Source organism: Mauremys mutica, unplaced genomic scaffold (genome assembly GCF_020497125.1).
Source record: "Mauremys mutica isolate MM-2020 ecotype Southern unplaced genomic scaffold, ASM2049712v1 Super-Scaffold_100449, whole genome shotgun sequence".
In the NCBI taxonomy this organism is placed as follows: domain Eukaryota; kingdom Metazoa; phylum Chordata; order Testudines; family Geoemydidae; genus Mauremys; species Mauremys mutica.
In genome coordinates this window covers 12422-83065 of record NW_025423343.1, presented here as the reverse complement: position 1 = coordinate 83065, position 70644 = coordinate 12422, and the positions used below count along the sequence as shown (strand labels likewise).

At 52.2% G+C, this 70644-nt stretch overlaps 5 non-coding genes across 5 annotated transcripts; 2 read left to right on the top strand and 3 right to left on the bottom strand.

Annotated features, from left to right (window-relative positions):
* The first annotated feature begins 19045 nt into the window (after positions 1 to 19045).
* Positions 19046 to 19119, top strand: TRNAN-GUU. The gene has a single exon. It is a non-coding gene; the product is annotated as a tRNA-Asn (tRNA).
* A 3688-nt stretch (positions 19120 to 22807) lies between these two features.
* Positions 22808 to 22879, bottom strand: TRNAQ-CUG. Its single transcript has one exon. It is a non-coding gene; the product is annotated as a tRNA-Gln (tRNA).
* A 15300-nt stretch (positions 22880 to 38179) lies between these two features.
* TRNAT-AGU lies at positions 38180 to 38253 on the bottom strand. Its single transcript has one exon. It is a non-coding gene; the product is annotated as a tRNA-Thr (tRNA).
* Positions 38254 to 46687: 8434 nt separating this feature from the next.
* On the top strand, positions 46688 to 46759 carry TRNAA-UGC. Its single transcript has one exon. It is a non-coding gene; the product is annotated as a tRNA-Ala (tRNA).
* Positions 46760 to 57345: 10586 nt separating this feature from the next.
* Positions 57346 to 57417, bottom strand: TRNAE-UUC. The gene has a single exon. It is a non-coding gene; the product is annotated as a tRNA-Glu (tRNA).
* Positions 57418 to 70644: the final 13227 nt, after the last annotated feature.

Genomic DNA, 70644 nt, shown 5'->3' with positions numbered 1-70644 from the left:
AACCTCAGAGACCCCTATGGCTTTGCTTCAGCAAGTCTCCTTCTCCAGGTCTCTCTTTGAGGACTGAGAGAGTATTCGGGTTCACGTACGTGAGCGCCAGGAGGAACCTCTTTCGAGTGTTCTTCTTCCTCCGCATGCAGGGAGGGGTTCCTACTTTCTGATTTGGGTTGGGGAGATTCCGTGATGTCAGAGCCCATGGGGGGAGGGGTTCAAATCACGAGTCTGGAGTGGCAAGGCAACCCCCTCCCCCAGTCAGATTCCACTAGGGGGCTGGGCTGGGATCTGTAGGGAGGGAGACACAGGAAAAAACAGCCACCACTATGGAACCCAGGAGTCCTGGCTTCTGGTCCCCCTCCTATGACCTCTAGACCCACCTCCGCTCCCAGAGCCAGGGATAGAACCCAGAGCTCCTGGCGCCCAGCTGCCTTCCTGCTCTGACCACTAGACCCCACTCCCCTTTTAGTCTCGCTGCCTCTTCTATCCACCGAGCCGACCTGTCCATCCCTTTGCTGCAGGTTTCTGGGGTGTCACCCCTGCTCTGTGCTCCCCCAGTGTAGCCCAAGGCCTTTCTTCCCCCCAACCACATGTCCTCACCCCCCTCGTGCTGGATCATCTGCTTCGCCCCCTGCCCCCTCTCGGGGCGCGCTGTGCGGTGTGGCTGGGGATTGTGCAATGGCCCAGCACCAAGCAACACAGAACGGACACCACAGGCCCTGCCCTGCCCCACCCCACCGGAGCTGCCTTCCAAGTGCATCGGAGCCCAGCGCCCTGCACCTCTGGCCTCCTGTCCCACAAGGGGTGAGCTGCAGTCCCCACCATGCTCTGCAGAGGGGAGAAGGGTCAAGCCAACCAGCCCATTTAGGATGGGGGAATCAACACCCTTTTTTCTGCACAGCCACTGACCATCAGCAGGATTCCTCCTTCTCCTCCCTTCTGTGCCTCGTGTGACTAAATCTCTGTGCCTAGACAGCCGGTCAGTCCGCTGCACCCCAATCCCCCATGCCTGAGCCTCCCTGCCAAAGCCCTGCACCTGGCTCCATACAATTAAGTCTCACATCTTGCTGGGAACTCGACTTCTTGTGCCCAGAGAGTCTCGGCCCCCCTCAGTAGATGACCCGAGTCTGAGAAACACAGTGTCCGTCTTCTGTAAAGAAGTATTTGGAGAGGTTTTTTTTTTATTGTGTGACCACGTGGCCTAACGGATAAGGCATCTGACTTCAGATCAGGCGATTGAGGGTTCGAGTCCCTTCGTGGTTGTGCTGAAAGTCCTACTCCCCTCAGGGCTGGAACCTCTTCTTGGCCGCTCAGGCCAATGCTCTGGCTTCAGCTAGAGCCCCGGGAAGGAGTTGGGGGTTGGGTGTCACAAAGGCTGGGGCATGAGCCCCAGGTGCTTCCAGTCTCGCCTTTGCCCTTCCTGACTTGCCAAAGAAAATGGGCGGCTGCCCAGGCTAGTGTGTGAAGCAGTTTCCCTCTTCCAAGTGTGCTCCTGTCCCTGTGCTGGAGGGTACTTGCTACATAGCACCTTGGGAGCCTGGGTGTTTCTCTGCTTCTCACCAGCTGGGAAAAAGCCTCTTGGGAAAAATCTCCTGCCCCACTGCCAAAGTGAGCACCTTGAGTGGGAACGGTCAGAGGCTCCACCATGGGGGCTGGCCCTGCTTTCCTACCGTCTTGTGATGGTGGCCACAGAGCATCAGCAGCCACCCTGCATGCTGGTCTGTGGGTGGCCTTCAGTGGGTGTTTGGCATGGCAGGGAGCAGCCTGGCTGGGTGTTTTTTGCCTGTCTGAAGGCCACACATAGGCATGGTCCTGCCCTCCTCTGGCCCTGACCTCGGTTGCTCTGTGGCTTTTAAGCCTTCCCTTGGCTGTCAGCACCAGCTGCCTCTGCTCTAGGTGCCCAGAGGAGGAGAGGTGTGTTGGGCTCCAGCCTGGGAAGCCTGGCCCTGGCCCTGCTTCCTTTAAATGCCATGTGGGCAAGAGGAAGAGCTGCAGCTACAGGGACCAAAGTTGTGGACATCAGGTGAAGCAGCAAGAAACCCAACATCAGGTCAACCCGCAGGAATCTCTAGCCAGACTGTTAAGGTCTAGGACCCCACCCTCTAGCGGCCAGCTGGACCAGAGACCCATCTCCAATGGGCACCAGTGACCCAGGAGGAGGAGAAAAAAAACCCATCACTCTAGTTCAGCCAGGGAGAGGGTAACAAAGCACATTGAGCTCCAAGGCTTTGCAGCAAACCAACATACCTGCCAGAGGCCCCACTAAGATTTGGGCTCAGATTCCAGGACTCAAAGTCCTGAGTGCTGCCCATTACACCATGGGACCTGCTACTGTTTTGCTCCCACTCATATCGGCCAGCTGCAGCCTCATCTCCTGGAACTCGGGCAGCTGTCCCTTGATCCGGTCGTACAGTCACACGCTGACTGGCTCCCCTGCCTGGATGCTCTTTTGGAAATCCCACAGGGGACGCTGCAGGACTTGGCACTGTTGGTTTCTTTAATGTTGTGGTGTTTGCCCGACTGCTGGAACAAAGCCACCAACTCCTCCCTCACCGACTCCCACCAATCCCCCTGGTTGCCATAGAACCCTCTGATGCTTTCCCGTTCTGCCAACACCGCCAGGCCTCACCCCCCTGCTCCTTTATCGTGCAAGCTCTGGATGTTCAGCTTCCAATATCCTCTGCCCTGGGTCAGGGAGAGGGGCGGCTCCAGGCACCAGCACAGCAAGCTGTGGAGGGCAGCCTGCCTATCGCAGTGAGGGTGGCAGTCAGGCTGCCTTCAGCAGGCTGCCTGCAGGAGGTCCCCTGGTAATGCAGATTAGGTGGCATGCCTGCGGGAGCTCTGCCAGTCACGCAGCTTCAGCAGCAATTCGGTGGTGGTTACGCCGAAGGTACGGGACTGGCAGACCTCCCGCAGGCATGCCGCTGAATCCGTGTTACCAGAGGACCTCCGGCAGGTGTTGGGATAGATCTGTATTACATTATATACTAATGTTAGATGTGTAGAAAGTGTGACTAGAAAGAAGCAGTGTGACGGTGCTGCCCGTGGGAGCCAGCTGAGGTCACTCAATCAGGGTGAACTGCAAACAAAACGGGGCAGACAAACCCCAAACGCTGTTGGTTATTCCAATACTTAGATTTACCAACCAGCACAAAACAGCTTCTGTAGCACCTCACTGGTTACTCAGAAGTCCAAACAACGCAGTTCCCTTGAAGTGCCCAGCCTCAGGCCTCCGTCCAGACACACATGTCAGATATGATGATGATTCCTGAAAAGCTGATCTCATCATATAAAAGAAAAGGTTCTTCCAATCCCAAAGGATCAGCCACATACCCAGGTTCAATTATAACTTAGATCTTACCCAAAATACACGCTACAGCCAATTCTTATTAACTAAGCTAAAATTTATTAAAAAAGAAAAGAGAGAGAGAGAGAGAGAGAGTGTTGGTTAAAAGATCAATATACAGACAGACTTGAATTCAATTCTTGAGGTTCAGATACATAGCAGAGATGAGCTTGTAGTTGCCAAAAGTCCTTTTAGAAATGGTCCATAGGTTACAGTCCAATGTCCATACAGGGTGACTCCAGTCAGTGACTCGGGATCTCAATCCTTATGGCTTAAGGTTTCCCCCTCTTGAAACCCAAAGCAGATCTGAGATGAAGCAGGATCATGTCCCAGGCTTCTTATATATTTCCAGCAGCCTTTCAGCCTGAGAAAACAATAGGCTTAACTCCTTCTCCCAAACATCCTGGCAATTAGCACAGGGTAATTTACCTATTAAACAGTTCAGATCCAGGTTAGCACAACTTTCAAAGAGACACAGAGACAATAATACTATTTCAATCAAGTATCATCATAAATGTTAATATTCCTTTTTTGATCTTTGAATTAAAACTACAGCAATAGACAAGACTTGTTTGCTGACATTACAAGTCCTGAGCAAACATCTCCCCTTCTACCTCTAACAATGCAGACTTGCATTTCAAAGCTCTATCCATTTACAGAGTCCTTAAGGTTCACCCATGGATCAGGTCAGTGGGTGAGGTGAGTTAATTAACTCTTTCTGGCCCTGTCACCTTTCAATGAAATACTATATTACACTCATAACGTCACAGGAGGTCAGGAATGGGATGGCAGGGGCTGCGGGTCTGGAGTGAAGGGCATCAGCAGAGCTGCGAGTCTGGAGGTCAGGACTGGGATGGCAGGGGCTGTGGGTCAGGAGTGAGGGACACCGTCAGAGCTGTGAGTCTGGAGGTCAGGACTGGGATAGCAGGGGGCTGCAGGTCGAGAGTGAGGGGCACCAGCGGAGCTGTGAGTCTGGAGATCAGGACTGGGATAGCAGGGGCTGCAGGTCGGGAGGGGCTCCAGCAGCACAGTGACTGGGGAGCTCAGCAGGGAGCCCAGGGGGCTGCGGGTCGGGAGTGAGGGGTGTCACAGAGTCCCCGGGTGATGCTCTGGAACTGCTCCCCACAAAGCCAGGTAGGACTCTGGGGAGCCTCCTCTCCCTTGGAGCAGACTGTCTGCAGGGCAAGAAGCTCACACGGCTTCACCTCCTGGGTCTCTCCTTGGAGCATTCAGCATCCTCTGCCCCTCCATGCGCTTCCCACAGCGAGTCCGCCCAGGCAGGGTCCCGGGGAAACCACAGGGTCCTGCCCCCCCACTTCGCAGTCAGACGTGACTCTCAGCCAGCCAGTAACACAGAGGTTTATTTAGATGACAGGAACACAGTCCAAAACACGTCTTGCCGGTACAGACAACAGGACCCCCTTAGTTAGGTCCATCTGGGGCCCCAGGGAGGCCAAAGCCCTGTTGGGAGGCCCGAGCCCCATGGGGGCTCCCCTCCATTTCCCAGCCAGCTTCCAAAACTGCCAACCCCCCTCCAGCCCCTCCTCTCTGGGCTCTGTCTCCTTCCCAGGCCAGGAGGTCACCTGATCTCTTTGTTCTCCCACACCTTTAGCATCCCCCTGCAGGGGGGGAAGGGCATGGCCATTAGTTACCATGGAGACTTCGTCACATGACCCACTCTAGACGAAGTGAGGCAGAGTTTGGGCCAAGGTCAGTTTGGAACAGCCCGACTGAACCCGGCAGTTTTCTCAAAGTATCTGCTGCCGTAAACCGCATGTCGTGTGGACGTGCGAACCCCAAAGGTATCAAACATGAAAGAAACATAAGGCCAGTTACAGGGAGGTTTCCATGGCCAGCCCTGAGGGTTAAACGGCTGGGCTCTAACAGTAAAATAACTGGTTGCAAAAATCAATCGTCCTGCATCCATCACCATTTTAAATTCTGACCTCTCCTGCCCGATGTGTCTTTGTTTAGCAAACAAGTGAACTGGGGAACTCTGTGGCTGTTACCCTCTAACTCAGTAGAAGGTTACACATCTTGACTCAAGCAATTTTCCTCTTCACAGAATATTTATTTTAAAGTTTATCAAAATAAATTCCATTGGAAATAGAAATAATTACAATCTACACTGGGGCTCTATTTTCATACATGCTATTTCTCTCCCATGTTCCCCCACTCTAATTCCTTTGGAGTGAGGTTTTACTTTTCAAGATTAGAGACCATTTCCAATATAGTAGGAGGGGCAGGGAGAGAACTAGAAGAAAACCTGAATTATATTGTAACACTGAAAGTTATCACATAATCAACCTCTTACTTTACACTAATTAACTTCATGTTTAATTTCATTGTCGCTGGTAACAATTTATTCAAAGATTATAAAATATAAACCTATAGGGCGGTTTTCGCTTAATTCACATTTCCACCCAGTGAGCTTTGTGTGAAATCACATTCTGCAATATCCTCGGAGCCTTCCATTTCTGTGAGTTCATTTCGCCCTGGGTCTTCTCCCGAAAGTGTGGGTGGAAGGGCTCTCATGCTAGTGGGTAGGTTGCATCATGAGAAAACCACCTGTGCTCTATTTCCACACTTTCTAATCTTTCAAAGTAGCAGGAGATGGAGAAGTGATACAAATGCTTAAGACTTAATAGCAAAACTAAGAGACCAAACCACGGAGTCAGGACTCAGCATTCATGTATCCTGCGGTCTGAACTTGGAATCTGATACATTCCCTCATTGGCCACCATCATTTGCCCAGCATGGAGCTGCTTCTTGTCCAGCAAGTCAGCCAGATTGGGACCCACAGGCATGGAATGGCTCTGAAGGAATCAGCTGTTTCTCTCTGTGCTTCATGAAACTTTGGATCCAAATGGTAAAAGACAGTTGTGCCCAATTTAATCATGGCGTCCTTTAGGAGTGACCAATGCCACTTAACTAGGGAGCAGCATTCTAAAAATAGTTTACCTGGGCTACAGGTCACCATAGCTTCCATCTCTAGGGTGAAAATCAAAATCTGCAGTTTCTCCCTGAGTTCTTATATCACATTCAACACGGATTTCATTTTCTACATATCTGCAGCATCTCCCAGGGGGGATCTGAACAGAAACATCACTTCCATTTTCCCCATCCCCACCTAGATAGGAATTGCATTTCCCAAATAATAGGCAACACGCACCTGATTAGAAAGGCGATATCTTCAGGAGTCCCCTCCTGCAGGGCCCGGGCCACAACTGCTTTGGGGGCCAAATACAGGGGTATTTTGCTTAGTTAAAAGTCATTTACTAGGGAATCCTCTTCCCAGACCGTTAGAAAAAATATTGACCTAACTGTCCCTGCCTGCAGGTATATGGGATCTTGGGGAGCAATTACCACACGGGTGGGGTGCAAAATAAACTTTATTAAGAAAATACAAAAACAGGGAAAATTCAATAGTGAGGGGTATGGGGTTGTTAAGGTAGACAATTGGGGAGGGGTTTCTTTTTGGTGAACAGTAAGGGGGTTTCAATAGTGGGGTACAACACAGTAGGATACAATACAGTGGGTAATCAGTTAACACTGAGGTATAAATTTAACAGGTAGCTAGCGATTTCTATGTAAAAAGGTGTGTCACAGCAGCATATAACCAACTAACAGTTATGGATAAAATGTGTTAAATAACAAACAATTTTAGGTAAAAATGTGTCACAGTGGTGTAAATGTAGAATGTGAGGGGTATCAGAGAGGAAGAAAGTAACCAATGGGGTTTTATGCTAGAGATTTAAACTTAGTGAGACAGAACAAACAGGCTGCAAGCTGAAGCAGCAGAGAGAGTGTAACAAGGTAGAAAGACACAGAGAAGCTGGGGGGGGTTTTGCAGTGAGAAGACAGACAATTACAATTATACAGAACACAGCAAAATCTTATCTATGATCTAACTTAACCAAGACTACACGAATTAAAACACAATGCAACAATTCTCTAAGCCTAACTTACAAAGTATAATGCTAAACCTTACTTAATGGGTGCACATTATGCTAAGGATAGTTCCAGAGGGCTGAGTGGTGTGTGTCCAGGACACAGCTCCAAAGAGGGGGGGTGACTGCAGCAATGGGGTGGCTGCAAGCAGGCTTATTTCTAACAGCAATGGCACTGCAGAACTAGAAGCAGATTACAGATACAGACCAAGGAGTTAGCTTGGGTCTGTCTGTTGGGGAAACAGAACCAGTAGCCAGGACAAGGGGGGGGGGGTGTGTAAGAGAGGTTTTAAGACACAGACCAAGGTTTAGCTTGAGTCTGTGTGCTGGTGAGACAGAGCCAGCAGCTAAAATAATAAAATAAAAGTATAGAAAGTTTCACAGAGGGATTCTTACCATCCCCCAAGGCAGCAGCAGAGGCAGAAGCAGCAAGAACATCAGAAGGCTCGGTACAGTCTTGATAATCAGGAGATCTCTCAGGCAGCAATTCGTTCTTGGTGGGGGGGGGTTCAAAAACGGGGGTACACTCAAAAATAAAATGAGAGCGGAGAAAGGACCCCCAGAACCCCTGGTTGATCAGACCAGGCAGCAATGCAAGAACCTTTCTGAAGTCTGTTCAGAAAATGTCTGTTTTTAAAGGCAAACCCTGGCAGCTTCCCGCCAGTAACTCTGATTGGCTCCCCCTCTTACAGGGAGGAGAGAAGGCAGAGAAAAAACTGCAGGCAGCCACAGAGGCATGTTTGGACTAGCCCTGAGCCCAGAGGTATGACTCATGCCCAGGATCTTAAAAACACAATAGGTCTTGCAGCTCTGGACAGAGCCCACCCTACACCAAGCCCAGGTTTTAACAAGGTGATAACAGGACTAACCCTTTGAACAGGGTAGTGGTCCCACTTAGCACAAGTGGCCATCCCTTTGAGAAGGGCAATGGCTCTTGTTAAACAACTTAAGGGGGCCCTCCCTTTGAGAAGGGCAGAGACCCTGGTGAACAACTTAACAGCCAGGGAGGGGTGGCCACAGAGGAGAACAAGAACAAAATGGAGTAAGGGGACAGCTTTAAGAAAAAAATTGGAGCTGTAACAGACATGCCCCCCTGGCCGACCTGAAGGGGCTGTGAGGGGGATATCCCATGCAAAGACAAAAAAAAAAAAAAAGAAGAAAAAAAAAAGAGGGTTTTACAAGTCGTCGTCTTCGTAGTATGGAGGTGGTGGTTTGCTGCTCTCCAAGGGGATGGAGGAATACCTCACCTGCAAAGGCAGGGCTGACACAACCTTACGAATTAGCTGCTTGACCACTGCCATCCCCAACAAAAAGGCTACAAGAACAAAAGCAACAGTAATAAGCCACTGCTCAATGGACTGGGCCCAGGATCCCACTGCTTACACTCCTTACGAATCTGCACGGCGAAGGAGGACAGTTGGTCAGCCATGGCTGAGATGTTGTTCCACCCAGGCTGAAGGTGCAGGCAACATGGTCCCTTAAAGCGAGGATCAGGGTCCTCTAAGGCAACACAAAAGTCCTTCTGTAGGATGGTCTGGATCAGAAGACGGTTCTGCTCGGTGTAGCTGGCCAGGACTGTGAGAGCGTCGCTGGTTCGACGAAACCCTTCGGCTGTGATGTTGGTGAGGGCCTCCAGACCAAGCGACAGTCCACGGATTTGCTGTAAAGTTAAACTGTAGGAGAGGGGGTTAAACGCAACAGGGGCGAATGAGTTGGGTTTCCGGTCGTCACTGCTGGTGTTGCAGGTGAACAGTGGTCGATGGACCCAGTCTGTGTTGTTGCAGGCGGAGGCTGGATACTGTGGAGTCAGGTTCGAGAGAGGGAGGGACTCCCAGAGGAAAGGGGATCCTCCGTCTGAGGCCTCCCGTCTTGTGCAGGCGACGCAATCATGTGATGAGGGGACATCTGACAGGTTCCCGGTGAGGACCTCCTGCAGGGCGTAGGCTTTTAACCAGGCAACCAGGGGGTTTTCTCGAGGCGGGGTGGCAATCATGGCAGGTGATTCCTGTGAAGACATAAAAGAGACTTCGAGGAGGGGCGTGGGCCCACTGGGGCCTGAAATGTTACTGGTGTGTGGTTTATGTGTGCATGTACCTTTACTTCTGAGCGGGGCTCTGTGCTATTGAGGCCTTGCACATAAATGGTGTGTCCTGTGGGAGTGTGAGGGACGTGAGGGGGTACAATGGACACCTGTGCCCCCCTGTCCAGCAAAAAGGGGATGACAAGACCCTTGTCAAAAACTAGCGGATAATAGGGATGAGGGTCCCCTGGCCGGGTGCTGGCCGCCGCCAAGCACCCGGCCGCTATCCGTTTTTTGGCTGGGAAGGTTCTGGGCGCTCTTCCCATCCCAGAGCTATGGCCAAGGCTCTTTGCTGCTCACTATTGAGCTTACGTACAACCTCCTTAGTGAGGCCCTTGTACAATAAGAACCCAAAGATTTTGTGTTCTGTAAATGAATGCTGTGAGTACTGGGACCTGGGTTGTGAACTGGCGTGTGGTGGGGTTGGACTGGCGTGTGGTGGGGGTGTACTGATGGGTAGAGCTTGGGCTGAGGACCATCTTATTTTCTCGAGGGCTTCATAGAGTCGCCCAATGGGGCGCCTAGCATACCCCCTTAGCCACAGAACTGCCCCGGTGTCAGGGGTGGTACTGCTATCCATGGCTAAGTCAATGGCAGCTTCGGCTATGGGTATCTCGGTGGGGTCAATAACATGCCTGAAGGCATTGACCTGGTTAATCTGGGCCTGAGTAAGTCCGAGAGGGTGTTGGGTAGGGGACCACAGCATGATGGACCCCCCTGCGATGGCACATCTCAGGGAAGGGATGTCCTTGACGCTTCCTCTGGGGACTTGGATCCCTTGAAGGGAGTGCTGTAAATGGAGGAAGGCCAGGGCTGGGGCAGTCAGATGCCATGCAGTGTTAGATATTACCAGGCTCCCTGAGAGACCCCGGGACCAGCTACTGGTCCTGGCTAATACTATGCCCTCTTCCCTATCCACTAACTCCTGTCCATTTTCCAGAGCCAGGCGGCCTAGCCACAGTAGTGGTGGCTCATTGGGCCCCCTAGCGGTGTCTGAGATGAACTCCTTCATCTCTGCTTTGGAACGGGGTCGGAGTTCTGTCACCTGTGTGGTGTTGCCCTGGGCATCAATCTTTATACGACTGATGAATACCGGCAGGGCTTCACCAGAGGTGACAGTGGATGCAGGTTCATGGGCTTGGGCCTCTAGAGGGGCTGAAGGTAGGGCTGGGTATAGTGGAGTTTTTTCAAGGGGGAGTGGGGCCTCTGGGTGAACATATGGGGGTGGGTGTTTGGGGGTTTTATTGGGGCTGGGCAGGCCAGGGGTCAGTGGTGGTCCCTCCTGGCTAGGCTGGCTAGTGGCCTCCTTGGCCGAGGTCATTAGGGCCCCATGGAAAACAGTTAGTTTATCAAGGGCCTGAGCCAGGATCTCATAGGTAACTGTGGCTACCTTTTGGGGCTTATATATGTCATGCCACAGTTTCTTGGGCTTTTGAATTTCATCCAGCTTCTGCACCAGTTCTGTTAATATCTGGTGGGTGGGGGACCCCTGCAAAATTCGAGGTTCAGGGGTGAGCTTAGATGGGACCCCCCCGCAGGCTTTCATGACCCTTCCCACCTCTCTCCAAAGGCGGGTGGGATCTGAATCTGCGGCTGGCTCTTCTGCCTTAGTGCAGACTGGCCGGAGGCTGGAATCAGCAGGGCTGGCCCTGAATGTGGGGTGGCGGGTTAAGAGGCACCCCACATCAGTGAGCCCCAGGCGGGTGGTATACACCCTGGAGCTCTGGCCAATGCCAATAGTACAGACCCATTCTAGGGCCTCAGGCTGCTGTTTACTTTGCAGCAAGTGGTATTGTAGGTGGTTGGTCTGATCTTCCTCTGTCCCAGAGGTCTTGGCTTCTTTCCAGGGACAGGGAGGGCAGTAATTGTTACCCCAAGATCCTGTTCGTGACGCCATATCCCTGCCAGCAGATATATGGGATCTTGGGGAGCAATTACCACACGGGTGGGGTGCAAAATAAACTTTATTAAGAAAATACAAAAACAGGGAAAATTCAATAGTGAGGGGTATGGGGTTGTTAAGTTAGACAATTGGGGAGGGGTTTCTTTTTGGTGAACAGTAAGGGGGTTTCAATAGTGGGGTACAACACAGTAGGATACAATACAGTGGGTAATCAGTTAACACTGAGGTATAAATGTAACAGGTAGCTAGCGATTTCTATGTAAAAAGGTGTGTCACAGCAGCATATAACCAACTAACAGTTATGGATAAAATGTGTTAAATAACAAACAATTTTAGGTAAAAATGTGTCACAGTGGTGTAAATGTAGAATGTGAGGGGTATCAGAGAGGAAGAAAGTAACCAATGGGGTTTTATGCTAGAGATTTAAACTTAGTGAGACAGAACAAACAGGCTGCAAGCTGAAGCAGCAGAGAGAGTGTAACAAGGTAGAAAGACACAGAGAAGCTGGGGGGGGGGTTGCAGTGGGAAGACAGACAATTACAATTATACAGAACACAGCAAAATCTTATCTATGATCTAACTTAACCAAGACTACACAAATTAAAACACAATGCAACAATTCTCTAAGCCTAACTTACAAAGTATAATGCTAAACCTTAATTAATGGGTGCACCTTATGCTAAGGATAGTTCCAGAGGGCTGAGTGGTGTGTGTCCAGGACAAAGCTCCAAAGAGGGGCGGGGGTGACTGCAGCAGTGGGGTGGCTGCAAGCAGGCTTATTTCTAGCAGCCAAGGCACTGCAGAACTAGAAGCAGATTACAGATACAGACCAAGGAGTTAGCTTTGGTCTGTCTGTTGGGGAAACAGAACCAGCAGCCAGGACAAGGGGGGGTGGGGTGTAAGAGAGGTTTTAAGACACAGACCAAGGTTTAGCTTGAGTCTGTGTGCTGGGGAGACAGAGCCAGCAGCTAAAATAATAAAATAAAAGTATAGAAAGTTTCACAGAGGGATTCTTACCATCCCCCAAGGCAGCAGCAGAGGCAGAAGCAGCAAGAACATCAGAAGGCTCGGTACAGTCTTGATAATCAGGAGATCTCTCAGGCAGCAATTCGTTCTTGGTGGGGGGGGGGTTCAAAAACGGGGGTATGCTCAAAAATAAAACAAGAGCGGAGAAAGGACCCCCAGAACCCCTGGTTGATCAGACCAGGCAGCAATGCAAGAACCTTTCTGAAATCTGTTCAGAAAATGTCTGTTTTTAAAGGCAAACCCTGGCAGCTTCCCGCCAGTAACTCTGATTGGCTCCCCCTCTTACAGGGAGGAGAGAAGGCAGAGAAAAAACTGCAGGAAGCCACAGAGGCATGTTTGGACTAGCCCTGAGCCCAGAGGTATGACTCATGCCCAGGATCTTAAAAACACAATAGGTCTTGCAGCTCTGGACAGAGCCCACCCTACACCAAGCCCAGGTTTTAACAAGGTGATAACAGAACTAACCCTTTGAACAGGGCAGTGGTCCCACTTAGCACAAGTGGCCATCCCTCTTCCCTGGTGAAATACACAGCCACCTCCTCGAAGGTCACCGGCCCCTGAAAGAGCAAGAGTCCAACACTCAGTACCTGCTGCCCCACTCACAGCCCCACTATTCATAGGGGAGAGGAACCAATCAAATGGAAGCTCTGAGACAGAAACAGTCAGCAGAGTCCTATCCCCACACTGCTGAGAGCAGCCAGGGGGCACCATGGTGAGAGAACAAAGAGAGACCCCTTGTCTCTGCCAGCAGATCCATCACACCCCTACGAGCCAGAGGCTGATCCAGCCCCATGGTAGGAACCCAACACCCTCCCCACTGCCAGCAGCTGTATGTGAGGGGCCAGGACACCTTCCCTACACCTTCCTACCTTTCCATGTCACACTAGCCCCTGGCTAGCAGGTTGAGGGTTAAGCACCAGAAGTCTGGTCAGTTTTCCCCGCCCTGCCCAGGGGGTTTGTTTCTCTATTTGCTGTTTCAAAATTAGGGAATTTTCTCCCCCAACATCCAAGCCTTTGTTCTGAGGATCTAGGCCCACGTTAAAAAAGTCCCAGCAGGTTTGTCACACTCTGTCCCCGTCCCTTTCCTCACCCAGGGTATTCCCTGCCCCCTCCAGACGTAAGTCTCCAGAAGTTGCCACCTCTTCAGTATTTACAGCCCCTCTCCCTCCAGTAGGAACCCACCAGCAGCCCCCCAATAACCCCTACCTGAGCTGGCTCCACAGCAGCCATTTCTCTCCCCTGTCCCGTGGGAGGATGGGATGAGCTAGAGCGAGACGTGAGCGTCATTCTGCAGCCTGGCAGGGTGAGAAGGGCAGTTGTGGAGGTTTCAGAACTGGCTTTAGTTCATTTCACATCACGATTCCCCCAGGTCCTTTCCCTGCAGACAGACATCCGAGACTCTGCCATGCTGGGAAATGCTCGATCTCTTTATTACAGTGTAGACCTGACCCCTCCTGCCAGGGCTAAATCCACAGACATTTTTCAGCCTACGCACTAATAAACTCTCTGAACAAAATGCTAGAAAGGAGCAGAACCAAAGGGGCTGGGCAGGCTCCATAGGGGACACTGGTTCCTCCTTCCCCACCGGTGCCCCAGCCATGCCCTGTGGCTGGCAGAGAACAGCCACCCCATCTCCACCCCAGAGGGAGCTGTGTCTCAGGGCTCCCCCACACAGCACCCAGGAACCCCCATCCCCTTTGGGGAATGACTCAGGGCAACAATTTCCCACCCCAACAAGGACGAATTGCTGTAGATGAAATGGGGGGTGGGGGGAAGCCCCCCCCCAAATATGAGGAGAATTTAAACTGACATTTGAAAATTATAGAAAAAAAATCAGGAAAAATAAGAGCCTAGAGAGTCAATAATTTTAGGAAAAACGAGGGAATCTCCTTGGGTTTGACAGTCCTGTGTGGTGAGGGTAGAGAAAAGGGGGAGAACCAGAGAGACTTGTTACCAGCACTGGGGAGGGAAGTGGCACAGACAGGAGAAGGAGGCAGGTATCTCCCCCCCCCCCCCGACTCACACATACTCTCCCTCTGGACTTTCCCGGCTGCACGGAGACCGTTCAACCCCCGCCTGCCCCACTGCCCTTCCCCCGCCTGCAGCTCCGGCTTCTCCCTCCCCTCCCGCAACCCGCCAGCCACACAACGGGGAACCCCCGGGCCCCAGGCTCTGTCCCCACCTGGATCCCAGCGGGGCCGGGGACAGATCCTGGCTGCAGCGGAGAACAGCGGCTCCGCTCCGGCTCGGGCGGCTCCAGCGCTGTTGGCAGCACGTGGACACCCGGGAGCAGCTGCTCCGCCCAGGCTACCGCGTCACAATGTGCCAGAGCCCCGCCACCGGTCTGTGCCAGAGCCCCACCCCCAGGAGCTGCCCCGCCCCCAGTCTGTGCCAGAGCCCCGCCCCCAGGAGCTGCCCCGCCCCCGGGCTGTGCCAGAGCCCCGCCTCCAGGAGCTGCCCCACCCCCGGGCTGTGCCAGAGCCCCGCCCCCAGGAGCTGCCCCGCCCCCGGGCTGTGCCAGAGCCCCGCCCCCAGGAGCTGCCCCCCCCAGGCTGTGACAGAGCCCCGCCCCCAGGAGCTGCCCCATGTCCCATCTCTGGGCTTAGTTCTCCTGCCTCCTTCTTCCCAGCACCCACCGCTCCCAGCTGCTCCCTTCCTGTGTCTGCAAACACCCCTCCCCCCGCCCCCGCCCGGGGCGGGCTGCAGCGCTCGCTGGGGCTGTCTCCAGTGGCTGAAATTGCCTCCATCTCTGCTTCACCTGGAGGGGGGGAGGGACAAAGCGAGGAGATGGTCCCAGGGTGTGAAAGCAAAATTAGGGGGCTGGGAAAGAAGGACTGTTTGGAAAGGTGGGTTTTTTGTGAGGGGAGGGGAGGTCATTACTCTTAACATCTCTTGCTAGCTGCAACTCCAAGCGTGAGTTGCCCTTCCTGATTTCACTCCTGCGTGCCTGAGCAATGTTTTTATTCTCCTCCCTGGTCATTTGTCCAATCTTCCACTTCTTCAAACAGCGCCACCTGCCAGTGCACTCAGCCTCACTTGGCAGGTAACAAAAGGGATCGAGTGGCCGTCCAGTTTCTGGAGAGTGGCTGACAACACCCGACCTTCTGCCCTGAGGAGAAACTGAGGTGAGACAAGGCAGCCTCGCCCCCTGCCCTGGGGCCGCTTTGGCTTTCGCTGTCTGTTCCTGTCTCTTGGTGGCCACCCTGTCTGAGCTACGGAGACTAGGCTGTCACAACCCCGTGCTGGAGGAGGGCTTTCCGTCGCTTGAGGCCCACCCGCCGCCTCCCCGAATGCCCTTAGCTATGCTGCGGGTTAGGGCGGCGTGGCCGCGTCGCCCAGGAGCGGGTTTTCCCTTTTGCACACCTCTGACGGACGGAGCTGTTTTGACTTAACTGTTCAGCACGCACCTACCCTCGGGCCTGGTCTGCACGGGGAACGTAAATCGGCGCGGCTACATCAGTCCGCGCCTTGGTCGGAAGAATTCTTCCGTCGACCTAGCTCCCGCCTTTCGGGGAGGTGGATGGCCGGCACCAACGAGGAAAACCCTCTCCAGGACCCTTCTCCGGGAACAGGGCCCTTCCGTTTGGGGAGATTATGCTGCTTTAAAAAAGAGAAATTGTTTAACTGCCTTTCTCTGAGGCAAGGTTGACTTTGTATTGCTTCCCTCGTGGCTCCTTATAGCAGTTGCGTTCTGAAATCTTTAGGCTTTGACTTCATTTATGATGAAATCTTGCTGTAACTTTATTCTAATTTTCAATGAGTAACTAGACCTGAGCTGTTTGGTGTGTTAGTGGAGGATTGTTTAAAAACCTGGGATTCCACTTTCGGCTGCCTTTCCATTACATTTCCTCTGAAAGCCCACCGAAAGCCTCCACTTCCTACATAACTCTCTCAAACCTGCAGTCATCAGGCATACAGAAGATGCTTACAGTTTCACTCCATACGAGTCCAGTTCCTCGCTGTTTCCTGTCTAACCATTGGACACATATGGTATCCCCTCCCTACCCGGAGCTGCTTCCTGGCTTTTGCGCTCAGGACAGGAAAAGGAGAATGGAGAGGTAAGCTGTGCAGGGAACTCTTCCTCAGCTTGCACTCCACCCCCCAAGGGCCTTTCGAGGTCTTCTACGGACTTCAGGTTTCATTTGATTTCCAAGGTTTATGGGCTCATTAATTAGCCATCTCTCCTAATGCAGGGATCCTACGGGTCAGACCAAAGATCGATGGCCCAAAAGAGCTAAGAAACAGAAATAAAGGTGAGCGCTAGGCGTTACATTCAGATGAGCATCCAGAATCTGACTGTGCCCTGGCATGTTCAACGCTGCCGAAAAGAAGGAGCTCGTCGGGTCCCTCTGCTAGCACCCAAATCTGGTGGCTAGTCGGTCTGCTGGGAAATAAGGAAAAGGAAATGAATTAAAGGAGTCAGGCAATAACAAGGAAATGAAGAGGTTTGTCGAACGGGTTCTGTCTGATTTACCGTCTTCCCAGCTACCCGTCAAAGTTAAAGACCTAACCCAGTATCCTGTCTGCTGACAGCGGCCAATGCCAGGTGCCCCAGAGGGAATGAACAGAACAGGGAATCATCAAGTGCTCCATCCCCTGTCATCCATGCCCCGCTTCTGGCAAACAGGGATACCTAGCTAGGGATACCGCTGGCAAAGCGCCATAGATGGACCTATCCTCCATGAATTTATCTAGTGCTTTTTTGAAGCCTGTTACAGGCTTGGCCTTCGCGACATCCTCTGGCAAAGAGTTCCACAGGTTGACTGTGTGGTGCGTGAAGAAAGACTTCCTTTTGTTTGTTTTAAAGCTGCTGCCTATTAATTTCATTTGGTGACCCCTAGTTCGTGTGTTATGAGAAGGAGTAAATAACTCTTCCTTATTTACTTGCTCCACGCCGGTCATGGTTTTATAGACCTTCCTCATATCCCCCTTTAGTCGTCTCTTTTCCAAGATGAAAAGTCCCAATCTTATGAATCTCTTCTTAGACGGAAGCTGGTCCATATCCCCTCATCTCTTTGTTGTCCGTTTCTGAATATTTCCCATTCCCATATATCTTTTTTGAGGTTGGGGGCAACCGCATCAGCACGCAGTATTCAAGATGTGGGCGTACCATGGATTGATATTGAGGCGATATGATAGTTTCTGTCTTATTACCAGTCCCTTTCTTAATGATTCCCAATGCTCCGCTGCACATTGAGTGGATGTTTTCAGAGAACTATCCACAACGACTTCCAGATCTCTTTCTCGAGTGGTAACAGCTAATTTAGACCCCATCGTTTTATAGGGATAGTTGGGATTATGTGCATTGCCAATGTGCATTACTTTGCACTTATGAGCACTGACGTTCATCTGCCATTCGGTTGTCCCGTCACCCAGTTTTGTGAGATCTCTTTGTGGCTCTTGGCAGTCTGCCTGGGACTTAACTATCTTGAGCAATTTCGTATCATCTGCAAATTTTGCCACCTCACTGTTTAGCCCTTTCCGCAGATCATTTATGAATAAGTTGAACAGTACTGCTCCCAGTACAGACACCTGGGGATAAGAGAGGGCAGATCCTCTTCTGACACTGGCAGACCAGGTGCCCCTAGGGCTTACTGAAAAGTGACAAACGCATGGCTGGAAACTAGTCTTGCTCACCTGTTTGTTAGTGTTGTTAAAACAGGCATTAGCTTTATAAAAACGTGTTTAGAATTTATGACAAGCTCGTGAGTTGCTGCATGCATTATTCTCACCTATAATAGCCGTAACCCATGTTGTAAGGTGATATATAAGCGTTGGCACTAAAGCTGTAAACCCCCTTGCCGCCGCCACGCCACCGGTCAGGAGAGAAGCATTACCAAGTGTGAAATGCTAGTTTACCAGAAGAGGCGTCATCTCCTTTCCAACAAGAGAAGGCCCTGACTGAGACATCAGAGAAGCCACAGTGGATCATCCGTGGACAAAAGACTTCGTTGATGGCTTCCCCTCACACACCTATGAGGAGGCAGAGCCCTGCACAAACACTTGCCCCCATCAGCTTGAGCTCTGGGGGAATGGAATAAAAATCCCTGTCAGGAAGAAACCATTGTTCCCACCCGATGTTGCTTGGACTTCAGGGAGACGGCACACTTTCTAAGCATCAGCAAGGGATCCCGGCTGTTTGGCTAGGGTTAGCCCTAAAGAACATACAAAGCTTGCGTGTTACAGCAGCTTTTACTACACCTGGATGGCAAGATAGAGTCAGAATGCCCAAGGAGTCTGTTTGTTGGTCTCTTGCAGGTGCTACTGATGTCCTTTCTGCTGTCCCTGGTGTGGAAAGACAGAGGCGGTTTTGAATCTCTTCAAATTGTTGTTAGTGCTGCAGTTGCTTACCCTAAGCTTATGCTGTTAGATCTCTTTCACGGTGTATTTTGGTCCTGAGAGGTAAAAGGTGTGTTGTTATGGAGTGAGGTAGCAAACGTCAGTTGCAGAGGTGGTGCATGTGCCCCGCCCCCCCGGTCCCAGAGTCCAGAATTTCCATAAACCCACCCACTGTCCTGTGACTAACAATCTCGCTCTGCTAACTCTTCCAGCAAAACAGGCCAAAGAAAGTGTATGCGAGCGCTGTACTACAGCCCCGTTGCTCTTTTCGGTTCCTTCCCACAGAACTTTCGCTCCATACCAGTCCAGTTCCTTGCTGTTGCTTGTCTAACCACTGCATGCATGTGCTATACCGTACCCTGAGCTGATTCCCGGCTTTTGTGCTCAATACAGCCTTGCCCCTCCGTGTCTCTGTGGCGCAATGTGTCAGCGCATTCGGCTGTTAACCGAAAGGATGGTGGTTCGAGCCCACCCAGGGTCGATGCTAACCCTGTGCTGCTTCCCCGAGGCCTGTGGGGGAGCCTCATAGGGCCCATTTTGCTGCCTCTTGGCCTCAGTGCTTTCAGCTGGTGGTCCAAAGAGCGGGCTGGATGCCATTCAGAAACCCATCTGCCAGCAGCCGTGCCGGAGGCTCAGGCTTATTCCTCAAGGCCGAGGACAAAAACTTTCAGCCGGGAACATTTCGCTCCCTTCCCGCCTCGGCCCAAGCGGCAAGGGAGGAGCGGAGGAGACACGCCGGCTCAAAGACGCCTCCCTCCCACTTCCCTGTACGCTGTGCAAAGCTCTTGGCCTGCCTCATGCCTCGTCAGGAAAGCGCGGCCATGCGGCCCAAGCCTGAGTCACGTCCGCAGCCTGGCCCACCCCGCCCCGGCTGACGGCGCGCAGAGCCACGCGAGTCAATGGCAGGTCGAGTCGGGAGCCTCGGCTCTTTCCCCTGACAGCCACACACACAGCACTGCCTAGCGCCCCCAGAGCCTCCCTCGTGTTCTCCCGCAGCAGCCGCCTGCCAGGGTGGTGGGAAAAGGGGACCAGGAAGCACTGCAGCCTCATTCCAGGACAGGAGGCCCTTGCCACGCCTAGGCCTGCCTCTTGCCTTCAGCCCAGGCAGCCAGAGGTGCTGGGGAGCTCCCTGGCAGGCCGCCGCTTCGCCTCAGCCACCTCTTGCCTCACGGCCTAGGCTCTTGGTGCTCTGCTGGTCACCGGCTCGCTTGAAGGCCCAGAGGGAAAAGAAACAAGCGCACGCGTAGCAGAGGATGGTTTCGATCCACCGACCTCTGGGCCCAGCACGCTCCCGCTGCGCCACTCTGCTAGTTTTTCACACCCTCCCCCTGCCACCTAGCCGCCACTCTCTGGATTAGTGCCTTACACGCTCTCGCGCTGGCAGGCAGATGCGCAGGCTGCTAGGCAGCTGCCCTGGTCACAGGATTTTACAGCTTCTACAGGGTAAAAAGGATCTATTTGGGGTTTGGACCCCATTGGGAGCTGGGTAGCTGAGTGCCGGAGACGGGAGCACTTCTTAAACAGTTTTCAGTTAAGCCTTCAGCTTGTGGGGGACGAGGTTCAGCCTTGGATCCGTGTCTGCAGCAGGCAAGCACATCTGGCTCAATCGCCCCCCACCCCCCGCTGTATTAGCAGACTAAAACCCAGAGCAAACACACACGCCTTGCAAAGGAACAGCAGCCGGGATCTCAAACAAAAGTCAATATTTTATTAAGATGACGTTCAAAGAAAAAAACAGTGTACGGTACAGCGTTTAGGCGTAGAAGTTTCTGGTGCTCAGGGAACAACGTACAGCTTACCCAAGGGGTGCGAAGTTCGGTTTAAGATCGGGTGGCATAAGGAATACATAATCTGCAATAGCCCCGACTGGGGGTAAAAGGTTTACGTTCAGACACTGAGTTAGGAGGGTATGTTGTCCATATGAGGGCTACGTTTGGGTGTGGAGTATAACGAGCGGTTACGACGATGAGGATGGATTGACAGGCGTTTGGTGAGTTTTAACGTTCACTGTTTTTTAATCTTTGCCACAATCTAGTTGAAGCAGGGCCATCTGTTGGTGATCTGTCGTCAAGGCCTATCACTGGCTGGTGCCTCAGTTTCCTCTAGGCAGCAGTGCTGCAGGCTCCTTTGGTCAGTTCCCATGCAGCTGTGCTCGGGGGAATAGAGGCTCATGCTCCCCAGCCCCACGCCCCTCCCCCAGCAGCTGGGGAATCCAGGCCAAATGTAACCCTGGTAGCTGGGCCCGGATTAGCCTGGGCCGGGGTAGGGCTGGGGAGGAATTGCGGGTGGGAGACAGATGCAACCGCTGTGAGGGGAGATCCTCCCATTTCCTGCCTGCCACCCTCACTCCTTGCAGCACAGCACCCCCTAGCACTTCTTTCTCTGTTGTGGGGGTGTCTGCTGCCGGCTTCTCCCTTAGCATCATGTCTCCCCACCCTGGGGCACTGGCATCGCCCGTCCTGTGCAAACAGGCAGGTCCCGGTGTGCCCCATGGCGCTATCGTGCAATTGGGGGAGCAGCTGTTGGATGGAATATGGGAGTGGGCAAGGCTGGGGACCAGGACTCCTGGGTTCTCCCCCCAACTCTGGGAGTGGAGGTTAGTGGGTAGAGTGAGGGAGGGGCAGGGCTGGGATCCAGGGCTCCTGCTTTTTCTGGTTTTCTCCACCTCCTGCAGCTGCCTTGGTCCTTTCAGTGCATTTCCTGTTCCAAATTCATTTGCTGACTTGTGTAACTCACCCCAGAGGTGGCTGCATCTCAGTTTTGGGTGAGGCATCCTTGGCTGCATCACCCCCTAACCACGTATCTCTCCCCCCTGCAGGTGACCCTGCAGCACTCGGCAAACATCCGCAAGATCTTGGGGTGCTTTGAGCATTGGGCAGGGAGGGGCCAGGAGCCCTGCCCCCCCTGAGAATGGGACCCAGCTCCCCTACTTTTTACAGGGATTAAAGGGGGGCAAATCAGAGGAGGGGGGTGGCCAGGGTCTGAGCAGGGGGTGGAAATTGACTGGTCGGGGGGTCAAGCAGCTGGAGGCAGAGTTAGGAGAGGGGCTGAAGGGCAAAGTCAGGGAGGGGGGAAGGAGCCGGAGTTCAGCCCAGGGGGAGGCGCTGCCAGAGGGTTAAACCCTGGCACAGGCAGGGGCAGAGGGGTAACAGTTATCCTGGGGGGCTGAGACTCCAGTGTTTGCAAAAACAGGGTGGGGGGAGCAGAGGGGCTTTTCTATTTCCCCTCCCACAGGCAGCACCTCTCAGCATGGGCTTCCCAGGGCCGGGCTCTTAAAGGCACAGTCATCCCACTGCCTAGACTCTGCAGCTCCTCTCTGATGTGACCTACTGAGGTGCTGCAGTAGGAGACTCAATTCAGTGAAACCGGCATTCCCTATACGCCCCCCAGCCAGGGGGCTGTGCACCCCTCCCCCGAATTTCCCCAACACCCCCCCCCAGTGGTCAGGTAGTTACATGCAGTGCTGCCAATGTTGTCATTGGTTGCAAATCTGAATTGAAATTGAAACATTAACACACACTTTAAAAGCAGATACAACGTATGAAAAATACTTGTACCTGAGAAAGTAAAATAGGTTTGAAAAGTCTGGACAAAGCCGGGTTTCCTCACCCAGCTGTTGTGTTTGCTGACAATGTCGGTCCATTGGCTTCCGCATGTTGGCCAACCTCAGAATTTCAAATGATGATTTGGAAGCAAGGTGGGGATGAGCTCTCCCCTGACAGCTAGTGACCAGCCAGGGTTGGGGGAGGCTTTGGGACCAGACTGTATTTACATGAACTCAGCTACTCTGCCGAGGTGTCCAGCAGACAGAGCTGGGCCGCCTCTGCTCTAAGTGCCCAGAGGAGGAGGGAAGGTGTGTGGGGCTCCAGCCTGGGGCTCTTCCTCCCTCCTGCCAAGCCCTGACTATCAATCCCAGCCCTGACCCTCCTTTCTTCAAGCTCCCTGTGGGTGCCAGGAAGCACAAGGACCAAACTTGTGGGCATCAGGTGAAGCAGCAACCATCCAGGTAGCAAGTTCTAGAGCCACAACCCATTGTGGCCATCCCAGCCAAAGACCTGGCTCTAGGAGGGGTGAGTCACCCAGCAGGAGGGGGGAGACTGGCTCTTACACAGCTGGAGACAGGGAAGTTGAGCACTGTGAGCTCCAGGGCTTTACCACAAGCCAACACAAGGTCCCACTGAGATTTGAACTCAGATTGCAGGATTCAGAGTCCTGAGTGCTGCCCGTTACACCATGGGACCAGCTCGTGCTGCCTTCTCTGCACATCAGTGACCCTCATGGGGGCGGCTCATGTAAGGGACTCTTGGCCCCTTACTAAAGCTTAGTGGGAGGTTTGGTTGGCTAGTTCCCAGTCCCAATAGAAGGGGGAAGGGCCAATGGGAAATCAGGACCCTGAGACTGACAGTCCCCTGGGCACTTGCCTCTGTGCTTGAAGGAAGCAGGGCCAGGCTTCATGGGCTGGGCAGGCGGGAGCCCAGCACCTCTCCTCCTCTGGGCACCTAGAGCAGAGGCAGCTGGTTCTGACTGCTCCAAGGGAAGGCTTAAAAGCAACTGAGGCCAGGGCAAGAGGAGGGGAGGACCATGCTTATGTGTGGCCAGCAGACAGCCACAGGGCCAGCCTGCTCCCTGCTGTGCTGATCCCCACTGAAGGCCACCCACAGGCCACCTGCAGATCAGCTGCTGATGCTCTGTGGCCAACATCAGAAGAAGGTAGGAAAGCAGGGCCAGCCCCCCTGGTGGGGCCTCTTATGGTTCCCACCCCAGCTGCTCACTTTGGTAGTGGAGCTGCCCATTTTCTTTGGCAAGTCAGGAAGGGCAAAGGTGAGACTGGAAGCACCTGGGGCTCATGCCCCAGCCTTTGTGACACCCAACCCCCAACTCCTTCCCGGGGCTCTAGCTGAAGCCAGAGCACTGAGTTGAGTGACCAAGAAGAGGTTCCAGCTGTGAAGAAAGCAGGACTTGCAGCACAAAGTGAGCACAACCACGAGGGGACTCAAATCCTGAATCATCCGATCCACAGGGAGATGCCTCATCCTTTAGGCCACATGATGAGGGGGTCTAAACACTTCTTTGGAAAAGCCGGACACTGTGTTTCTCAGGTCATCTATTGAGGGGGGCCGAGACGCTCTGGGCACAAGAAGTTAAGTTCCCAGCGACACGTGAGACTTAATTGTATGGGGCCAGGTGCAGGGCTTTGGCAGGGAGGCTCGGGCATAGGGGATTGAGGTGCAGCAGATGGACCGGCTGTCTAGGCACAGAGATTTAGTCTCCCTGAGGAGGAGGAGGAATCCTTCTGACAGGCAGTGGCTGTGCAGAAAAAGAGGAGGGGTTCCTGGGACTTTTTTTGCCTCTCTTTTGCCTGCCTGCTCACTCTTGTGCTGAATGGTGAAGATTTTTTTCAACAAGCTCAGGTAGCTCAGTTGGTAGCGCATCAGGCTCTTAATCACAGCCACATGCGGATTCCCAGAAGCTGTGGCCATTTCCTGGAATGATTCCTTTCCTTAGCAATCAGGAGAGAGGCCACATCCACAGGATGAGGCCTAGAACACGCAGTCTCTGGCTGGCAGGAAGTGCTGTGGGGCCAGGTGCTGAGAAAGCCCCCAGAGGGAGAACAGCAGAGATTGGGGGAAGGGAGAGAGAGAAGCAATGAGGACAGAGTGCAAGTGTACAGGGGGCATCTGGTCTGGCTATTGGGGCAAACTTCCCTGGTTTATACACGACCCTGGTGGAATTGGCCATCGGGAGGATCTGAGTCCCCACCCCCTTACCCAGAGGCTGCCTGACCTGGAGGATTGTTAGGATACAGAGATTCAGGCCAGTCTGCAAAGGCCTGTACTTTAAGAATTTAGGTGTATTTTTATCACTTAGCTAGTTATAAATATATAAAAGAAAGAATAAAAAATCACTGTCTGTCTGTGTAATGGCCTTCTCTTACTGTGACAGTCTGAGGCCTGGTTCTTCGGCTAGGCAGCAAAGGCAGCCATAATGTGGGAAGTGTATGGTCACATCCTCACGTTCCCAACTAGTCACATTGAACTAAGGTGCTATTGGGCTGTTAGGAATACAATCCTGTCCTGATATTCCTATCACCTCCAGAGAAAGGGAAACTTAGTTTGGTAGCATCCTGTCTGGCAAGAACTCACTTATCAATAGACACAGCTGGAAAACCCTTATGTCTGTATAGATGTAGTTGTGAAATCCTCCCTTCTGTATTGTTTTGTATGATTATTTGCATGGTCTCTGTCTGGTTCTGTGATTGTTTCTGTCTGCTGTATAATTCATTTTGTTGGGTGTAAACCAATGAAGGTGGTGGAATATAATTGGTTAAATAACCATGTTACAGTATGTTAGGATTGGTTAGTTACATTGAATTCTAGGCATGGAAAACACGAGCTTAAGGAGGCAGAATTTTATTGCGCACCTGGGATTTTGTCCCTTAGAATCACTGGGGTCATTAGGGTTTGTCCTTTTGGTTTCACCTTTTCCTCCATCCATCCCTCCCTCCCTCCTTTCTCTTTGTCTCTTGCTTCTTTTGTCCTTTCTCCTGTTCCCCTCCCAACACCAGGAAGGCATTCAATTGTGACCAGGTGGATCAGACTGAACAGGTTTCAAACCTCGAGGAGGCTCTTACCTTCTAAACAGGGATGGCTGTTTTCTAGTAAAATCACTAAAAGGGAAGGAGAAAACTCGAAAGAGGTTCCTCCTGGCGCTCATGTACGTGAACCCGAATACTCTCTCAGTCCTCAAAGAGAGACCTGGAGAAGGAGACTTGCTGAAGCAAAGCCACAGGGGTCTCTGAGGTTTCCCTGGCCCCTCGCCCCTGTCCTGCCTGGCTGATGTCAGCATCTCTCTGTGAGGTCACCACCTCCCCACCACCTTTGACCAATAGTCTGAGGTCCTGCAAAAAGCCTTTGTGATGTCACTGCCACACCCCTCCCTTGCTGTGCTAATGTCCTGCCCCTGGCCAGGCACTTTGGAGGTTTGAGCTACTCCATGTGGATCACTCCACTCAAGGAGCGTTCGTTCTAGGAAGCAAGCCGGCTAGACAGGAAAACATCAGACGCTGCTCCCAGTGCTACACTCAGTTTTTCAGAAATTAGTCGACTTTGAGGCCAGAAGAGACCATTAGAGCATCTAATCTGACCCCCTGCATATCACAGGCCTCCTGTATGACACCAGAGCTACTTTTGGGGCAAACACATTCCAGAAAGGCATCTAGCCTTCATTAAATGACATCAGGAGATGGCAAATCCACCACTTTCCTTGGTAGCTTGTTCCTGTGGTGAATCATCCTCGCTGTTGAATATTTGTGTCTTATTTCTAATATGAATTTGTCTCTTTTCACCTTCCAGCCATTGGGTCTTGTTATGCCTTTCTCTGCTCAATTAAAAAGCCCTTTAATACCCAATCTTTTGTCTCCATTAAGGCCCTTCAACACTTCAATGAAGTCACTTTTCAATCTTCTTTTGATAAGCTAAACAGGTTGAGCTCGTTCAATAGCTCACTAGAAGGCATTTTTCTCCAGCCCTCAGAACAATTCGTGGCTCTTTGGTCATCAGACTCCTGAACTGCAGCTGGATGTGGCTCTTGTTCTTCTGCACAGCACAGCTCCTGGAGAAGAGGGATCTGCAAATGTACATTCGTATGATACCTTTGTTTAACTGATGAAAGCATAAATTGACACTTAGAGGATTGAAACTGATTTCAGCTGATGGACAGCTTTGCTAGGTTTTTATGCATTTGGACAGCGAAATGTTGAGTGTTTACATTCATATCAGCACTCCTGTATAGAGGAGCCCCTGAACATAATGGAGAATGGAAATGAAAATGTTTTCCTTTTTTTTAAAAAAAAGAAAGAGGGTTATAAGAGAACACGGGGGCTTGAACTGAGGACTACTTAAACTGCAGTCAAGCACTTTAACACTGAGCAATATCCCCATGACAACAGGAGTATGGAATCATGATGTCCAGCACTTTGAAGGACAGACCCTGCTTCATCGAGGTCCTTTGCCATTCCCAGACCACAGGTGGTTTTAAAAATGGGGTTTGATTAAACTTCTTAAATGTGGCAAACACCACAGCTTGCGCACCCACCGATATAGCTTCTCCCACTGACATCGCTGCCACCTCTTGGGAAGTGGATTAACTGCACCCACAGGAAAACTCTCTCCCATCAGCATAGAGCAGTGGTTCTCAAACTGTGAGTCAGGACCCCAGAGTGGGTCATAACCCTGTTTTAATGGGGTCGCCAGGGCTGGCATTAGACTTGTTGGTGCCTGGGGCTGAAACCAAAAGTCTGAGCCCCACCACCCAGGGCTGAATCCCTCAAGCTCTGGTTTTGCTCTCCCCTAACTGGGGCAGGGCTCAGGCTTTGTCTCCTCTGCCTCCGCTCAGTGTGGAGGGGCTTGGTGCGTCTTTCTAGGGTCAGGTAGTAAGTTGGGTTTTTTTTTGGTAGAAAGGGGTTGCAGTGAAAGGAAGTTTGAGAAACCCTGGCATAGAGCCTCTGAGTATGTCTAGACTTGGCTCCCTGGGGCACTGTGGCAAATCAGACACTGAAAGTACAGCCATGTAGACACCACACACCAGCCTTGCCTAGCAGGCAAGAATCAAACCTCCACAGAAAGACGCCTGTTGCTTTCTAACCCATCTCCCTAAGCCCTCAGCCACCACCACTTAACAAAGGGGCTTTTCTACACTATGGTTCTGGTCTCACTGAAGGGTCATTTCCAGTTGTTTGCACAGACCAGCATTAGGGGAAATGGTGCCCTGGGCAAAGCTTGTACTTTGGCACTTCCCCATTGCCCCTGGACGATCCCCACTCCCCCTTTACCGCTAGCTCCTGCACTCCCAACCCTTGCGCCTCCTTCACCCCTAACTCCTGCCCCCTCCTGTGCCCCCTTTGCCCTTAACTCCCTGGGCCACCAGCCATTGCCCCTCTCCTGCAGCCCCTTCACATGGCTCCAGTGCTGGGGGCCCCGCACTTGTTCTCCCTTTCCCTGGGCTTTGGCATCACTAGCCCCTGCTTAGCCAGTAGGGTTCAGTGGTCCCCAAAATGTGGGGCATGGCTCCTAGGGGGACACAGAGGAACATTCATGGAGTCAATGAAATCAATTCAGCTTCTTCAGTCTCTCGCTGGAGACATTTCCCTTGTTTTTAAAGGCAAAAATCCTGATCTTTCCAACGGGAGCTGCTGCTTCAATGTTCAGTTTGGGGAGGGATTTGGCTGCACTCAGAGATCTGCCCGCGGGTTACAATCTGCGATCCGAAGGGTCGAACGCAAACAGCGTTTAGATGGGACCGTTAGTGCCGCCCCCGTGTGGCCAAAGGTTAGAACTGACAAGCAGAGTTTACAGCTGGAGCCTGGGACGCTCCTGAACAAACTGGGCCCAAAGCCTCTCGCGTGGGATCCTCGCTGTGCAGCAGGAGGCGGAGGGAAGCTGATTGTCAGGGCTCAGGGCAGCTCCCTGCCATGCTGAGCCGGTGTCTGTGCTAAGCTCGGCATCAATCAGGTGATTCTCGGAAGTTCGGGGTCCCCGGGCTCCCACAGGAGGGTGAAGCAGGTCACCCCTGGAGCAGGTTAAAGCTGCAGGGTGACAGTGGGGTTGCTGCCCCTGTGAACAGCAGCTGTAGCACTGCCTGGGCAGGACAGGGAGAGCCAGTTTTACCCCCCCCCCAGCCTGTATCGGGGGATGGGAGCACTCACACCCTGGGGACCCCCCCACCAGAGATCTACTAGGGGGGTAAGTGGCACCCACACACCCAGGATCTTGTAGGGGGGGACAAGGGCATCCACACTCCAGGATCCTCTGCAGAGGGATGGACACCCACACATCCAGGATTCTGTATGGGGGGCAGAGGTACCCGGACACCTAGGTGGGGGAAGGGGACACCGAAACAGCCGGGATCTTACCTGGCAGGACAGCGGCACCTGCAGCTCGATATGAGACGGGGGCGGGGGAAGCAGGAGCATTTCCCAGTTCCAGGCTGTCCCCGTCTGGCCAAGGCACAGAGCTCACAATCAGAGTTTAAAGCTCCAGCTGTCAGGCCACAAAACAAGCCGGGCTCTGTGGCTGGTGCTTGTCATCCCAGCTTCTGGGGAGGCTGAGGCCGGCGGATCGCTTGAGCTCAGGAGTTCTGGGCTGTAAGGGGCTGTGCTGATCAGGTGTCTGCACTAAGTTCAGCATCAATATGGTGATCCCGGGGAAGCTTTGGGTCCCCAGGTTGCCTAAGGAGGGGTGAACCGGCCCAGGTCGGAAATGGAGCAGGTCAAAACTCCTGTGCTGATCAGTAGTGGGATCGCACCTGTGAATAGCCCCTGCAGCGTAGCCTGGGCAAGACAGTGAGACACGGTCTCTTTTTACAGGTTTCAGAGTAGCAGCCGTGTTAGTCTGTATCCGCAAAAAGAACAGGAGTACTTGTGGCACCTTAAAGACTAACAAATTTATTTTAGCATGAGCTTTCGTGAGCTGCAGCTCACTTCTTCGGATGCATAGACACCCCTACCCCGCAGAGCCTGGCTGGGGGGATGGGATGGGGATTCTGACTTGGGGGGAGGGGCGCCCCCTGCAACACAGCTCTTGAAAATAGGAACAGCGACACCCACACACCACAGAGCCTGGATGGGGGCAGGGGAACCACACACGGGAGCTAGTTCATGGGGTGGGGGACACACCCTTATGCTCCGTTGCACCATTCTTAATGAGAAGAACGGGGGCATCCACACAACACGGATCCTTAACGGGCGGGGGGTCACCCACACACTCCACTATTAACAAGGAGGGACAGGGGCACCAGACACCCCCAGTAACATGGGGAACACCGACATCCACCAGATCCCTCATGGGGGGTAAGACAGAGGGGATTGTAATGGGGCCCAGCGCACCCACGCACCAGGGATGGTTAAGGGTTGAAGGGACAGGGACACTCACACACACTGAGATCACGTCCTTGGAGGGATGCAAACCCTCCACAGAAGGACCTGGTCTGTTCCATGATGGCAGCCCAGCCTGGGTGAATCAAAGTCTCTTTTTATACAGGCACTCCCCAGAGATCCTGACTAGGGGAGAGAGACACTCACCCACCAGAGATCCTTAATGGTCTAGGGTGCACCCACACACCAGGGATTCTTATGGGTGGGAGGAATGGAGACAGCCAGACACACTGAGATCACTTCCTCCCAGGAGCCTGGGCCAGACAGGGAGACACAGTCCCCCTTTACATATCTGCCAGACAACCTTCCTCCCACTCCCTCCACACAATGTTCTTATCTGGAGGTGAAGCCAGGGAAACCACATGGAGGATTCTTATCTGGGGAACTGGGGGGACCCACTTACCACCAGAGATTCTTAAGGGCAGGAGGAACAGGGACTCCCACCTCTGCCGCATGGGGGTGGGTCGCCTGCTGGGATCATCTGGGCATATTTCACCTCGTCAGCTCCCTGCCATTGCCTTGGGGGCCCCTTGTTCGCTGCCTCTGGCACCCAGTTTAGCCTCCGTCCTGAGGGGTGAAACGCTTTGATCTATCTAAGGTCTGTGGGATCAATGTGTGTCATGGTGTAATTCTGTGTTATTCGGGGGTCAGACTAGCTGAGCTAATGGCCCCTTCTGCCCTTAAACGCCATGAAAACATTCCCTGGTTTCTCCTTGGGCCTGACAGACACCACGGTGAGGGGCCCAATAGAAGATCCTGGACACAGCGCTCTGGCTCTTACGTTACTTGGGGACGTCAGCGCTTTCCTAGCAAAGCTGCTGCTAAAGCGCTGGATTTGGGGAACTGTTCGGCTCCGATTCAGAGATCTGCCTGCGGGGTGTGAACCTGCCACGAGGAGCGGGAAACGCAACCAGCAACGGGAGGCGTTGGCTGAGCTCCAGGCTGCCCCCGTGTGGCCAAAGCTTAGAACTGAGCAGCGGAGTTTGAAGCTGGCGCTGGGAGGGACCTGAACACGCGGGGCACGAAGGCTCCTGCGTGTAACGCTTGTTGGGTGGGCAGCTGAGCGTAGCTGATTGCTGGAATTCAGGGCTGCACCCCGGGGTGCTGAGCAGGTGTCTGTGCTCAGGTTGGCCTCGCTATGATGGTTTCTGGGAAGTTTGGGGCCCCCAGTGCCCCCAAGGGAGAGAGGAGCCCACCCAGGAAAGGAGGCCGGCAAAACTCTGGTACCAATAGACAGTGGGACTGCCCCTGTGAAGAGCCGCTGCAGCCCCGCCAGGGAGAGCCAGTCTCTCTTTTTTCAGCCCCCCCCCCCCCCCATTCCTCAGGACAAGGGTTGTGCTCAAAGATCTGTGCCCCGTGTTTTCACCTCCATGTGAAGCGCACAGTGCAAATAAACCTCAGCGCATCAGGTAAGTTCCAGGCTCCACTTCCACCGGCTCAGGCAAGATGGTGCAGAGGAGCCCCTGGGTGGCTGTGGGCCTGGGGAGGATGGCTTTTGATTTTTCGGCCTGACCGCTACGGGCAGCAAGGCCAAAAGTCAGATGGCCGACTCTCCCGTCCACCACGCTCATCAGGAGCCCTTAGTTGAGCGGCTCGGAGAATGCGGGCAGCGTCCTCCACTACCTCTCGCATGCAAAGCGAGCGCTCTGCCGCTTGAGCTAATTCCCCGCAGCTGGCCTGACTCTGAGGCACCGGGCAAAAAAAGGCAAGGGCTCTGTGGCCTTAAGCAGAACACAGCCTGAAATGGGGGGGAGGGGGGCGTGCTACCCAGAGCTGGGGAAGGGGGTCCGAGTCCCAGCCACGCTCCTCGGCACAAACACCAACGCTCCCTCCCTGGAGTGTGTCTGGGCTGAGAGTTAGCCCCTGAAACAAGCACCAAGCTTCAGAAGACAACGCAGGGATAGATCACTTGACGATTGCCTGCTCTGGCCATTGCCTCTGAAGCGCCTGGCATCGGTTACTGTCAGAAGACATGATAGTGGCCTAGATGGACCATCGGTCTCACCCAGGAGGGCCGTTCTTATCTTCACCAATTTCCTCTAACCCAAGCAAAGCCAGGAGCAGGCCCAGCTCAGCAACTCTAGCAGACTCCCTGGCCCCTGGCCCAGCATACAGCAAAACGACCCTGCCTCCGCCAGGATAGACAGCCACCGACTCCCTCTTCCAGACCAACGCAGCCCTTCCACGCTTTGGCTGTCTCCAAGCTGTCCATGCTAAACTCTCGGTGTGGTCGTTTGGCTTCCGCCAGTCAGAGTGCCGTGCCTGCGTCTTCCCAGGGCTGACTCCCTTTTTGACATTTCCTTTTTCTCTGGCACAGGGAGTGACCTATATCTGGATTCTCCCTGTTTCCCATCAGGTGTTGGGATGGTGAGTGAGAACGAGGAGGAGAATCCCCAGCAGGAAGATGCTGAGCAATTACAACCCACTGCCCCGCTCCTGCACTCCCTTCACCCCTAACCACTGTGCCGCGTCCTGCACCCACGTGGGGACACTGACTTGTGTGCATGGAGCAGCTGGCATTGCTGCCTGCTCCTCCCTGGGATGCTGCTCCTCCGGGCACCCCGAGGGGCTGCGGGGGCAGGGTGATAAGCGACATCATCCGAGCTCCCTGCATCCAGGTCACTTTCCTCAGCCGGGCTGCATCAGGGGAGGGCAGAGAGCAGCAGCTTCTGATGCTCCCGTCACAGCACCAGGTGGGGACAGTGACCAGGACGCATGGAGCACATAGTGTTGCTCCTCGCTCCCCACAACCCTCTATGGGGCCATGGACGAGCATTGGGGGCAGGGGAGAGCAGTGAGCACCTTTGCACTGGCACATGGTGCCCTTTGACCCCTGGAGCCCTGGGCGGCTGCCGGGGGGCCCCACCCCTAAGGCCGGCCACGCTCCCCAGTACGAACAGCAGAGACACAGGGAGACTGGCCACACACTGAGCAGTGGTAGCCTGGGCGGCTCGTAATGGAGGCTCGGGGGGCTCAGCCTCCCCAAACCTTGCGTCGCCAAGGGGGCAGTGGGGCCCATGACTAGGGGCCCTGGCCAAATTGGGCCCCCCTGGAAAAGTCTCCCCCATGTTGGCCCCAGGGCTGGAGGAGCTCCCACTCCCTGCTACGGCCCGGGGGCTGCAGCAGGGGCACAGAGCTTCTCTGGTCTCGGGGCCGCAGCGGGGCAGGGGTAAAGGAGTGACAGGGCGGGGCCAGTGGGAGAAGGGGTGGAACAGAGGTGACAGTGGATGGGGCCGTGGGTGGAAGGTGTGGAAGGGGGCGGAGCCACAGACAGTAATGGGGGGCCATGGTTCCAGTGCTGGGGGCCCCGCACTTGTTCTCCCTTTCCCTGGGCTTTGGCATCACTAGCCCCTGCTTAGCGAGTAGGGTTCAGTGGTCCCCAAAATGTGGGGCATGACTCCTAGGGGGACACAGATGAAGTTTCATGGGGGCACCTCAGGGCCCGAGCCAGCCCCCATGGAGGGCAGGGAGATAACACCACTCAGCCCCACCTCTTCCCCAGCTCTTCCCCAACCCCACCCTCAGCCTGGGCCCCTGACTCCCATCCTGGCCTTGACCCCCTTACCCCTGTTTGCACCCCCCTCCCCAGCAAGCAACAGCCCCACTCCCAGCCCCTGTTTTTGACAATGGCTTCCGAGGGGCCACAACCATGGATGTCCTCAATCATATCTATGCAGTCCAATAAAAGCTATTCCTCACCCACCCCTCCCTCCCTCAGGACAGACTAGGTATGTTCTGCTGCCCTTCACTCATGCAGGAAGGATAATAACATTTCATTCCACTCAATCCTAAAGTGATTTGTCAGCCAAAACTGCTCATTTTGTGGAAGCGGCCCCATCATGCTGCATAGCTAGGCAGAGTAGGGGTGTCTGTGCAAACACAGTTTGTTCCTAAAGTCTTTCCCCCAGCTCATTCAGCCCCTGCTTATGCTTAGTATTTAAAAACTCCATATTGGCCCTATCACTGCCGACCTTATATTTCTCCTCCTGTCCCTTTTTTTGCTAGTTCAGGTGAGGTGGCTGAGTGGTTAAGGTGAAAGACTGTTAATCTATTGTGCTCTGCATGCATGGGTTCAAATCCCTTACTCATAGGATGTGTTTAGTCTTCAGACCTTCTTTATTTATAGACAACCATCTACCCCTTTGGTACAATGACAGATCAAACTAAAACCTTCTCAGAAACTCAGACCCTCCTTGCTTTAAATAAAATGTCTAAACCCCAGATTTTTAAAGAAATTCTCTAGTCCCATATTTCTTAGTTTTTATCTCAAAAGGGAACATCCTCATCATCTCCCCCAAACACCCCAGGACCTCCCCAAATTATTAAAATACCCTCAACCTGAGCAAGGCCACAACAGTGAACCAGAGCTAGTGTCTAGGCCAAGCTGTTCTGAAGGAGGCAACTCAAACATTTTCTCCCTGCTTCCCTTGGCAAAGTCTGACTGAGAAAACAAAATTCCCCAAACTGAAAATTTTCTGCTGAGAACCCAATACTAGTCTGTTTGGAGACTGGTTTGAATGTATTAATATTAATCTCTTCTGATTTCTGAGTCAGTTCAGTCCAGTCTTTGACTCCAGGTATGTTTCCAGATGTTGAGTTGTGGGGGAGAGAGGCCAAGTCATGATGTCTCTACCCTTCTTTCATAGTTTCTTCCGTCTTGCTAGGAAGCTCCTTTGCTACGATGTGAGTCAAGCAATGTCCATTTTCGCTGTGCTATCTCGGAGAAGTCTGCATTGTACACGGTTCCTGGGATACTCCTTGGGAGTGTGGATACCTTCAATGGGCCAGCAGCAAGTCTGGCTCCTCCCTTGTCACACCTGAAAGGCTGGTGGGGGGCATTTTGAAACCTCATATTTCAGTAACGCACACAGAGCAAAACTTCATAACTTCCCAACCAATGTGAGCACACACAATCCAACAAGATATTAACGTTCAACAGATCAAGACTTTTGAAATGATACCTCACCAGGCGGACTTTGTACAAACCATGTCATCATTATATGAGAGTGGTGAATATGGGGCTTCCAGGTGCTGCTTTGAGCACAGCGTGCTACACCTGGGCTTACATTGCAATGGAGACGTACCTTAGAGTCCATCTCTCCTGGGATAAAGATGGCAGCAGGGCTGGCCTGGGTCATCTGACTTGGGCTCATGGAGCTAAAGCTGAGGGGCTAAAAACTGTGGTGCAGATATTTGTGTTCACACTGAAGCCTGGGTTCAGAAACCCTCACCCCTCGTGGGGCCTCAGAGGTTGGGTTCAAGCCCATATGTCTGCACTGTAATTTTATAGTCTTGCAGCCCAAGCCCCATTACCGTGAGTCAGCTGACCAGGGCTTTGCAACAGGTGCCCTGGGTGTGTTAATCACAGTGTAGACATAACATTAGGCTACGTCTCCAGTGCAATGAAACACCCTCAGCTGGGCCGTGTCGGATTAATCAGGGCCATGTGGCTTGGTCTGGAGTAAAGTTGCAGTGTCCGTGTCTGGGCTCAGGCTCAGTCCCCGGCTGTAGGAGCCCAGAAGGTTGGGAGGGAGTTTAGAGAGTGGAAACGGTAAAACCACAGGGAAGTATTACCCTGGACTCAATGGCATTTCTCCATTGGTCTGTCTGCTCTGAGGCAGGGACAAAAACACATCCTGCTGCATTCGTTATTTCATAGGGTGGTTTAGGATTTTCATTTTCAGACACTGGGCACAAACCCTCAACCCTCGGCATAAACTAAATGAGCTGCCCACAGATTCTGGCAGCTGCAAAGAGCCATTTGGTGGGAGAGCTCAGACCTGCCCCTGTCCCAGAGGGAGGGGGCTATCTGTGAGGGGACTGGACCACTGACCTATCAGCCCCTAACTCCCAAACTTTCAGTAGATCTATTATCAGTGCCTGTGAGTGTAATTTAAACCATAAGAAAAACCACACTGGGCTAGACCAAAGGTCCATCTCACTCTGAATCTTATTTTCTGACAGTAGCCAATGCCAGGTGCACCAAAAGCATCTCAACAAGGCACCACTGGGAGCTGAACCCAGGATCTCCTGGTTTATTAAACAAGGGCTTTAGCCAGCTAAGAAAAGCAAAAGTGAATCTTGCCTTAATGGGCCGCTGACAAAAGCATCCCAAACAGAAAAGCAACAGGCTAAAAAGAAACCCAGCAGCTGTTGAAATAGTTGAGCTGGGTGAGACTAAAGGTTGTTGGTTCAAACCCAAGCTTTGGGGGGGGCTCTTCTTTCCCCCTTTGTGCAGGGTTGGGCTGTTTTTTGAAAGTGCAGCAGTTCCTTTAGCTGCCACAAATCCCTCATTTCAGGCTATGCAGCAGGAAAAGGCAGCATGGGCTTCTGCACCGAGTTGGCCCACCTGACCTTTCATTCTTCTCCTGCTCTTTGTCAGCAAGGGGAAGAAAAAGAAGCTCCCCTTCAAGCAAGGTTCAGAAGGGGGCGTAAGGATGACTTCCTGAGCACCGGCTCCAGTCCTCTGCTCTACCAGCTGACCTATTGAAGGGCTGCCACCACTCGCTCTGTTTCCCCATCGGTGTGTGCCAGGGCAAGCACCAGCCAAGTAGATGGAGTTTCTGTAGTGTCGTGGTTATCACGTTTGCCTAACATGCAAAAGGTCCCTGCTTCAGAACCAGGCAGAAACATGCTGCCTTCCTTTTCTCAGATCCCCTTGCTGTTCAGGAAGGTGCTCCTCCTTCTCCTATTGGCCTGTCCCTGGGATAACTCCAACTCTCACATGATAAACGGTGATGACGTCAGTGGAGAAAGCACCTTGGCATCAGTCTAGAGAACCTAGAGGAGTGTGGTGTGTCACCTTTTGGAGGCTTGTGGCTTGGCCTCCTCTGCCCGTGGAGGTTGGCCTATAGATTGATGGCTTTAGAGGCAGGGGTTGGGCTGGCTGTGAGCAATTGGGATCCAGGAAGCCCCCACCTGCCCTTCTGAGGGCTGAACCCATGGAGATGCAGTTGGCTTCTGGGAGATAGACCCCGGTGCCTGCCTGTTGGCATCCCAGGGATGGCTACTTGCAGGCCAGGAGAAGTGGGGTCCTGGGTGGAAGGAAAAGAAGCAATGGGGAGGCGGAGTGGGCTCCTTTCTGGCCGAGATGGTGGGCTGTGGGGGGTCTGGAGTTGCCTGCAAGCCATAAGTGGACTTGGTGCAGTGAAAACCGCTGCTCCATTCTGGCCAACCTGGGGGCGCCACTGACAACTTGGGAGTGGGGGCGGGGGGCTGGCTGTGAGCAAATGGGATCCAGGAAGCCCCAGCCTGCCCCTCCAGCGGCCAAGTCTTCTTCTTCTCTCCTGCCATGGGGAGCCCAGCCTTAAGCCTGCCCAGCACGTGCTGCAGCTCAAGAATTAAGCCTTCCTGTGGGGCCTGTGCTGGAGCTGACCCTGGACCCCTGTGGGGCACTGCTGGGGGAAATCACAACTGCAAATAATTCTGGCCACAAGATCAACCCCTTGGGTCGAATGGGGCAAGCTGGAGGCCTGGTGACTCAGTCCGCGGGGCCAGCAGGTCAAGCCGTTTTCCCGCATGTGGAGGAGGCAGCCGCTGTGGTTTGCCCTTCCTGCGGTATGATCCAGGGGTGCAAGGCTGCAGAGCTGGGGGGAGGCTCTCTATCTATCGTTACTTTTGTGAGTGGCTGGGAGAAGCATTCATGTAACTCAGTCGGATGTGTCCCAGCCTGTGGATGTCTGTGTAAGTGCAATATGTGCCAGAGATTCACAGCCTGTCACAGCATCACCGTGTGAGAGGGAATCCAGGCGGTGGGACACAGGGCTCAGGGGTCCCACTGTTCAGGTTGCATCCCGTAGATCCCATCATAGACTTTCAACAGCCACAGCGGATGTTCACAGAGACAGAGAGCGAGATGCCAAATAGTGATCTCCAGGGCCTGCAGACATCAAACGATGAGGAATTCTGCGCACAGAGAGGACCCTGCTAGTGGAAAATGCCTTTGGAAAAGCCCCTTCTGTCACCAGCTGTGGTCGTACAGTGCTCAGTGCTCTGCATTGTGGCCTCAATAGCCACGGATGCAAGTTGAGTTACGATGACCTTTTCCTTGTCCCCACGTTTCTTAGGTGCCTCCTGCCGACACTTGTCAGAAAAAACAACCAGTTTCTTTTGGAAGCATTTGCACTGCAAGGCAGAGGCAGTCTTCTCTGCTTCCTCGAAAGATTGACCAAAAGGTGGGAAGAGCAGACACATTTGGCAAGGCACCACTGGGTGCTGCATCCCTAACCTCCACTTTACCTGGCAGGTGCCTTGGCCAGCTTAGCCACGGTGCCGCTCTCTGGGACTTTTCTCCCAGCTGCTCCATTTCTCATCACTGACAATCAAAAGGAAGGTGACATGGCCTCTGTGTGTGGACATCCCCAGCAAATCCCAAGGACGTGTGGCGCAGGCTCTTGTGTTGCAGCAATTGCAGTCGAAGCAACCGCCATGCCAATGCCAGTCACAGCAGCCTTTTCATCAGCTCCAGGCTTGTGATTTGATTCTTTCCAAAGCTTCTCTCCAAAGAAGCCTTTTCCTTAGCAAGCAATTACTTGGATACCAAGGGAGGTCTCTTCTGTTTCCTAGAAAGACACTGGAAAATGTGAGCAGAGGAGACAAAAGCCATACAATAAGGCACCACTGGGAGTTGAACCCAGGATCTTCTGTTTACTAGACAGGTGCTTTAGCCAGCTAAGCCATGGTGCCTGCCTCAAGAAAGTGTTTACAACTGTTCCATTTGATGGCCCAGGATAACACCTGCAAATTCCAAAGTACAGACATTGCCCGTCTCCCTCAAGACTTGCAGACCTTGAGGTGCCTGGCTCTCCGTGCACAGAAAGCCACAGCTGAGTTGACAGAGGGCTTCTAACATGTGCTTCTCCCACCAGCCACTGTGATCATATAGTGGTTAGTGAACTGTGTTTCAGTCGTGGCAACCTCGGCTCAGTTCTGAGTCATGGTAACCTTTCCATCAGCTCTGGACTTCTCATTTGCCGCTTTCCAAGTGTGGTGGGGTGGCTGCCCCAAACAAGCAGGAGAAAGATGAAGGCAGCCTTGCAGAGGCTGCACAGAATTCAGCCAGTCAGGAAAGGGCTTATTGGGAGAGCCAATCAGGAGAAGGCTTGCTGGAGCAGCCCATATATAAAGGGCTGCTCAGCACAGCAAGGGTCAGTCACTCCTTGGAGTTTGAGGAGGGAGGATTGGCTGCCCTGAAGGAAGGAGAAGGGAGGGCACCATGATCAGAGTAGTGCTGGGTGGGTAAGGGGAGCATGAGTGACCTTCTGGCTGACTGCTGCCAGACTGAGGCCCTGATACAAAGCGGAGGAAGGTGCTAGGTCTGTGGGGAAGTGGTCCAGGGAAACAGATGGCGGGGGTTGGAGGTGCACCCCTTTTGCCTCAGTCACCGCTGGCACAGGTGGCTACACCCTGGACTGCAGCTGGCCACTAAGGCAAGCATCTGGGTAGATGTAAGCGGAGGAATGGTCCCGCTATTGTGGGGAACTTTCCTGGCTTCTGCACTACCCCGGTGAAGTGGGCTAGCGAAAGGATCTGAGTCCTCGCTCCCACTTCCTTTACCCAGAGGCCTCCCTGCCCTTGAGGACTCCTCTTCCACTCTCCTGTCTGGCAGAGTCCTCGTAACCCCAACAAGGCTGGGCCCAGGATTCCTAGGGGGCTTGACCCCCAACCCTGCTGTAGTCACCTAGGACAGGGGCTAGGGTGTCCCCACTCCGGGGGACTCTCTCTGCACTGCGCACATCCCTGACCCACTGATCACATCATACAATTTAAAGCAAATACAAGTTATTTAATTAACACTTAATTTAAAAAAAGAATAAGGAAAAATGGGAAAGGTTACAGGAAAACACATCACCCTGCTCTGTGGCAGGGAACATCACAAACAGTGTCTCTGGAATGTCAGGGCAGTTCACAGTCTGCTCCTTGTAGGTCCCAGGCCTCCTTCTCAGGTCCTGGCTGTGCTGCAGGGATGCTGCGGGTCAGACACTTGCTCTGGCAGTGGCCACACACTCTCAGGCTCTGGGTGGCAGGATCCTTCTCCCCAGCGTCACCCCCGCCCTGTCAGGGTTACGGTCCCCCTCCAAGTCTGGCCTGCAGGGCCTCTTGGCTGAGGCGTCTCCCTGCGCTGGGCCCACTGCCCAGGGTCCCCCTCGCTCTCCCCAGCTGCTCACCGCACCCGGCTCCAGACTGCTCCAGCTCCAGCTCCACACTGCCTCAGCACGGCTGCTGCTGCTGCTCTGCCTTCAGCTCCCTGGGCTGCTTCTCTGGCCTCTCTGGCTCCAGTTGCTACCACTCTGCTCCCAGGGCAGGGCTGCTCTGCAGGCTGCTTCTGTGACTCTGCTCTGAGCTCTCATCTGCTTCCTGGACTGCTTGTCTGGCCCCTCTGGCTCTGGTTGCTGCAGCTCTGCTCCCAGGGCAGGGCTGCTCTCTCTGGGCTGTGCTCTGGCTCTGGTGCTGCAGCTCTGCTCCCATCAGCTTAGCTTGGGGCCCTGCTCTCTCCTTAGCTCGGCCCCACTCCATCTGACTCAGACAATTCCAGCTCACAGGGAGGACGGGACCCCCCTGGCCTCCTGACTCCTTGATTAGCCTGCCCGCCCTGTCAATCAGGCTGACCTGGAGCACTGGCCTCTCCACATTGTTCCTGGAGACTGTCAGTCTCAGGCTCCTGATTTCCCATCGACCCCTCCCTTTTTAGTGCTGGGAGCTAGCAACCAAACACCCCCACTGAATGTTAGTAAGGGGGCAACAGTCCCCTTACATAGAGGACAGTTGCCCCCTGGAAGGGGGAGAGACCTGAGTGGGGCACAGCCAGAGGGCTGTGTCCATAAGAGGACATTGAAGTCCTGAGAGCGACATGGGTCCTAATGATAGAACAGATGGCAGCCAGACGCCACTAGATGAAGGCGCACCGGTGGACCAGAGCTAATTGCCAGGACGGCCAACAGGAGGCACTGCAGTGGTGAGACATGCCCCATGGCACCAAGACTCAGCCGCAAGGAAGGCTCTCTCTGCCTTGAACCACCACTTAGAAGGATTCTGCTGACAGGTCTTTTCTTTTTATGAAAAGAGATACAAAAAAGGAGCCAACAGAGACATTAGGTTCAGCAAGGAAGAACTGTCAGGCCAAGCCAGGATTTCCTGGTTACTAGGAAGGCTCTTCAGCCAGCTGTTCCCAAAGATCACTATCCAGAGGCCTTTTAACAGTCACTGCAGATGTTCACCACGAAAGAGACAAAGAGATGCCAAAATAGAGTTCTCCACTGCCCGCAGCCATCAACCGACCAGGAGTTCTGTGCACAGAGAGGCCCCTGCTGGTGGAAAAAAGCTTTGGTAGAGACTCTTCTGACACCAGCCGTGGTCATATAGCGTTTAGCGCTCTGTGTTGTGGCTTCAGCATCCACAGATGCAAGTTCAGTTAGGGGATGTTTTCTTGTCTCCACATTCGTCTAATGGCTCCTTTCAACACTTGTCACCAAAAAGACTGGTTTCTTTTGCAAGCAATGTACAGCTAGGCAAAGGCAGTCTTCTCCATTTCCTCAAAAGATCACCAAGCTGCGGGGAAAGGAGACGCATTCAGCCAGGCACCACTGGGTGCTGGATGCTGAATCTCCTCTTTATTCAGCAGGTGTCTGTGAAGGACATAAACCTACACCGTGTAGAGATCAAGAATAGGAGTTTATTACACACAGCGCTGGTGGAGTGTCACCTGGCTTATTAAGCTCAGAGACACTGCCAATCTATTGGTTACAATAGAATATATAGGTTTTCCATAGACGGGGGAAAGTGATGGGGAAGGCAGTTCCACACCCTGGGATAGGTTTTGCACCAAGACAAGATAGCACAGTAGCCAATGGTTAACAGGTTACATAATGTCTCCACCCATTATCTCAAGTTAGCAAGTTAACATTTAATGAATACTTTGATAAAATGTTAGTAGTATAAAATACATATGTTGAATTCTGATTTGAGGTCCACAGGAATGGAGCAACTCCTTTGATTGTCCAACAGGTACATTCCTAGGGGTTAAAGGAAAGAAACAGTGAAAGTATATGGCAATAAAGATTGTTTTCTGTGTGTCTAAAGGCAAGGCATTGGTTCCTTGGAAGGGAGGTGGAAGGATGCCATATCTTATACTGACATGTGCCAACTTCTCATAAACTCAAAGTTGGATCTGTGGGAAGAACGTCTCCCTACCGAAGGGACTAACACAATAGGGACAGGGATTCTTTGTTCAATCTGCAACTCTGAATAAGAAACAATTATTTAGTTCTTAGCTCCCACACCTGGCAATTTGCTGACCAGGCCTATCTTAGCAAGCAAGGCTTTCTGTTTACCCCAGCTTTCTCTTAGCTGGTCACTATTTGCTAGGCCTCTGGTCCCTTGACCATATTCTGGACTTTTGGTCTGAAAAAGAGCTGGCACAATCCATAGACCAGGTTGTTATATAATATGCACATGGATTTTAACCCTTCACATACAGTAATGGCAAAGTTCTTGGTTCAGGCTTATAGCAGTGATGGAATAAACTGCAGGTTCAAATCAAGTCTCTGGAGTACATCCACAGCTGGGATGGGTCATTCAGTCCTTTGTACAGAGCTTCAGTTTGTAGCAAAGTCCCTCCAGAGGTATGAAGCAGGATTGAAAACAAGATGGAGACGAGGCATCAGCATTTTATAGTCTCTTGCCATGTGGTCTTTGCTTTCTTTGTCCCAAGGACACTCTATCCAGCACGTGACATAGAAAAACCTTAGAGTTCTGTCCACAGGCAGGTCCCTGCATATCTTGCTGAGGTACAAGGCGAATCTGCCTTCTCTCAATGGGTCGATTGTATAGCTGATGGTCCTTAATGGGCCATCCAGCAGGTTAGGCAGAACTGACACCAACTTGTCCGGCTGGGGTGTTCCCCGGAAGCAGAGCACAAGTTTGAAATACGGGCAGCATAGAGCCAATATTCATAACATCAACTACAAAAAAGATACACATCTAGAGATAGCATCATTATAATCAGACAATCAGAACCTCTCCATACACCCCTTAGACAACAACCTTTCTACCATATTGGCTGCAAATATAGAACAGCAGTCGCAACGGTGATCTATAGAGTTACAGATTATGTTAATAACATCACAGGAGGTGACACGGCATCAGTGAGACTGATACTGGAATACTGCCTCCAGTTTTGGTGTCCTCATTTGAAAAAGATGTTGTGAAATTGGAGCTGGGGCAGCAAAGAGCCACCAAATGTTCTGAGGGCTGGAGAAAAATGCCTTCTAGTGAGCTATTGAACGAGCTCACCCTGTTTAGCTTATCAAAAGAAGATTGAAAGGTGACTTCATTGAAGTGTTGAAGTGCCTTAATGGAGAGAAAAGATTGGGTATTAAAGGGCTCTTTAATCGAGCAGAGAAAGGCATAACAAGACCCAATGGCTGGACGGTGAAAAGAGACAAATTCATATTACAAATAAGGCACAAATATTCAACAGCGAGGATGATTCACCACAGGAACAAGCTACCAAGGAAAGTGGTGGATTCACCATCTCCTGATGTCATTTAATGAAGACTAGATGCCTTTCTGGAATGTGTGTGTCCCAAAAGTAGCTCTTGTGTCATACAGGAGGCCTGTGATATGCAGGGGGTCAGATTGGATGCTCTAATGGTCTCTTCTGGCCATCAAGTCGACTAATTTCTGAAAAACTGAGTGTAGCACTGGGAGCAGCACCTGATGTTTTCCTGTCTAACTGGATTGCTTCCTAGAACGAATGCTCCTTGAGTGGGGTGATCCACAGGGAGTAGCTCAAACCTCCAAAGTGCCTGGCCAGGGGAAGGACATTAGCACAGCAAGGGAGTGGTGTGGCAGTGACATCAGAAAGGCCTTTTGCAGGACCTCAGACTATTGGTCAAAGTTGGTGGGGAGGTGGTGACCTCACAGAGAGATGCTGACATCAGCCAGGCAGGACAAGGGCGAGGGGCCAGGGAAACCTCAGAGGCCCCTGTGGCTTTGCTTCAGCGAGTCTCCTTCTCCAGATCTCTCTTGGAGGACTGAGAGAGTATTCAGGTTCAGGCACGTGAGTGCCACGAGGAAGCTCTTTTGAGTTTTCTCTTTCCCTTTTCCTGATTTTAAAGAAAACAGCCATCCCTGTTTAGAAGGTAAGAGCCTCCTTGAGGGAAGAGATGTCATGAAGGCATCACAGTTCAGCTGTCAGAACTTCCCAGAGCGATGAAACGGGAGGGGCCCATGGCTCTGTAGCAGGAATGCAGGGCAGGCGAGTTCACAGCGGACATTGTGGGATACTGGAGAAGGCCAGTTATGATGATATAATGAACAGCAGCATTTACACTGACACTCTCTCACTTTATGTTTGCTACAAAAATCTCTAGACCTCTCATCGAATTTGTTTTATTTTGTCACCTAAACAGGGCAGTTTTGTCGCCAGACATGGCATGGCAGTGTGTACACCAGCCACAAGCTGCCGACCGAGGGAGCATAGTGTGTTTTTCACACACCTAAGCAATATAATTCTGCTGAAACAACTTTGTAGTGCAGACCTGGCCAAAGATTCACTCACACACAGCTTGCAAGGAAAACGTCACCTGCTCCTCTGCTTTGCAAAATCCAAACACAAGCAAAGCTTGTCAGGCCCCGCTGAAGATGGCAGGGAGTCAGGTGTGGGCAGACACTGGGTTTTAGCCACCTGCAGGCACCATGGCTTAGCTGGTTAAAGTGCCTCTTTTGTAAACATGAGAGCCTGGTTTCAACTCCCAGTGGTGCCTTGTTGGCTACTGTCAGAAAATAAGATTCAGAGCTAGATGGGCTTCTAGTCTAGCCCAGTGTGGGTTTTTTTCTTATGGTTTAAATAACACTCGCAGGCACTGATGATAGAGTTACTGAACGTTTGGGAGTTAGGAGCGGGTAGGTCAGTGCTCCAGTCCCCACACAGATGACCCCTGTCTTCCTCTAAGACAGGGGCAGGTCTGAGCTCTCACCTAAATGCTCATTGTGGCTGCCAGAATCTGTGAGCAGCTCGTTTAATTTACGGCAAAGGTTGAGCCCTGCTTTGTGCACCGTGTGTGAGAATGAAAATCCTAAACCGCCCTTTGAAATAACGAATGCAGCAGGACGTGTTATTGTCCCTGCCCCAAAGCAGACAGACCAATGGAGAAATGCCGTCGAGTCCAAGGTAATACTCCACTGCCATTTTACCTTTCTTGCTGGCTAAACTCCTTCTTATCTGCCCGGCCCAGGCTGTCCTCTGCCTCAGCTGCTGCTCCCGGCCTGCTCTAGAGTCAAACACGCAGGGCCCCCAGGGGAACAGAGGCTGGGACAGGGCAGCAGCCTGGGCTGGGCTGGGAAGATGCTGGGAGTTCTCGTTCCCTGAGAACTGGTCTGGCTCCCTTCTCAACAGCAAACAAATCAATTCCACGTCCCCTCCCCAGAAACACCAGCCTGGAGCCAAGGGCAGCAGGGGACGATTCCCTGCAGTTCCCACTGAGGCAGGAAAGAACCCAGGGTGTTTCTAGCAGAGCTTATGGAACTGATGTGGTGAAACCAGCCTTTAATAACAGGCAGTTCCAGTTTAAGCTCAGTGTTTTTAACAATTTCTACATCATTAAATAACCCTTTGATCGTAGTGTCACCATCCATAACATTGCTTCAGCCTCCTAAGTGCCCAACTAAACATCTCTTCAAATCCAAGGGAGTGGAGATCAGTCAATGTTCAGAGTCATCCCCCATAAAAGAACCATGTTGTGGTACACAGTGGCCCCATCATGTGGCCATGGCCTTTCCCTCCTCCTCCAGAGTCAGAATGTGATCAGCTCCCACTGAGGGGGAGCAACACCCCTCCCTTGGTCTCTATGCCAGAGCTCCTATCAGCTCAGCATCCTTCCCGCAAGAGTCGGCTGCTGAGAGGGTTGCAATGGGGTAAATGAAGGCAGAGGAGGATTGTTCCTGATGGGTTTTCCATTGTGTTGCTCTGTGATCCTGCTGGAGGAAGCATGATTTGAGTTTGTTTCAGTGGCTTGGGTTGGGCTGAGGTTGTGACCCTGAGTACAGGGGTTCCTGGACTCTGCTCCTAGCCCCTCAGGGAATGGACAATGGAGCAGCTTCAGAAATTGGATAGAAAGTAGCCTAGAAAGTGTAACATAAGTGAGAAAAAAAACAGCTTCATCACCTCGTTGGTGGTCTAGTGGTTAGGATTTGGCACTTTTACTGCCACGGCCTGGGTTCGATTCCCAGTCAGGGAAAAATGACTTTAAACCAAAACTGCTTCAGTTACTCTTCACTTACAACATAAACAAATCCCTGGTATTTTCCTGATTCCCCATCTTCCCAGTGTCTCCATGGCAGGGCTGGCTCCAGGCACCAGCACAGCAAGCAGGTCCCTAGGGTCAGCCATCAATGGAAAGGGGAGGCTTCAGCAGCAGAGGGAGGGACTTGCTGCCAAAAGTGGCAGAGGTAGAGCTGCAGTTGATTGCAGCTTCTTTCTTTTTTTTTCCACTTGGGGCGGCAAAAACGCTGGATCTGGCCCTGATCCATGGAAGACAATTTGTTAAATCCCAGATGAGTGCAGTTCTATCAGTTCTCAGCCTGAGTCCTTAGGTCTTAATCCTGAGGATATTGTCCCAGCATAGGGCCATTTCCCGCCTCTCTTTCCTAGGGAAGCACAATTTTCTTTGCACAGACACAGGAACAGCAAGATCTTTCTCTGTCCCTTGTGCAAATTAGGGGGCCAAATTCCATGGAAACAATGGAGAAGCCGGGGGCCCTGGGCACATCCAGCCTGGCAGTGAGATGTTCCCTCCTCTCTTTCTTTATGCCCCTGTTGTTATTTCATGGATTGTCTGGGATGGGGGAAAAGCTGCGTTCACTCCAGGTGGAGGGGAAAAAGGACCCTGAAAATCTCAGGCCCCAACCCCCACCACCAGGATCACTGAGGTGCTGGGAATCTGCATGGGAAAGGGACGGTGTGTATTGTTAAGGTGGGGAATGAATAACAATCTACCACACGATCCACCTCATTAACCACTGACACAGGCTAATCCTGCTGCAGATAGAAGGGAAACTGGGAGTGATTCTTTGCTGTTCAGCCATGAAAAGAGTGACCCATAACAAACCCCACCCATCTGTGGATGTAGCTCAGTGGTAGAGTACATGCTTTGCATGTATGAGGCCCTGGGTTCAATCCCCAGCATTTCCAAATTCATTTTTTCACGCTGCTCTTTGCTCATGCCCAGAGGGGATGTGGCCCTGCAATCTCCCTGCCCCAGTTTCAATCCTACTCAGTGAGGAGCAAGTGCCAATTGCATGGTAGGTCTGGGGGGATTTCTGTTCCTAAGTCACCTTGGTACATTTAAAAGCAGCAAAGAATACTGTGGCACCTTACAGACTAACAGATGTTTTGCAGCATGAGCTTTCATGGGTGAATACCCACTTCATCAGATGCAAGCCATTGGTACATGTAAGATTCCCACCCGCTGTGCTGCTTGGGACAAGGGTAGATGAGAAGGGCGAATCCTCCAGCACTGGAGGGAAAGGTCCCATCTGCACAGACTGAGAGGCAAGGAAACAGAGGGGCCGTCAGTGCTCAGAGAGGAGAGAGGTCAGTGATTTACACCCACCAGGGGACACTGTCTTTTTGAGTATCACAGGGGCAGCTGTGTTAGTCTGGATCTGTAAAAAGCAACAAAGCGTCCTGTGGCACCTTATAGACTAACAGACGTACAGGAGCATAAGCTTCCGTGGGTGAATCCCCACTTCGTCAGATGAATGCAGTGGGAATTCTGTGCCTGGCTAGCCAACTACAAAAGCAGTTTCTCCTCCCTTGATGCTCACACCTCAGCTGCTAGAAGAGGCCTCATCCTCCCTGATTGAACTAACCTCCTTATCTCTAGACTGATTCTTGCCTGCATATTGATACCTACCCCTGGAAATTTCCATGACATTCATCCGACAAAGTGGGGACTCACCCATGAAAGCTCATGCTCCAACACATCTGTTAGTTTGTAAGGTGCCACAGGACTCTTTGTCTTTTTGAGGCGAGTGCAGCTTGCTTGGGATGGTGCTGACGATGGATAGAAAAAAGGCTGGAGTCAATGACAGACGAGACCACAGAAGGGGAAGGGGAATGGCACAGAAGGTCCTGGGTGCTCAGATGCCCCAGTTATTGCACCCTGGCCAGTCGTAGAGAGAGAAAAGACACAGAGGGACCCAGCCCCCCTACAGTGATCCCATGGACAAGAACCTGGCTGGGAGTGGGGTGAAGGTTCCCTCTGGGCAAAGAGGAGCTGAAATCCCTCAGTGTCCTGGAATTTAAGCAACGGAAGCTTCAAACCCTGCACGGGTGTGGGCTGAGGTGCATCAGCAGAAGGTTGGGCTGGACAGGGGAGGCAGGTTTGTATAATTTTTGGTCGTTCCCAGAATGGGACCAAGTCCTGCCCCACCCCACAGCTGTGTAAGGCTCTGGGGGGGGGGTTGGGTGTGGGAGGGAGAGGGGCTGGGCTCTGGGAGAGAGTTTGGGTGCAGGGTCTGTGCTCAGTCAGGGGGTTGTGCTGCAGCAGGGTGTGTGGGGGGCAGGGTCTTGGAGAGAGTTTGGGTGCAGGTGTTGGGTCTGGGTTGGGGTTGGGGGTGCAGGAGAGGGTGAAGGGTGCAGCATTTACCTCGGGCATCTCCCGAAAGCAACCCGCACCCCCCTCTGGCAGCAGCCCCTAAGTGGGAGGGCAGGGGGCATCTCTGAGTACGGCTGCCCGCAGACTCCACCCCTGCAGCTCCCATTGCCACAGTTGGCAGAGTTGGCTCTCGGGGCAGGGGCAGCATGTGGAGACCCCACCCCCGCACCCCAGGGGCCGCAGGGATGTGCCAGCCGCTCCCGGGAGTGGCGTGCCACATGGAGCGAGGGTGGGCAGGACACCGCCTTAGCCCCCTTGTGCTGGTGGTGGTGGTGGCAGGGGTCCCCGGGCTCTTTTAACTTGACTGGGGCAGCAGGCGGGACCAGGGGGACACTCCCAAGGGCCTAACGTTGCTTTGCACAACAATAAATCTTGGAACAGGACAGAAATGAAATGGCAGCAGAACCTAAGGAATTAAAAGCCTCCAGATTCTTGTGTGTGCACTGACTCCAAACGGAAACTGCAATTTGACTCACTTTGTGTCTGCGGCTGGTTTAAAATATCAAGGCAAAATCATTCCGGTGATTGTGACCCTGGGTTTGAGGAGGCTTTGGTCTTATTAAAATGTAACTAGCATGTTTTTAAAGGTGGCTTCCCCAAGCAATCCCAAGTTGTTCTTCCCACAGCTGGCTGATGGGCAGCAGCAGGGGATCTCCCCAATCTGGGGGAATCTCTCTGGGTCCCACTGTTAGTTCTCCATCCTTTCTCCCCCTAATCACAGACACCCCTCCCCTCCCCGTTATCAGTGTTTTAGAGTGACCCCTCCCTCCCTTTATGGGATACAGACTCTGTGACAGAGACTGACTGGGGCTCCTCTCTGCACGGCCCCCGTGGGGAAGGAAAGAGACGGGGTGGGGCAGGGCGGGGAGGCGGGGGGAGAAGATGGGCAGAAGGAGTCAAATGGGGCTAAACCAGAATCAAGGAGATTTTCTTCCTGTTAAAATGTCCTGGAGTCTCATCACTGAAAAGCCGCATCTTGAGTTAGGTTTGATGCATCAGCCTTTCAATTACCAGGCAAAGGTGTGAACCCCAGAGACTGATCACTGCCACTTCGCAACTTCCTCTGAAAAGCCCCTGCAGTGGTGCAACTGGTTGGTATAAAGAGGGCTACTGCTGGGGTTATGAGTTCAAGCTGTGTCTGAAGCACTGGTTTTTGTTACCCATGTAGCTTCCCCAACTTGCTTTGCTCAATGCACAGGGAAAGTGCCCTGCTAGGGAAAGGAGATTGAGTTCTAACATGTGGCAGTGGGTGCACAGCTTGGAAACATCCCCCCTGTGCTGCCATTAGCTCCAGTATGTTATTCACGGGCAGGGAGAATTGATTTATTTGCTCCTGTGAAAGCCGCCAGGACAGGTCTGTGGGCACCAGATCTCCCTGCTTTTTCCAGCACATCCCTGGCTCCTTCCCTGCCCCAGTCACTGCTGTAGGAGGATCCTATATGTACTGAGCCTAAACATTTCACTGGGTCTTCTTAGCACAGCTGGCAGCGTGTCAGTCTCATAATTTGAAGGTCTCGGAGCTCAAGCCTCAGAGAAGACAATGGTTCTGTTTCCTGCTTTGGATTTTCTAAAGGAATTCAGAGAAAAGAAAGTAGAGGAGAGTGGTTTTTAGACACCCTCCCACCCATCTAACACACAGAGACTTTTCCAAGGCATTAACTTTTCCTTCTCGATGGAGTTTGTATTCTCCATAGAGCAAAATAAACCAAAAACATGCAAGTCCAAGCCTAATACAGTACAAAACAATACAGATAAAATCTCACCCTCAGAGATCTTTCAATAAGCATCTTTTGCAGACTAGACTTATTTCTTGTCTGGGCCCAATCTTTTCTCCTGGTATAGCCCTTGTTCCAGCTCAGGTGGTAGCTAGGGGAGTTCTCATGACTGCAGCCACCTTCCTTCTGTTACACCCCCTTATACAGCTTTGGTACAAGGCAGGAATCTTTTCTCTCTCTCCTGGGGAAAAGCCCCAGGTTTAAGATGGATTCCTGTACCAGGTGACATGGTCACATGTCCTGTGAGACCCCCAAGCCTTCATTCTTCCTGGCCTGACTCACAGATGGTGCAGGACAGAGCCATCTCCAGTCAATTGTCCTGGTTAATGGGAGCCATCAAGAGTCCAAACCACTATTAATGGCCCACACTTTGCATCATTACAACAGGACCTCAGAGTTCTAGTTCATATTTCTAGTTTCAGATACAAGAATGATCGAGTCATACAAATAGGATGAACACACACAGTAGATTATAAGCTTTGTAATGATACTGCACAAGAGACCTTTTGCATGAAGCATAGTCCAGTCACTTTATATTCACACTCATTAGCATATTTTCATAAAATCCTATGGAGTGCAACTTCACAGCAGGGAAAGGGTTTTACTGCGGCACCTGGGAGCAGTTGAGTTTCATGTTCAGGCTGTGCTATGAGTTCCTCCAGGTTTCTCGTAAGCACACAGGGACCTTCGAGGGTGCTCTCGATACAGGAATGGCCCCGACATGATAAAGTGATGGGGATTGCATTTTCCTTTTTTATTTCTGTATTTCCAATGACATTTCTGTTTGTGATTTCGTTTTGCTTCGTATAACTGTGTTTTCTCCTGGATTTGATAGTTAACTAAAAAAAGAATAAGGCCTCAGGGCGCCGGATGGAGGAGCAGGCTGGGGCTAGGACTGCTAAGAGAGTGAGAGTAGCAGGTTTTCTGTATTGTTTCCTGCCCTCATTTTCATGACTAGTTTCTGTTGTGCACTAAATTTGTTTTGTTCACATGTGAGCTTGGCTAGCTCCGTTGGTAGAATATCAGACTTTTAATCTAAAGGTCCAGGATTCAAGTCCCTGGTCAGATGAAGCAGGAACCATTCCCCTCCAAATGAAAGAAGGTGTCTCTCCAGGGTGTTATTTGACGGTTTTTCTCCAGGACTTGGCTTTTCACTAGGAAGGGCCATATACTGCCTGGGACTGAAGGGGCAACTTCCTCACATGCCCACTGGCCTCTCAGTCTGGATTAAGAAAGGCCTCTGGGAGCTGCAGCAAACTGCTGCATGACAACTTGGTGAGCAAAGGCAGGGCTGCCCCCACAGGGTCATCCTCACCAGAGCTCAGCAGAGGTCTGGGGGTTCCCTATTGGTCCCATGGTGTAAGGGCAGCACTCGGGACTTTGAATCCTGCAATCTGAGCTGAAGTCTCGGTGGGATCTGAGAACAATTCCTGTGCCACAAACACTGCTGGGTCTTCCAAGGCTCGATCTTGCTTTCTCCAATGCCATGAAAGCCTGTCTTTTACCCGCTAGCTGTTGTGACTTGAGCACAAGAGGGGACGTTTGATCCAGAAGCCTGGCCGTGCCTGGAGTCCTGTAGGTAGGGATGCGAGCTGCATTTCCTCTGAGTCCTGAAGCTGGGCTGCAGCCTGGCCTAGGAGGTAGCCCTATTGGTTGACCTACTGGCCCAAAGTCACTTGGGCGACGTTGGTGTTCCCCAGGGATGCTGAAGGGCCTAAGGGAGGGAGGCTCAATACTCCCCCCTATCAGTCAGGGCGGAAGAGGAGGGCTGCAAGAGTGGGCAGGTTGATGGCTGGGCCTTCTAGCATTCTGTTGGGGACGAGGTGGGGAACGCGAACTGGGAGAAATGGTTGCTGGCCTGTGAGGAATGGCTCAGCCGGTGGCGTAAGTGGACCTTGTCATTAACCTACAAGGTTGTGATGCTCAAGACCCATCTGTGGGGAATTTCCTCAGCCATGTATTTCCCCCTGCTCCACGAGTGCTGCTGAGACCGAACACGATGGCCTTCCACTTCTTGTGGGGCAATAGGACGTCCCCACCTAGTAAGCAGAAGTGTGGCTTTTCTGCTATATTAGAAGAGGGGTTGGGCCTGGTGGGCTTTGAAGCCTTGTACAGCTCTACTGTTTTGTGTTTCAATTTTCAGTGGGTGGCTGAGCTGGAGGGAAGGTCAGGCCTGAGGGGAATGTTGGGGCAACCGCAAAGAACGCAACTGACTCTTCCGATATGGCCATATTTTCTTTTTACCCCACTGGGTGCAGCACTGGGTATGGGATGGCTGATGGTGGGGGAAGGGGGAGGCCCCACCCCAGTGTTCTTCTACACCCACCTTACACCCTACAGGATTTTCAGTGGGTGGCTAGGTGGAAGGTGCTTGCAGGATGGCTTCATCCGCAACAGTGGCCACCCTCACAGCAGCGGTGGCCACAGCAGCGAGGCCCCCCCCCTTGGCTCAGTCTGAACAGAGGTCAATGTACCACTGGGCGAGACAGGCCAATTTTAGGGAGCTTCCTCTGAAGGTGAGCAACTGTCCCCAGAACTTACTGACAGGAGCTTTAAAGTATTTGCAAATGTGCATGGCCGGCATGTGCAGAGCAAAGGCTGCCCGGGGCACTGTGTCAGGCTCTGGCACCGCTTGAGACAATGGACCATCTTCAGCCACCAGGCGACCCAGGATCTAAGGCAGGAATGGGGTGAGGAAGCAAGTCAAGCTGAGCAAGGCAGGCAAAAATTCATCTCGCCTTCGTGGGCGCTCGCAATGATGCCCTTTTTGTGTGCCAGGGCTGACAAAAACCTCCCAGACATAGAAGCAGCAGGCCAAAAAGCCCTCTACACCAACGTTCCACACAAAGATGGACTACAAGCCGTCAGGAACAGTATCCCCGATAATGTCACAGCAAACTTGGTGGCTGAACTTTGTGACTTTGTCCTCACCCATAACTATTTCACATTTGGGGACAATGTATACCTTCAAGTCAGGGGCAGTCCTATGGGTACCCGCATGGCCCCACAGGATGCCAACATTTCTATGGCTGACTTAGAACAACGCTTCCTCAGCTCTCATCCCCTAACCCCCTACTCTACTTGCCCTACACTGATGACCTCTTCATCATCTGGACCCATGGAAAAGAAAACCCTTGAGGAATTCCACCAGGATTTCAACAATTTCCATCCCACCATCAACCTCAGCCTGGACCAGTCCACACAAGAGATCCACTTCCTGGACACTACAGTGCTAAATAGCAATGGTCACATAAACACCACCCTATACCAGAAACCTACTGACCATTATACTTACCTACATGCCTCCAGCTTTCACCAGAGCACACCACACGATCCATTGTCTACAGCCAAGCTCTAAGATACAACTGCATTTGCTCCAACCCCTCAGACAGAGACAAACACCTACAAGATCTCTATCAAGTGTTCTTACAAGTACACTACCCACCTGCTGAGGTGAAAAAACAGATTGACAGAGCCAGAAGAGTACCCAGAGGTCACCTACTACAGGACAGGCCCAACAAAGAAAGTAACAGAACCCCACTAGCCGTCACCTTCAGCCCCCAACTGAAACCTCTCCAGCGCATCATCAAGGATCTACAACCTATCCTGAAGGACGATCCCTCACTCTCACAGATCTTGGGAGACAGGCCAGTCCTTGCTTACAGACAGCCCCACAACCTGAAGCAAATACTTACCAGCAACCACACAACAAAAACACTAACCCAGGAACCTATCCTTGCAACAAAGCCCATTGCCATCTCTGTCCACATATCTATTCAGGGGACACTATCATAGGACCTAATCACATCAGCCACACTATCAGAGGCTCATTCACCTGCACATCTACCAATGTGATATATGCTATTATGTGCCAGCAATGCCCCTCTGCCATGTACATTGGCCAAACCAGACAGTCTCTATGTAAAACAATAAATGGACACAAATCACATTTCAAGAATTATAATATTCAAAAACCAGTTGGAGAACACTTCAGTTTCTCTGGTCACTCATTTACAGACCTAAAAGTTGTAATATTACAACAAATAACCTTCAAAAACAGACTCCCACGAGAGACTGCTGAATTGGAATTAATTTGCAAACTGGACACCATTAAATTAGGCTTGAATAAAGACTGGGAGTGGATGGGTCATTACACAAAGTCAAACTATTTCCCCATGTTTATTTGTCCCCCTACCATTACTCACACCTTCCTGTCAACTGTTGGAAATGGGCCGTCCCAATTATCACTACAAAAGGTTTTTCCTCCTGCTGATAATAGCTCACCTTAACTGCTGACTCTCGTTATAGTGTGTATGGCAACACCCATTTTTTCATGTTCTCTGTGTATATATAAGCAGCAAAGAATCCTGTGGCACCTTATAGACTAACAGACGTTTTCCAGTATGAGCTTTCATGGGTGAATACCCACTTCGTCGGATGCATGTAGTGGAAATTTCCAGAGGCAGGTATATATAAGCAAGCAAGAAGCAAGCTAGAGATAACGAGATTAGTTCAATCAGGGAGGATGAGGCCCTGTTCTAGCAGTTGAGGTGTGAAAACCAAGGGAGGAGAAACTGGTTCTGTAGTTGGCAAGCCCTTCACAGTCTTTGTTTAATCCTCAGGTGATGGTGCCAAACCCGCAGATGAACCGAAGCCCAGCAGCCCCCCCCGAAGTCTGGACCCTAAGCCCCCCTGCCGCAGGATGGCCACCCCAAGACCCGCCACCGCGCAGCCAGGGAGGCCGAAGTGCTCTCCCAGAGGCCCCCGCACACCGCCATTCCCAACATCTGATTTGTGTCCATTCATCCCCCTCCTTAGAGATTGTCCAGCCCGGCCGATGCACACAGCAGAGGGGCATCGCCGGCACACGATGGCGTACATTACACTGGTGTAATGGTGGTGATGGTGTACATTACAGATCCAGACTAACACGGCTACCCCTCTGATACTTGTGTATATATATATACATATATCTTCCTGCTGCATTTTCCACTGCATGCATCCGATGAATTGGGTTTTAGCCCAGGAAAGCTTATGCTCAAATAAATTTGTTAGTTTCTAAGGTGCCACAAGTACTCCTCTTTCTTTTTGCAGATAAATTAATGGAGGTTAAGTCCATGGATGGCTATTAGCCAGGCTGGGTAAGGAATGGTGCCCCTAGCCTCTGTTTGTCAGAGGGTGGAGATGGATGTCAGGAGAGAAATCACTTGATCATTACCTGATAGGTTCAGTCCCTCTGGGGCACCTGGCATTGGCCACTGTTAGCAGACAGGATGCAGGGTTGGATGGACATTTGGTCTGACCCAGTATGGCCATTCTTATGTTCTTATGAAGGGAGGGGCAAAGGCCTCTAACAGAGTTTCTGTAGTGTAGTGGTTATCACATTTGCCTAACACGCAAAAGGTTCCTGGTTCAGAAACATGCAGGCTTAATTTTCCGAGCTCCTACTGGCCTGTCCCTGCAGTTGTAGGAGCAGCAGTGATTTCTATGCTCAGAAGGTCTGTTACACTTCCCCTGCTCCCACTTTTGTCTCCTCTCCCTCTCTGAATGCCTGTGAAGTGGCTTTTCCCCTCCCGCTCCCTCCTGGAATGCTCGTGGGATGAATGGGCTGGTTGAAGAGCAGAAGAGCTCCCAGGTAGACAAGGTGTCTGGGACTCTAATTAGGCAGCGATCACACACCCAGAGCATGGACACTGCCCAAGGTGGAGTGTGACCAACCAGATGCAGCCAAGTCATCTCTAGTCGCAGGCCATGAGGTGCAGGCCCTTAAAAGGGGAAGGGGCCATGTGCTCAGGAGAGCACTCACAAACTTGTACCTCCAGTGAATGCCCTTCGCCCGGACCGCCTGGCCAGTGGTTCTCTGCGTTGTATTTCATTGTGCCTCAGGAAGACTTACCTTCATCGCACCATCCATCACGGCGCTGTGGGAAATTTACCTTGCAGAATCCAGACATCTCCAGTGCTGTGCCAGTCCTGGGAGCGTGAGTATGCGAGTGTGACTCCTCCCGCCCCCCTGTTTATTTTGAGGTTAGCTGTCAGTATAATAAATGTGCTGCTTTCTGCCAAACTCTGGTGGGTCATTAGTCCTCCCTACGCTTACTAACTGGCCCAATTTTGGGTAACACCTGCGATAACCCCAACCCCTGCATGGCAGAAGATGGTGAAATGAGCTGAGGAAAAAGCCTTGGCATCAGCAGGGGAAAGCTAGCGGATCTTGGCCAGTCACCTTTTGAAGCCTTGTGGCTTGGTCTCCTCTGCCCTTGGAGGTTGGCCTATGGCAGCCGGCTCTTCCTGCTGCCTCCTTTGTGTGACTTGCCAAAGGAGGGAGTGAGGTGGGAATGGGGCAAAAGAGGAAAGTCGAGCTGAGGAAGGCAGGGCAGAAGCTAAGCGCCTCAGTGCGGCTAAGTGGGGTTAGTAGAGCGTCACCAGTCGTTCTGCAAAGCCTGGGGAGGTGCGGTTGGCTGCTGGGAGGCAGAATCCTGTGCCTGCCTCTTGGCTTCCCAGGGATGGCTACTTGCAGCCCAGGAGAAGAAGGACGGTTCTGGGTGAAAGGAGACAAGCAAAGCTCTGGGAGGAAATTTGGGTGCGGGGTGCGGGCTCTGCGCTGGGGGAGGGGGTTGGGGTGCAGGAGGGGTGGCGCTTAACCCGGGCAGTGCAGCTCCCAAAGTGACCAGTACACACAACCCTGCGGCTGCAGCTCCTAGGTGGGCCATGCCAGGGGGTCTCTGTGCGCCGCTGCCTGCAGGCGCCGCCCCCAGAGCTCCCATTGGCTGCAGTTCCTGGCCAATGGGTGCTGCGGAGTTGGTACTCGGAGCAGGGGCAGTGAATGGAGACACTACCCCCACCCCAGGGGATGCTGGGACATGCCGGCCACTTCTGGGAGCGGCACGGAGGGACGGAGGCAGAGTGGGCAGGGAGCCACCTCAGTGCTGCTGGCACATCTCTGCACACCCATGGGGGGAGGGGAGCAGAGGTCGTCCATGTGCTGCCTGGGGTAGGGGCAGTGCACAGAGCTGCCTCCCCTCCCGGGTCTGTTACAGGAGTGGGTGGGTGGGGTCTTTTGGCCTGCAAGGTGCAGCAGGTCGTGCTAGATGATCACACTGGTCCCTTCTGACCTTAAAGGCTCTGAGTCTAAAAGGGAGAGGGAAGTAAAGGAAGTTTTTTAAAAAAATAAACCAAACATTGTAATACCAGGATAACTCCAAGAGCTCATTGTATAGTCCCACCCCTTTCTTCCTCCATTGTGTGTTGAATGACCTGCAGAACATTGATTTGCTCATTCCCTTGATAAATTGATACAATTTGACTGAAATAAAACCAATTCCCAGGGGAGAAAACATCACTGCATTGGCTGGGAATCAAACCCAGGTCAACTGCTTGAAAAGCAGCTATGCTCACCACTATACCACCAATGCATCAGACAAAAGTGCTCCTTATGCTTGTCCAATGAGGCTAGACCAGCATTGAGGAGATTTCCTGCCTGTTAAAATGTACTGGATTCTCATCGCTAAAAAAAACTCACCTCCATCTTCACTTGGGTTTGAACAATCAGCCTTTCAATTAGCCACCAAAGTTGTTAACCACAGGGTATGTCTACACTACGGGATTATTCCGATTTTACAGAAACCGGTTTTTGGAAACAGATTGTATAAAGTCGAGTGCACGCAGCCCCACTAAGCACATTAATTCGGTGGTGTGCGTCCATGTACTGAGGCTAGTTTCGATTTCTGGAGCGTTGCACTATGGGTAGCTATCCCATAGCTATCCCATAGATCGAGAATGTGGGAAAGATTGCAGTATATGTGATCTGCATGGTACTGAATTAAAGCTATGCACTGCAGCACTAGAAGCAGACATTTGCCCAGAATCACCCACGACACTGTTTTTGCCCCATCAGTCATTCGGATCTCAACCCAGAATTCCAATGGGCGGGAGAGACTGCGGGAACTATGGGAGTTTGCAAGCTGACAATGACAGTTGCCAGTTATACTGTACCATCTGCTGCTGTCATGGGTGCTCCTGGCCGGCCTCGGTGAGGTCGGCTGCGGGCGCATGGGCAAAAATGGGAATGACTCCCCAGGTCATTCCCTTCCTTAAGTTTTGTCTAAAGGGAGAGTCAGTCCTGTCTAGACTATCAGGCAAGCCTACTAAAGAACCAGAGAGGCAAATGGCCGCTCCAGGTCAGAGCCCCAGACATCCCGCAGAAATGATGAGCTGCATGCCATTCTAGGGGGTGCCCCTGCAACAACCCCACCCATTGCTTCCCTCCTCCCCCACCCCTCCTGGGCTACCGTGGCAGTTATCCCCCCATTTGTGTGATGAAGTAATAAAGAATGCAGGAATTTGAAACAACACTGACTTTATTGCCTCTGCAAGTAGAGCTCAAAGGGGGGAGGGGAGGGCAGCCTCCAGCTGCTATAATATTCCAGGCAGGACTGAATCTCCATTAGACAAAGCTTAAAGAAGAGAATGACCTGGGAGTCATTCACATTTTTGCCCAGGCAACCCCGGGCAACCTCACCAAGGCCAGCCAGGAGCTCTCACGGGACGACGATGACGGATACCAGTCCTACTGTACCGTCTGCCGTCCGCAAGGGAAGGGAAGTGAAGGAGATGCTGCTGTGTAGCGCTGCAGCACCATGTCTGCCAGCAGCATCCAGTAGACATACGGTGACATTGCTTTCACGGGGGAATAGGGGGCGATGACATATACCCTGAACCACCCGCGACAATGTTTTTGACCCTTCAGGCTTTGGGAACTCAGCCAAGAATTCAAATGGTTTTCGGAGAGTGCGGGAACTGTGGGATCGCTACAGACGTCAGTCACCCCTCCCTCCGTGAGCATCCATTTCATTCTGTGGCTTTCTGGTTCGCTTGTCTCAGCTCCTTAAGTTTCAGCACTGTGTCGAGTTCCTGTTGTGGCCTCTGTCTATCATGGCCTTGGAGATTTTTTCAAATGCTTTGGCATTTTGTCTTTTGGAACGGAGTTCTGATAGAACAGATTCATCTCCCCATACAGAGATCAGCTGCAGTATCTCCCGTACGGTCCATGCTGGAGCTCTTTTTTGATTCTGGGACTGCATGGTCACCTGTGCTGATCGGCGTTCCACGCTGGGCAAACAGGAAATGAAATTCAAAAGTTCGCGGGGCTTTTCCTGTCAACCTGGTCAGTGCATCCGAGTTCAGATTGCTGTCCAGAGCGGTCACAATGGTGCACTGTGGGATGTCACCTGGAGGCCAATACTATTGAATTGTGGCCACACTAACCCTAATCCGAAATAGCAATACCAATTTCAGCGCTACTCCCCGCGTCGGGGAGGAGTAGAGATTCCAGTGTTAAGAGCCCTTTATATCGATATAAAGGGCTTCGTTGTGTGGACGGGTGCAGGATTAATGCGATTTAATGCTGCTAAATTTGATATAAACTCGTAGTTTTGACCAGGCCAGAGAGAGCAGCAGGTTTCCTCTATTGTTTTCCACGCTTGTTTTGTTGACTAGTTTCTCCTCTGCACCAACTTGCTGTTTTGGTTTGTGAGCCTGGCTAGCTCAGTTGGCAGAATGTCAGACTTTTAATCTGAGAGTCCAGGGTTCAAGTCCCTGGTCAGGTGATAAGATGCTTATTAAGATCTTAAACTGTCTTTCTCACATCTTCTTTGTTACTTTTTCTTTTCAGGATTTTCCCTTTCCTCAGAAGGGCCTTTTTGTGTCTGGGTTTGAAGGAGCAACTTCCTGACAGCCCCTCTGTCCTTGCAGCCTGGAGGAATAAAGCCTCTGGGCATAGAGCATGTTCCTCCCCTGCGCGTGCACACACACACACACACACACACACACACACACACACACACAGAATATCCCTAAGGAATTAGAATCAATTGCTGCCTTCCCCTGTCCTGCTGGATCCCCAAACGAAGATGCTCTTCAGCCTAAACCCATGTCCCCTCTTTTCCCAGTGCCCCTCAGACCCAACCCTCAGGCCCTCCTATGCTCACTGCTCCTCACTCCCAACCAGAGCCTGCTCCTCTTCACCCTTCTCCTCTGTCCCAACCCACAGCCCCCTCCTATTCCCAGTGCCCCTCAATCCCAACCCACAGCTCCCTCCTTCCCTCCAGCAGCAGGTGCTTCAGACCCCCTCAGGAAGATTTTCTTGCAAGGTTTCGTGTATGAGTCTGCATGTGGATTTTACAGTATGTTGGAAATAGGTTGGGTTGCTTGCCGAAATGATCACTTGTGGCTGGTGTTGGATTCCCAGTCTCCATGTTACAGGGGCAGGAGAAATAAAGGGTTGTTATCCTTGATGTGTGAATCGAGGGCAGCACAACTGTGCTTGGCAGCCCCTGATTGAGGGACTCACCCTCAATTCAATAGCACTTGCTAGGCAGGGGACAGGGGTTCCAAAGCCAAGTGGGCCAGGGTCTGGGTCCCAATACTAAAATGTAGGTGTCAGACCAACGTTAGGGCAGGGGGGCTGTGGAGGGATGAGTGAGTCCCTAGACACCATAATGAGTACGGTGCCTTCTTATTTCCCCCTTTTCCACCCAGGATGGCAGGTGAACTCTACAGAGGCACCTCTGGGCTTGCACTGACTAAGGACAACAGCTGTGAGTGGGCTGCAGAGCGGGGATGGCTTATGTTAAAGGACTTTTGGTTGCTGGACATACAAACCATAGGGAGAAGGACACTGCCCAGCTTATTTGGGGGTGGGTCTTTCCCTCGTGGTTTATGTTTATGTGTTGGGGCTGCTGACATGAGTTCTGCTAACCCTGGGCTTACATTGCAGTGTAGACATACCCTGAGAGGGCATCTAGACTGTGACAAAATCCCTGTGGCCCGGCTGGCCTGGATGATCTGATTTGGGCTCCTGGGGCTCAGACTGGAGCCCAGGCTCGGAGACCCTCACCCCTCGTGGGGTCTCGGAGGCTGGGCTGAAGCCCAAGTGTCTACACTGTAATTTTATAACCCTGCAGTACAAGCCCCACAAGCCTGAATCAACTGACCCAGGGTTTGAGAATAGTGACTTGGGTGTGTTAATGGCAGTGTAGACATAATGCTAGGCTATGTCCACACTGCAATGAAACACCCACGTCTGTCCCGTGCCAGTGCAGGCTCCCAAGCTAGGGCCATGGGGTGGTAAATTTGCACTGTAGACATCTCAGCTCAAGCTCAATATCAGGCTCTGGGACCCCACTAGGTTGGGAGGGAGTTTAGCAAGCGAAAAAGGCAAAACGACAGTGAAGTATTACCCTGGACTCAATGGCATTTCTCCATTGGTCTGTCTGCTTTGGGGCAGGGAATCATGCTGCATTCGTTATTTCAAAGGGTGCTTTAGGATTTTCATTCTCACACACGGTGCACAAAGCAGGGCTCAACCCTCGCTGCAAACTAAATGAGCCGCTCACAGATTCTGACAGCCACAATGAGCCATTTGGTGTGAGAGCTCAGACCTGCCCCTGTCCCAGAGGAAGGGGGTCATCTGCGAGGAGCTTAGAACACTCATCTACCAGCTCCTAACTACCAAACTTTCAGTAACTCTGTTATCAGTGCCTGTGAGTGTAATTTACACCATAAAAACAGCCACCCTGGGCTAGACCAAAGGTCCCTCTAGCTCCTTATTTTGTCTTCTGACTGTAGCCAATACCAGGTGCCCCAACAGCCAGTCAATAAGGTACCACTGGGTTGAGGTGGTTTTATTTTGTCACCAAAACAGAGCAGTTTTGTCACCAGACGTGGCATTGCAGTGTGTGCACCAGCCACAAGCTGCCAACCGAGGGAGCATTGTGTGTTTTTCACACACCTGAGCAATATAATTCTGCTGAAATACCTTTGTAGTGTAGACCTGGACAAAGATTCACACACATAGCTTGCAAGGAAAACGTCACCTGCGCCTCTGCTTTGCAGAATCCAAACATAATCAAAGCTTGTCAGGCCACGGTGGGGATGTCAGGGAGTCAGGTTTGGGCAGACATGATACCTTAATCACAGGCAGGCACCATGGCTTAGCTGGTTAAAGCACCTGTTTTGTAAACAGGAGATCCTGGGTTCAACTCCTAGTGGTTCCCTGGGGAGTGGATTTTGATGCACCTGGCATTGGCTACTGTCAGAAAACAAGATTCAGAGCTAGGTGGACCAATGATCTATCCCAGTGTGGCTATTCCTATGGTTTAAATTACACTTACAGGCACTGATAACAGAGTTACAGAAAGTTTGGGAGTTAAGAGCAGACAGACCAATGGAGAAATGCCATGAGTCCAGGGTAATACTTCACTGCGGTTTTACCATTTCCACTTGATAAACTCCCTCCCAACCTTCTGGGCTCCTAGAGCAGGGTACAGAGTCTGAGCTGAGACACATACACTGCAACTTTATCCAGACCAAGCTGCAAGATCCTGATTAATATGACATCGGCCAGCCCTGGGTGTTTCATTGTACTGGAGATGTAGCCTAATGTTATGTCTACACTGTGATTAAAACACCCAGGGCACATGTCTCAAATCCCAGGTCAGCTGACTCAGGCTTTTGGGGGTTGGGCTGCAAGACTATAAAATTACAATGCAGACAAATGGACTTGAGCCCAACCTCTGAGACCCCACAAGGGGTGAGGGTTTCTGAACCCAGGCTTCAGTGTGAACACAAATATCTGCACCACAGTTTTTAGCCCCACAGCTTTAGCTCCATGAGCTCAAGTCAGATGACCCAGGCCAGCCCTGCTGCCATCTTTATCCCAGGAGAGATGGACTCTAAGGGTACGTCTCCTTTGCAATGTAAGCCCAGGTGTGGCACGCTGTGCTCAAAGCAGCACCTGGAAGCCCCATATTCACCACTCTCATATAATGATGACATGGTTTGTACAAAGTCTGCCTGGTGAGGTATCATTTCAAAAGTCTTGATCTGTTGAACATTAATATCTTGTTGGATTGTGTGTGCTCACATTGGTTGGGAAGTTATGAAGTTTTGCTCTGTGTGCGTTACTGAGATATGTTATGAGGTTGGGAAATGCCCCCACCAGCCTTTCAGGTGTAACAATGGAGGAGCCAGACTCGCTGCTGGCCCATTGAAGGGATCCACACTCCCAAGGATTATCCCAGGAACCTTGTACAATGCAGGCTTCTCCGAGATAGCACAGCGACAATGGACACTGCTTGACTCACATCGTAGCAAAGGAGCTTCCTAGCAAGTTGGAAGAAACTATGAAAGGGGGGTAGAGACATTATGAATTGGCCTCTCTCCCCCACAACTCAATACCTGTAAACACATCTGGAGGACAAACACTGAACTGAGATAAATCAGAAGAGAATAATATTAATACATTCAAATCAAAGTCCCCAAACAGACTAGTATGGGTGTTTCAGCAGAAAATTTTCAGTTTGGGGAATTTTGTTTTCTCAGTCAGACCTTGCCAAGGGAAGCAGGGAGAAAATGTTGGAGTTGCCTCCTTCAGAACAGCTCGGCCTAGACACTAGCTCTGGTTCACTGCTCTGGCCTTGCTCGGGTTGAGGGTATTTTAATAATTTGGGCAGGTCCCAGGGTGTTTGGGTGAGATGATGAGGATGTTTCCTTTTGAGATAAAAACTAAGAAATACAGCACTAGAGAAATTTTTTTTTAGAAATCTGAGATTTAGACATTTAATTTAAAGCAAGGGGGGATCTGAGTTTCTGAGAAGGTTTTTGTTTGCAAGAAGCAACACTGTTTGATCTGTCATTGTACCAAAGGGGGAGATGGTTGTCTACAAAGGAGGGGTGAAAACTAAATGCAGCTGATGAGAGTGCGATTTTAACCCATGCGTGCAGAGCACAATGGATTAGTAACCCATCTTCTTAACCACTCAGCCACCTCATCTGAATTGCTAAAAAAGGGACAGGAGGAGAAATCTAAGGCCAGCAGAGATAGGGACAACATGGAGATTTTACATACTAAGCGGAAGCAGGGGCTGAATGAGCTCCCCCCTCACATCTAGTGAGGAGCTGGGAGAAAGACTTCAGGAACAGACCGTGTTTGCACAGACACACCTACTCTGCCTAGCTATGCAGCATGATGGGGCCACTTTCCCAAAATTACCAGTTTTGGCTGGTGGTGGGTTACAAATCACTTTAGGATTGAGTGGAATGAAATGTTATTATCCTTCCTGCATGAGTGAAGGGCAGCAGAACATACCTAGTCAGTCCTGATGGAGGGGTAGGTGGGTGGGTGAGGAATAGCTTTTATTGGACTTTGTAGAAGTGATTGAGAACATCACCCTAAACCAGTGGTCCCCAAACTTTTCACACTGTGCCCTCTTAGCCATGGCGGAGGCCCCCCAGAAGCCACGGTCGAGAACCAGGGCTGGGAGTGGGGCTGTGGCTTGCTGGGGAGAGGCAGACACAGGTAAGGGGGTCGCGGCTGGGCCGGGGGCTCAGGCTCAGGCTGAGGGTGGGGTTGGGGAAGAGCTGGGGCAGAGTGGGGCTGAGTGGTGCTCCCTCCTTGTCCTCCATGGGGGCTGGCTCAGGCCCTGAGGTGCCCCCATGAACATTCCTCTGTGCCCCCCCTAGGAGGCATGCCCCACATTTTGGGAATCACTCCCCTAAAATGACCCCTAGTCACCAAGCAGGGGCTAGTGATGCCAAAGCCCCGGGACAGGGAGCTTTGCCAGAGTGGAGCCTGCAGGTCACATGCTGGGGGGCTGACACAGGCTCAGTGCTCTGGAACAGCTCTGAACCAAACCCAGGCAGAGCCCTCATCAGTGTGACACCGCCCAGGGGACGCTGTCACTGGGGGAAACCTCCTTGCCTGCAGCACCTCCTGGGACTGACCTTGGACCTTTCAGCCCCCCTGTTCCACACCAGGAGCTTCCTGCAGTGAGTCCACCTGAATTGGACACCTCGGAAAGCCTCACCCGCCCCCCCCCGAAGGGGAGTCCTGCACCCCCAACTTCCACAGTCCCCAGTGACTCTCAGCCAGCGCTGTACAACAGAAGGTTTGTTAGGGGTCTGGGATCCAGCCTGGGAAAGTTCTGTGTTCGCACAGGAAGCAGGAAGATTCAGCAACGTCCATCTTGGGGAGACCCCGAACTCAGAGCCTGGGCTCTCCCCTCGAGTCCCCAAACCAGCAGACTCCTTGCTTCCAACAGCCCGACTCAGCCAGGCCCTTTCCCCTCTTCTGTCCTTTGTTCTGTTTCCCCGGTAACCTGCTGACCTGGCCTCCACCTCGTTCTTTGTTCTCCAACTCATCCCAGCCAGCTGGTGTCTTGCAGCAGGTGCGCCCCGGCCATCGGTTGCTAGGAGACAGAATTAGTGGCCATTGTCTGGGCCCAGGCAGCCAGACAGCAGCCACACCTGCCCTTTGGGGGTCTCCGCAGAGTAAACACCCTTGTCCCAGCACCGAGATCAGTGGTCCCAAAACTTTTTGAGGGTCAGGCCCCCCCTTACCCTTGTCCGTGCCCCCATGAGCCACACCTGGGAATGGGGCCACAGCTGTGGGGGAAGGGATGCAGACAGGGGTAAGGGGGCTGAGGCAGGGGCCAGAGCTGGGGGTGGGGGCAGAGACCGGCAGCAGAGCCACAGGTGTAGGGCTGGGAGTGGAGCCCTGGGAGCCAGGCCAGCAGCCAGGGCCAGCAACTGGGGCTACAGCCAGGAGCGGAGCTGGAGGGTGCTCCCTCCCCACACATTCTGGGGGCTGGCCTGGGCCCCAGGTCCATTCCCCTGAATGTTACTTCATTCCACCTGGTGGGATGCACCCTGCGTTTTGAACCTCTGACCTAGATAATCATGCAACAACTAGGGGAAACTGAGGCATAGACAATATGCAAAACATTCCGAAAATTCCCACTTCGTCACAGGGGTGTCAGTGGGGTCTGAGCTGGGCAGCAGCACAGGGAAAGGGGGGAGGTTTCCCTTTGGAAAAATTAAACTGCAAAACATCCCCCTGTGTTCCCACAAAAGCCTCTCATTCATCCCTTAACCCCCTCCCCATGAAAATCTCCACCCCTGCCCTGGCACACACAGACCCCCTCACCCCAATGCAGATTTTTAACTTTTCTTATTTTTCCTTGGCCTTGTGCCAACATTGTTCCCATCAAAATCATCAAAGTCTTTTACAATGAGAAGGAGAAAACAAACTAAATCAAACCCAAAGAAACCGCTATCGACCTCCCCGCCACACACAGTTTGGGTCTGAATTTTTCTGCTGAAATGTTGAGGCAATAAAACTCTCACTGCTATTGTCCAGAAACAAACCTAAACCTCCCATGCAGCACCTGGGGCATCTGTGTCTGACCCACCAAGGCTTCAGCTCCTTTGGGGAGATTTCCAGCTGCCCAATCCTGCTGCTATTCCAGGGGAGCAATTCCTGGCTCCTGTCAGCATTTATCTCAGCCCCATTCTGTGCATCACAGGTTTCTCCGGGAAAGGGCAGTGAATGGTTCTAGGGTCCAGCGACCCTCATCCAAATCAAGCTAGAACCTGAGACTCCTTCCCCTTCCCCAGGCTGTGGGCGGGGAGGCATTTCACAGAGCTCTCGGAGCTATAGCACATGGCTAAGGAGAGAGAAAAAGCCTCATATCCCCGTCTGCTCTGGGTGCTGGGTTTAGTCCTGAAGCCTCTGCCCCCCACCTAGTGCCCTAAGGCTCATCCCTGACCCTTGCTGCTGCTCCTTGCTATAGACTGTGAGAGGAGCGGAGGCAGCGCAGGAGCCGTCTGGGGACGCAGATCCGAGGCTTTGGGGAGACACATTGTCTGAGACATCAGAGCGCTGCAAACCCTGCAGCCACCCCCTCAATCCAGGGTCTGTTCCAGCCCTGAGTCTGGGCTGCCGCGATCCCTCCCCCAGAGCAGGGCGCCCACAGATAACAGCCTGGAAATAGGCGTGTGAGACTAACTCCTGCTCTCCCTGACAGGGCCTCCCCTAGACCAAGTGACGTCCCAGGCAAGAAGTGTCTTCGGTGCCCCCCCACCCCCGCTCCATATGTTAAACCATTGAATACCTTATTTCTTATTGCATTTGTAGCTCATCGCATGATTTTGATGCACAGTTTGGATGCATGATTTTCTCTGTCATATAAAATACATGTTCATGCTAGGATGTGTAAACCTGTATTTATTCATGCCATATATAAGCAAATAAAAAAAATCATTTCCTTTAAGCACATAGAAACTTTTAATTTTAACAGTAACTGAAATGTACTAACACCTAGCAATGGAACTGTCACCAGCACAGGGTGGGCCGCTATTAAATAGTGTTACAGTCGGAGACAGCGTTAGGATGTTAACCCCAGGCCTTTTGTTCAAAGGTCGCTTCTCTCGCCTTTCCCCCATGAACTGAAGCGCAGCATTCGGGAGATCCAAAGACTAGTTAATGACATTTCCGAGTGCTAAAATAGCAAGCGATGTCCGTCTTGCATTGGCCATTATTGACTGGAGTGATGGTTTATTGAGAATAAGCTTCAAGGTGAGAAGCAGCAGCCCAAAAAGGGCCCCTGCAGGTGCTGAAGTAGTTCAGTTGAGAGAGCGTTAGACTGAAGATCTAAAGGTCCCTGGTTCAATTCCAGGCTTTAGTGGACTCTTTCATCCCTCTTTCTGCAGCAGTGGGCTGTTTCCTGGAAACACAGCAGTTCCTTTACCCAATGCAAGTCCCTCATTTCAGGTTTAGCTGCAGGAAAAGGCAGCATTGGCTTCTGCACCCAGTTGGCCCACCTGACTGTTCTTTCTTCTCTTGCTCTTTCTCAGCAAGGGAAGAAAAAGAAGCTCTCCCTCAAGCTGGAGTCACAAGGGTGACGTAAGGACGACTTCCTGAGCCCCGGCTCCAGTCCTCTGCTCTTCCAGCTGACCCATTGAAGAGCTGCGGCCATGTTCTCCAGGTTCGCCCCTCGGTGTGTGCCAGGGTGAGCACCACCAAAGTGCAGGGAATTTGAGGGCGGGGCGGGGCAGGGCAGCGCACGGTGATGGAGTTTCTGTAGTGTAGTGGTTCTCACGTTTGCCTGACATGCAGAAGGGCCTCAGCCCAAAACTGGGCAGCAACATGCTGGCTTCCTTTTCCCAGCTCCCCATGCTGTCCAGCAAGGCGCTCCTCCTTCTGCCACAGGCCTGTCCCTGGGATAACCCCAACCCCCGCACGATGGAGGGTGGGGACATCAGTGGACAAAGTACCTTGGCGTCAGCCTGGGGAAGCTCGAGGAATTAGGCCAGTCGCCTTTTGAATGCTTGTGGCTTGGCCTCCTCTGCCCTGGGAGGTTAGCCTACGTGTGGGGTTAGTAGAGCGCCACCATTTGTTCTACAAAGCCTGGGGAGGTGCGGTTGGCTGCTGGGAGGTAGAATCCTGTGCCTGCCTCTTGGCTTCCCAGGGGTGGCTACTTGCAGCCCAGGAGAAGAAGAAGTGGGGTTCTGGGTGGAAGGAAAAGGAGCAATGGTGAGTCCTAGTGGGCGGCTTTCTGGCAAGATGGTTTCCCGGTTTAGGCTTGGGAGGAGCCTGCGAGCTGTGGGTGGAGTTGTTCCAGTGAGAACTGCTGCTCTTGTCTCCCAGACCTGGGGGCGCCAGTGACAGCTTGAGGGGGCAGGTGCTGGCTTGAGTGACTGGGATATAGGGAGCCCCAGCCTGCCCCCGGGGCCAAGTCCACTGTTTGTCTCCTGTGTTGTGACATCCAGATTTAAGTCTTCCCAGCATGTGCTGCGGCTCGTGTATTAAGCCTTCCTGGTGGTTGTTGCCAAAGTAGCTCAGCTGGGAGTGCATTAGATTGAAGATCTAAATGTTTCTGGTTTGATGCCAGGCTTTAGCACCCCCCTCACCCTGGGCGTGTCGTGCTGGGCTTTCTCCTGGGTGTGCAGCTGTGCCCTGAACTCACCAGTTCTCCTAATTTCAGAGGCAAGACTTGCAGAGGGCGTGTGGGGTCATGTGCCCCACCTGGGTTAGCTATCGCCTGCTACATCATCTGGTGCTGCCAGCGCAGCAAGGAGGTGCCTGGGGCAGCCAACGGAGAGGGGAGGCACGTCCAGCTCTTCAGCGGCAATTTGACCCACTCAGTCCCTCTCGAGGGAAACAGTAGGGGCGAAGGACCTCCATGACTTTAAGATTAAGCTAGATAAGTTTATGGAGGAGATGGTATGATAGGATAACGGGCTTAGTCAATAGGTCAATTAAGTGCCACACTGGTAAATAGTACAATGGATCAATGATATGATATTCTTAACCTTTTTCCAGAGGGTATGGCTGGAGAGTCTTGCCCGCATGCTCGGGGTTCAGCTGACCGCCATATTTGGGGTCGGGAAGGAATTTTCCTCCAGGGCAGATTGGCAGTGTCCCTGGAGGTTTTTCGCCTTCCTCCGAAGCATGGGGCAGGGGTCGCTTGCTAAAGGAGTGGGTAGATCGGCTTATGTGGCCTGCATCTTGCAGGAGGTCAGACTAGATGATCATAATGGTCCCTTCTGATCTTGAATTCTATGATTCTATGATTCTATGAACTTGCTGCCAAAAACGGTAGAGCTGCCATCGATTGTGGATTTTTTTTTTTAATTTATTTTTTTTGCCGCTTGGGGCAGGAATAACACTGGATCTGGCCCTGCTCCGTGGAAGAAAGGTTGTTAAATCCCAGATGAGTGGAGTTATATCAGTTCTCAGCCTGAGTCCTTGGGTCTTAATCCTGAGGTTATGTCGGGTTCCTCCGGTGGGGGTGTGGCACAGCCGTTCGTTTTCCTGTTCACACTCCTCTGCGGGGTGAAAATCGGGGAGGGGAGGCAGAAGCCCCACGTCCCTCCCGACATGACGCCCAGTGGGGGAAGCCAGGACAACGGGGGGGGGGGCAAGTGGTGGCCAGAGTCTCACTGCCAGAGTCTAGTCTAGCTCAGGGTCCAGCTCAACCTCCTCCCCGCGCCACTGGCCCCCAGTCCCCTTCCACCACCAGGTCAACCCGGGCACTAGAGCAGGAACGGGGTGAAGCAGCAAGTCAAGCTGAGCAAGACAGGCAAAAGTGAGTCTTGTCTTCATGGGCCGCTCCCAATGACGTCCTTTTTGTGTGCAACTGCTGCAAAAACATCCCCGACAGAGAAGCAACAGGCCAAAATACTCCCATGCAGCTGCCAAAGTAGCTCAGTTGGGAGAGCGTTAGACTGAAGATCTAAAGGTCCCTGGTTTAATCCCAGACTTTAGCAGGTCTTTTCATCCCTCTTTGTGCAGGGGCAGCTTGTTCTCTGGAAGCACAGTGGTGTCTGCACCCAAGATGAGCAGGGCTGCCCTAGAGGATTTAGGGGGTCTGGAGCAAAGCAATTTTGGGAGCCCCTTCCATTAAAAAAAAGTTGCAATGCTGTAGTCTCATGGGGCCCCTGTGGGGCCTGGGACAAATTGCCCTGCTTGCCTCCCCTCTGGGTGGCACTGAAGGTGAGTCCCTGAGCTTGGGCTCTGCAGTAGGAAAACATAAAATGGGCTTCTGCCCCTAGTTGGCCCACCTGACCTTTACCAAGGAGAGATGGGAGCTGTCTTTCCCAACATGGCAGGAAGAGAGTGAGGCACGGTGACCCTCAGGAATGGTGCCAGAGGGCTGCTGGGCAGTGACAGGCAGGGACTGGGGGTGAAAACTCCTCTGTGCAGCTAAGCGAGGGCAGTACCAGGGAAGGGGTGTCTGTAAAAGTGGCCGTGTGGAAGGTGGAAGGAATTCAGGGCCCAGGAGGAGGTGCTTGATGTTCAG